This window comes from Acartia tonsa, chromosome 7 (genome assembly GCF_053477335.1).
Source record: "Acartia tonsa isolate MP-2025a chromosome 7, ASM5347733v1, whole genome shotgun sequence".
NCBI lineage: Eukaryota > Metazoa > Arthropoda > Copepoda > Calanoida > Acartiidae > Acartia > Acartia tonsa.
Genome location: NC_137266.1, coordinates 10,054,009 through 10,126,097, shown reverse-complemented (window position 1 = coordinate 10,126,097; position 72,089 = coordinate 10,054,009). Strand labels below are relative to the sequence as shown.

The 72,089-nt window shown below is 33.1% G+C and overlaps 2 protein-coding genes across 2 annotated transcripts; both read right to left on the bottom strand.

Annotated features, from left to right (window-relative positions):
* Window positions 1-42,215: 42,215 nt before the first annotated feature.
* Window positions 42,216-52,490, bottom strand: LOC145324794 (uncharacterized). Its single transcript, XM_080167434.1, has 11 exons — window positions 52,438-52,490; window positions 52,242-52,310; window positions 52,101-52,181; window positions 51,859-51,951; window positions 51,061-51,207; window positions 50,758-50,851; window positions 44,126-44,218; window positions 43,907-43,977; window positions 43,781-43,838; window positions 43,456-43,520; window positions 42,216-43,083 (listed from the first exon to the last, which is right to left on the bottom strand). The coding sequence occupies exons 1-11, from the start codon at window positions 52,474-52,476 to the stop codon at window positions 42,931-42,933; spliced, it is 963 nt and encodes a 320-aa protein (XP_080023560.1). The 5' UTR covers window positions 52,477-52,490; the 3' UTR covers window positions 42,216-42,930.
* A 198-nt stretch (window positions 52,491-52,688) lies between these two features.
* LOC145324155 (uncharacterized) lies at window positions 52,689-53,728 on the bottom strand. Its single transcript, XM_080166781.1, has 2 exons — window positions 53,572-53,728; window positions 52,689-52,894 (listed from the first exon to the last, which is right to left on the bottom strand). The coding sequence occupies exons 1-2, from the start codon at window positions 53,687-53,689 to the stop codon at window positions 52,689-52,691; spliced, it is 324 nt and encodes a 107-aa protein (XP_080022907.1). The 5' UTR covers window positions 53,690-53,728.
* Window positions 53,729-72,089: the final 18,361 nt, after the last annotated feature.

Below are 72,089 nucleotides of genomic sequence, written 5' to 3'. Positions count from 1 at the left end.
CAAGACATTTTTGCAAAGTATGAAAATCTGAAGAAAATAGTTCTTTTTGCTTTTGATATACATATCAGATAAATGTATATAAAATTAGTGATTAAAAACTATAAAACATGTTATAAGTTTTTTCAACACTGTCATTGATTAAATTGCACTTTTAGGTTTAAGAATTACCAAAGTAGTGCATAAAAACTCTTTTTATGATGTAATTAAACAAAATAAATGCCAAAAAACCAACTACAAAATGGTCTACTGCATTATAAAAAACGCCTAATTGTTGATTTGAATTTATTTTGTTTAATAACTTAATAAAAAGAGTTTTTATGTGCTACTTTGGTAATAAGTAAACCTAAAAGTGCATTTTAATCAATGATAGTGTTGAAAAAGTTATAACTTGTTTTTATAGTTTTTGATCACTAATTTTATATACATTTATCTGATATGTATATCAAAATCAAAAAGAACTATTTTCTTCAGATTTTCATACTTTGCAAAAATGTCTTGGTTACTTTTTGCACTATTTTTGCTCTAAAAAGAATTCTATATCTGATTTTTACATTTAGAATGATAGATTTTATACCAATTATTGTGTTTACAACAAGAAAAAACATATTTTTTGTTCCTATACCTTTTTTTATCATAAAATGTGAGAAACTGCTTTTTTCATATATAAGGTGAAAAAAGTAACACGAAAGAAATTATTTTTGCCTTAAGTATGTTCTAAACTTATAGATAAACACATTTCATAAAAAGATTTCTTTATAAATAAGTCATTTAAGGCATGAAATTAATTTTGCAAATTAACATTGCAGATTTTTGCAAATAACTTGCAAATATGATTTCTGCGGATTTTCTAATTTTCATAGGCGTTTTCTATATATATTCCTCTTTCCAAAAATACCTCACTTGTCAAGATTGGATAAAAAAATCTTTGTCGTCGAGATTCCATAACTGTGCCAAATTAGACGTGTTTCCTTAAATACTTTGATACAGTGTTTCTTCATTTCAACTCAGCTACAAAAAGATAGCGAATTTGATAATCAATTCAGCAGGAGATACAAGTGGAAAATGAGGTACAAAATTTGCAAATTCCCTTTGAAAAACAACCATTAGATAGTTTAATTTATTCGTTTTAAGCAATAAAATTATTCACTTTTTGTTAGTAGGTTTTTTATTTACTTTCAGAAGTAGACACATTTCTGACACATTGGCTGATTATGATTATTGTCTGTTTTGTGAAAACATCCTTTCACTTTTTGTGCCAAGAATTTTGACCTGAAACAGTTAGGGAGTTGAATCCATTTTTATAAAAGCAGAAACATAATCTATGATTATGGTTTTGACCCTGTAAAACTGTAATCTACCCTTCCACTTTCCCCTCTCTTGGTGAAGATATCTTCAACGCCGATACGATTTTTGAAATGTAAGATTCCACTTTCAATAGAGGCGAAACTGAAATCATACATTCATGTTTACATATCAGCGTATTCATAAACATTGATTTCCTTATTTATATCGACATAATAGTAATGTATCAATCTACTTTCAATAGAGACAAAACTGGAATGATACATTCAAGATAACATATTATATATTTAAATCGACATAGTAGAAATGGTACATATTAAATATTTTTTTTATATTTTTATTAGTTTAAAGTTTTTAAGAAAAAAAGGACCTAAAAATAAAGGTTGCTAACACTTAACAATCAGGCCCATTTCCAGACCTTAATCGTTCAATGCTCCCCCCCTCCACATATCATCTCAGCTCCTATTAGAGTTAGATGGCAAAAAAATTGTGCATGTTCCCTGTTAAATAATAAATTTCCGACTTTAAGTGAGACAAAGTCATTTTTCCTTTACTTCACCCTTTCATTTAACAACTTTATTTTTTAAGGTTAATTAAAATGTTAAATGAATGTAATTTCCTTATTTTTGAAGCTAGAACAATTTTTTCAGAAAATGTTTATCTTAAAGTAAATTTTGTATTAGAAATCTCAAAACATAAATTTTATTATTTGTTGGCTTAACAACTTTGGGGACTTTTACTGAATTTTGATTGGTTGGTTTAACCACTACTATCTATAATACAAAGTAAAACGATGTCTTTCTGTCTGTCTGTACGACAATTCGTCTGTCCCTTAAGATCTCGGTAACAACTAAACCGATCGGATTCTACTCTTCAGGGTATATACCTATTGGTCCTGTTGTGGTTTTAAGCTATTTTCTTGGGGGGTGGGACAACCCCAACCCCCCTAAAAATGAAAATCCCCCCCCCAAAAAAATTATGGTGATGCCCAGAAATTATGGGCGCAGCACCAGAATTTTTTTTTTTATTTATTTTTAAAAAATTTTTTTAAAAATTTCCACATGGGGCAAAGCTCCTCGAGGCTAGGGGCGAAGCCGCTAGTACTTAATAACATAACCATTTAAAATCCAATAAAAGTCCCCAAAGTTGTTAAGCCAGCCAATAAGAAAATGTTATTGTAAAACTTTGGGGACTAGTGTAATAAACAGTCCTTTGCCCACCTCTCTCTCTGCTAGTTCCCAAAGTTTTACAATAACGTTTTCATTTTTGTTTGCTTAACATCTTTCGGGACTTTTACTAAATTTTAATTGGTTAGTTTATTCAGTATAGTGTCAAAACTTTTCAACCACTGATGGCAAATTACAGTAGAAGTATTTTTGGGAATGTAAATCCATTTATCGGCTATTGTCTTAAACCCATTAGATCCCTGGTGGCGATAAACTTGAATTAAAGTACCTAGAGGTTTTGAACCAGCTAAGAAGGTAATTTCAGTCCAATGTTCCCTACCTCCCTGGGTACAATAAAAGTTGTCTACAGAGAGTGAAAAAAGGACGAAAAATTAAATAAATTCTGTCTATAATAACATGAGAAAACAGAATGAGAAGGACAGTAGCACCCTCTAATCGTTATCAGAAAGTCCTGAATGTTCATTTAAAACATTTGACGAAGCTTTTTATATTAAGAGTTATAACAATATAAATTGATAAGATACATACAAAATGTTATTGCTTTTAAGCGACGTTTTCTACAAAAAGGGTTGGTAGAAGTCTAATGTATGTCTAAAAAAATCACTCTTATGGTTTGCAGGTTTCTATAACTATATCTTTTTAATATGTTAACTTTACTCTTAGCAAAATAAGGGAGGGTTCAAATTTCAGTAGTACCCAAAGTTTTATAAACATTTGTTGGATTTATAAATTTGTTTACTTTTATTTAATCTTAATTGGTTGATGAAAACTGGCATTGTCAAAACTAAACAGCCAAGATTAGTTGTTTATTGCATCTGTTTTTCCAGTTTTGTTAGACCCGAAGGGGCGAAGGTCCAGTCTAACAAAACTGGTGTTCATATTAAAACTTTTTACTTTACAATTTGTAGAAAAATGTCTATAATACATTACAATACATGGTTTCAAGTATGGATTAGACGGGTCTGATCCAGCGGATATTAATTGGTTTCGTAGCCATACTGTAAAATCAAAAAAAATCATGGACAAAATGACGGACAGGCAGAAAAGTGAATTTTAGAGTACAATCGCATTTTATTCTTTCTTAGTTAGTATATATGTATCCAGAGAGGGAGGAGACAATTGACTGCTTATTACAATAGTACACAAAGTTTTACAATAACGTTTTCTTATTCATTGGCTTTGATTGATTGATTAAATTGTATTTATAAACGTTGGAACCACTAATTTCAATCTACAGAAGGGGTTATTTAGTGCGTCATCATTATAGATGTGCATTAATCTATCGGCCATTGTCTTATCTCTTTAGAACCCTGATATGTTTCATAATTGTATTTGTTAGCTTTGCTTAAGTGAAAGCTTTTCATTACATTAACCCTTAACGGTCGGGGGGGGCGTTGAACGCCCCCCCATCCGGTTTTTTCTTTCTCATTTTCTGTGTGTGAAAGATAAAGAGCCCAAACTGCGTGACTTTTTAAGTATGGGTATGACACATAACTGAGAGTTGGAATTTTTGAATATCTTCATCCTGGCGGGCATAGGATGCCAGCAAACCTGGCAGGGTAATCCAGGTAAAGAGCAAAAATATTTTTTTGACTTAACCATTTACAGTCGGGCCCCTTGCCGCACCTTAATCGGTCGGGGGGGGGGGGGATGGCGTTCAACGCCCCCCCTAATCATCTCAGTTCCCATTAGAGCTAGAGGGCTAAATTTTTTTGTGCAAGTCCCCAGTTTGATAATGAATTTCCGACCTTTTATAAGTCTAAGTCAATTTTCACTTCCTTCACCCTTTTATTTAACAACCTTTGTTTTTAGGTCTTTTTTTATTTAAAAATTTCAAACGGCTGTAATTTTCTTATTTTTGAAGCTAGAAGAAAAATTTTTTCCCAGAAAATGTTTATTTTTATGTAAATTTTACATTAGAAATATCAAAATATAAATTTCAGCGGCCGCAGCTGTACTTGGCAGCTGCCAGCCGCCGCAGTCGGCGGTCGGCGGGAAAACGGCGGCGGATCTTCATGAAATTTTTATACGTTATCTAGACATGTAAGAAAAGCTTAAGTTTAAAATTTGAAGTCTTTAAGTCAAAAATTGCGGCCACAGGAGCCTTTTAAAGATTTCTTGAGACCTGGAGGATCAGGACCTGCAGGATCATACCTGGAACCTGAAAGTGGCTTGAACACCTGTATTTCATATAAGGATGTACTATTAAAGGATTTTTTAGTATTTTGGTATGATAAAATGCTTTGTTTTAGTCAAAAAAATATTTTTGCTCTTTACCTGGATGACCCTGCCAGGTTTGCTGGCATCCTGTGCCCGCCAGGATGGAGATATTCAAAAATTCCAACTCTCAGTTATGTGTCATACCTATACTTAAAAAGTCAAGCAGTTTGGGCTCTTTATCTTTCACACACAGAAAATGAGATAGAAAAAACCGGATGGGGGGCGTTTAACGCCCCCCCCCCTCGACCGTTAAGGGTTAAACAAAGCATTTTATCTTATTAAAATACTAAAATATCCTCTAGTAGTACATTCTCATATGAAATACAGGTGTTAAAGTCAATTTCAGGTTCCAGGTATGATCCTGCAGGTCCTGATCCTCCAGGTCTCCAGAAATCTTTAAAAGGCTCCTGTGACCGCAATTTTTGACTTAGAGACTTCAAATTTTAAACTTAAGCTTTCCTTACATGTCTACATAACTTATTAAAATTTCATAAAGATCCGCCGCCGTTTTCCCGCCGTCGCCGACTGCGGCGGCTGGCAGCTGCCAAGTACAGCTGCGGCCGCTGAAATTTATGTTTTGATATTTCTAATATAAAATTGAAATAAAGATAAACATTTTCTGTATAACATTGTTCTTCTAACTTCACAAATAAGAAAATTACAGCCGTTTGAAATTTTTCAGTAAAAAAGGACCTAAAAACAAAGGTTGTTAAATAAAGGGGTGAAGGAAGCGAAAATTGACTTTGAATCACTTAAGGTCGGAAATTCATTATCAAACAGGGGACTTGCACACATTTTTTTAGCCCTCTAGCTCTAATAGGAACTGAGATAAAAAGGGGGGGCGTTGAACGCCCCCCCCCCCCCCCCCCCCCAACTGATTAAGGTGCGGCAAGGGGCCCGACTGTAAGAGGTTAAGTTTTAAGTCTTAAGTATGTGTTATAACATATATAATATAGGCCGAAGTTAAACTTTAGCTGAGAGTGATAGGACAATGGCAGATTGGTTATCATACCTTATTACATAAAAATGAAATGGTTTGGCAAGGATAATTAATATTCCATCGTCCTTTACCATTATCCCAAAGTTAATTAAATCTATGAGGCCTTTGAATCTAATTTATTAAGTTATTTGAAATATATTTAAATCTATTTTTACAGTTTTAAAGAATCCTTAGATAAGAATTACCTTTACATAAATTCAATCCACCTACAATGAAAGCCAAAATAGACAGGCAAAATTTCTGCATTCTATTTTGTACTTCAGTTTGAATTTTCATTGGTTTGAAATAAATGCACATTTAAAATAATCTTTGTCTAAGAAAAGATAAATATACCATATGTGATTTTATTTTACTTTTTGGGCTAATTGTTATCGCTGAGAGAAAAGAAAAATAAGTATTAATTTTAAAAGCTATTGATCCATCTCAACCCAAGAATGCTTTATCAAACTAACATCTTTGTACAGGCCATATATATATTTCAATAACTAAGGTTATCATTCTCAATCGTCCTGTAAAGGAAAAAAAACACAAATCAGTAAATAATACATACAAAAAGTCTATTTTTGACAAATTTGAATAAGATATATAACATTTCTTTTTTTCTTTTGATTTAATGAATTGTAGAGATGCATCGCATTTTTTAAAAAGGTTATGTAATTAAAAATGCTGTTAAAATTAAATTTTCATAATTTATATTAATAAAAACACATACCTATAAACTTTTTTGACATTTTAAACATATTTACACTCCCCCTACATATCAATTTATGGTCTAACAGCAGACCACAGTGAAAACAAATTTTCAAATTTAAACAAACAAATAAGTATTTTTTCTGTTGATTTTTTGGTATCTGTGCATATAAAAGGAAACGGCATTATCCTCTTAGGAATTGTTTATCAATTTTGAAAATTTGGGTACCCTCCCCCTAGATATACCACACTTTTCTGGGATCTTGCTGTGTCAAGTATCAACTGTGAGGAATACCAAAGGATGACTCCATGCAAAATTTGAGCCGGATCCGGCCTAAACTGGCCGGGATTTTTATAAAAAAACATTTTTTTCCCGGTTTTTATGGGGTATCTGTAAATCAAGCCCCCTCCTGGGTACGCCCCAATATTGATTTTTGCTTGAAGGTCTGATCTGAATTCCTCAACACTGGATATGACCCCTAGAGTTGAGAAAATGGTTAAAATCCGGTCTTTTGACCGGTTTCCGGTCATTTCCGGCCCAAAAAAGAATTAAAAAATAAAAATTTCATCTAAAATTAAAGATAATATGCTTTTAATTCCATTTTTCATTAATAATTTTTCAAAAATCAAAAAGCTTAGGTAATGAAGATAGTTTTAACAACTTAAAATGTGAAAAAAGGTTGAAAATTGACAAACTTATGTTAATTTGAAAAATGTTGGTAAATCCTAAAAATTTGACGGATTTATATATACATTTCAGAATATAGGTTGACTACAGCAAAGGAATTTTTCAACCATATGATTTTTAAAAGCTACCTTTGTCTTAAGAAATGCAAATTTTATCTTTTTCCTGTCAAAATCTTTTTACCAATAACTTAGCCTTATTATTCTTCTGCAGTTATTCTATTGGCTGATTTAGAGATGGTGTCTCTAAATTTTCTCAATTCTTTATAAGTAAAGAATTCTATACCTTAAAGGGCAAATATAGGTTGAATAAGATATGGGCTTACAATTTAGGTGCAATTCTATACTTTTAGAATATCTATGCCAAATTTTAATAATAAAAAAAAAATTAAGTAGATATTGCAATTTTTGTGTTCACTTCAACATATAAAAATGAACAACAAAATTGGCTTTTTTATCTTTTATAAGACTTTTTTTTTGACTATTTTGCTTAAGTTTGATGGACTATTACATTGGCACACATCTTAAATGACAATTTAAATGTTTATTTTTTAGATTACATACTATTTTATTCAATTTTTAAAAAGCAAAAAAATATTTTGCGTATTTGTGCGTCAGGAGTATTGACTAGGGTAAATAATATGTTTTAAAGTTTCTTTTCTGTACAAAGATCATTGATTAATTCTGGATGATATAAATACCCTAAAGTACGCATTTTTCAACACACACACAAACAAAGACACACGAATCGGTTGCACAATTTCTCCAGAAAAAAATATAAGAAAAAAGAATCAATGTTCACCTATCATTTTTGTCCCCTTTAAATTAATTATAACAATTACAATATAATTTTCATACTGACATGAAATAAAATTTTTCTGTTAAAGGTTTTTTTTATAAAAAAATCATATACTTTATACTTTGGTGGAGAATATTGTTAAGGAAGTAAAATCCAAGTTACAAAAAAATACATTGATAACTCGTTTCCACATTTCATTTAACGAAAGCTTTTTAATTTAACCTTCGTAAGAATCCTTTTGTGATGCTAGGGTGTTTGGAGTATTTAGGGAACCATACTAATTAGATAAAATTACATGTCCAGGTTTTAAGCTATAACAGACTTATACAATTAAATATGTAAATATCTTTAAGTTATTTATAATCTATGGAATAGCACGGTTTTTTTGAGCCCATATCATATTCAACCTATATTTGCCCTTTAAACTGTTTTTAACCTATTCTTAAAACATATATAAAAGTATACTATGACAACAGTAGAATCGGACTGCAGAGCCTTAATTTGAATTAAGTCCCCAATAAACTTTTTTTGGGGGATTAAAAAATTAATTTTTACTGAAGCTCTGGTCATTTTTGACCAGAGCAAAAGGTCTTTTTTTTATTGGGGTAAAATTCATAGCTTTTAGAGTGTTTTGCTTCATAAATCTTGTATTCTGGTATAGAGTAAAATAAGGCCTTTTGATTTCATCTAAATTAATTAATTAAAAAAATAATTCTTTATAATATATCAATGAATTAACATTAACATGTTTGTGTTCTATCACTTATATTAAAAACATAAAAAATGGCTGTAAAGGGTTAAATGACAACAAATGTTTATGCAATACAACAAATTTATTTTTGTCACATATACAAATGTGATATAAAATAAGATTATTCAAACTTATTTTTTAAAATAATTTTAAAAAGTATGTAACTTTTATGTGTATGGTTTTCATTCTTTTCATTTTAATTTAAAAAAATTATTTGAATACATTAGAAATGAGTCCCTTTGTGAAAACACTCTTTTTTTAATTGTAAAGAATTGAAATAAAACAAGACTTCTTATTGGTTAGACTTCAGAATTATTTGTTTTATTGTAAAAGTTAGATTTTTCAGTGAAATTAATTGTTTTGAAAAAAAAATAATTTCCAATGAACAGAGTAATGTTTTTTTATTGTATTAACATAAAGTGAATTATATAAAAATGTTCTGTAAGCCACAATATTACCCGAAGTAAAAATGACTACAGCAACACTAAAAATTAATTTTTAAATCCCCCCAAAAAAGTTTATTGGGGACTTAATTCAAATTTGGGCTCTGCAGTCTGATTCTATTGGTGTCCTAGTATATTTTTGACCTCCCATTTAAAACTAGGTTAAAAACAGTTTAATGTTTAAGATCAAAAGGAAAACAATTAAAACACAAAGACAAGTTAACCAAATTCAATTCAAATCACAACTGCTGCATTGATTTCACATTAATAAGATTTTATTTTTGTTACAAAAGTATCTAAAACTATACTGAGCACAATTTACAGAAACACATCTTATCTTCCTGTATTCAAAATAGAATTGCCTTGTAAATACGTTGAATTTGGTGTTTTCACCTCAAATCTTAAAAATGAAAGAAGTGCCAAGGAGCTGCTATTATTTCGAACTCAATGGATTCTAAATGTCTCTTGGTCCTATTTGAACGCTGCATTGTCTGTTTTGATAGAAAATTTTTTTTACTTCAAATGAGTAAGGCAGGATATGAACAATCCTCCCCCTCTCTCTTATTCAATATCTACATTTGATCCATTTCAAGGTTTTTGATTTACAGTGAATTGTTGTAGAACAGAGCAATATTTATAACTTTTCTTAACCCCCTTCCCTCCCCCAATTAGAACAGAGAAACCAGTACAGTACAAACTATCCAAAATTGATCCATTTGCATTAAGTAGGGTGAGGGGGGCATAGACCAGTAAGGGGTTAATCCAGTAATTATCGACCTACCTTCATAAAATGACCTTTATCTCCATGTTCCTTTCGTAGAAGCAAATTTGTTTGTTTTTAAATTAATGAAAATTTTGTGAGTTTAATTTTATAGGAAGCCTGCACGAAATACCATGCTTTAACTGCTGAAAGACTGCCACAAGTACACCCAATACCCCAAATTTAAAGCCTTCAGCTTCTATAACAAAAAAGTTCAAGGCATTTTAAAATGACATTTTATGTACTATGAAAATTTTGAAAGAATTTCAGTGCTAACGTAGATATTTTGAAATTGAACTATGTGGCCTAGAAACAAAATTATAAGCTTATTTTTGTCATAAATTTAGATTGCCAGTAACTAATTATATTTTTACAATAAAATACCCATTTTTATAGTCAAAATCATTAAAAAAAAATAAGTTTAACTTGGGTTGTACTGAGTGTACTGTAGCCAATCAGAAGGCTGAATCAGCTAAGCAACCAATCACAGCTGAGCTTGTAGTAGTTTACCCCTTTGTTTCCACTATGATTTTTGTTTACAAATGCAATTTAAATCGAATTTTTTTCATAGATTTTGACTATGAAATTTGGTGTTTTTATTTTAAAAATGTAATCAGTTACCGGCAATCTAAGTTTCTGACAAAGATAAAGTTATAATTTTATGTCTAGGCGACATAATTTAATATTGTTTTTTTCTTTTATGAGCATTGGAAATCTTTCAAAATTTTCATTGTACATAATATGCTATTTTGAAATGCCTAGAACTTTTTTGTTATTGAAGCTGAAGAATTTGGGGTATTGGGTCTACTTAATTGTGGTAGTCTTTTAGCAAATAAAGCGTGGTATTTCTTGCAGGCCTCCTTTAAGGGTAGTTTTACGGTCTCAATGTTTGACAAAAAAATTTTTTTAATCCATAAAAATCTTTTTAACTAAGAATTCTCCGTACTTTTCAAATCGGTTGAGAGCTTTAAAAAAGAGTTAATATTTTTTTCAAAAATAACCAGAGTTTGTGGCAGGGCATTTTCATTTTTGAAAAAAAAGTTTGAATTTGATTTTTAAGGTTAATTTTTAGGTTTTCCAAAATTCAATATGGGCTTTTTAAGAATCAGGCCCAAAAGTGGGTAGGACAGTGTTTTTTTTATGAAAAAATTAAAATTTTATTTTTAAATAAAATGTATTTAAAAAAATTTTTTTTTGTCTTAGAAGGAATAGTCTAATCCTTATGAAAATTTTTGTGGATAATCCCTCTAACCAAACCTAAATACATTTGATTGGCCATTTGGCCGTTTTTCATTGATTTCTTTTAGGTTGAAAAAAACGTTATTGGTTTAGTCCCCCTGTGGGGTATTAATCTGTCGACTTTGAGTCCAATTATATCAAACTTCTAAAAGTCCTAGGATAACCTGATAGTCTTTTCCATAAGCTTTCTAATGATCTTGGTTTTATTAGAAAATATTAATATTTTCCCTATTTATTTTCTTCAAAAAACTGAAAAAATTACTGGTTTGGTTAGAGGGATTATCCCAGATTTAAGATTTTTTGGATAGGCCTGCAGGTTCTGGAGCTCCAGGCCTCCAGGTGGTCTCTCTACAAGTAAAAATGAAAAAAAAAATTTTTTTAAGAGTTAGATGTCAGCTTATGAGACAAAATATGTGAATAACAATCAAAAAGAAGCATATTTTGTTTGATAAGTTAACCTCTAACTCTTCAAAAAAAAATCTTATTTTTAATCTTTACCTGTACAGAGACCACCTGGAGGCCTGGAGCTCCGGAACCTGGAGGCCTATCCAAAACATTTTAAATCTGGGGGAAATTCATCATATAAAAATAATTTTATCCCTAATAACCTATCCTCTCAGTCCAAAGATAAAGCCTATACACCAGGTTTATGCAAATGTGTCAGAACTACCCCCCCCCCCCCCATAATCCCTTCTTTCCTGTAAGCAGTTTATGACGAAAGTTGAAGATTTGGCCGATATAATCCAAATAAGCAAAAATATTCATCAATTGCTTATAAGAAATTTAACATAAAATCTAATAACCTATTCTCTCAGTCCAAAGATAAAGCCTATACACCAGGATCACGCAAATGTGTCAGAACTTCCCTCCCCCCCCCTCCCTTATTACTCCTCCTTCTTTTTCTTCAATTCAACTGATACAAGCAACTTTTACTATAAATGTCTAAGGATTTATTTACTCCATCCACTTTTAACTCACAAATCAGACCAAATTGTTCAGTAATTGATCAGTAATTTACCACAAAAATGCACAATTAGATAAGCAAATAACCTCTTAGTGCTTACTTACACGGTGAGAGATTACTAGGGAAATATTAAGATTAAAAAAATGAACAAAAAAATTACAAATATATACAATTGAATTAATTAATAAACAACTTTCTTAAAATAATTTTGAATACTCATTTGATATGATTTTTAAAGTACTTTTTTAAAATAAACAAAATATCTTTTATATACGCTCTTTGTATGTTTCATTTATTTAATTAAGAATATACAACAATGTTTAAATTATATATAAAATCTATGCTTTTTCACAATTGACATAATTTTAAAATAGTATAGTACATTTCTATTATGTCGATGTTAAAAAAGTAATTGAAGATTACAGAAACATAGATATTAAAAATGTAAACCATGATTCCAGTTTCGCCCCTATTGAAATTGGAATCTTACATTTCAAATATCGTATCGGCGTTGAAGATATCTTCACCAAGAGAGGCAAAATTGGAATCTTACATTTCAAAAATCGTATAGGCGTTGAAGATATCTTCACCAAGAGAGGGGAAAGTGGAAGGGTAGATTACAGTTTTACAGGGTCAAAACCATAATCATAGATTATGTTTCTGCTTTTATAAAAATGGATTCAACTCCCTAACTGTGAAATATACTTCTATGTGTGTTTATACAATAAAACAAAATATCAATCATCTTATATTAAAAAAAATCAAGTTGTATGGGTGTGTATGTTGGCTAAGATTTCACAAATGTTATAAAGTTTGTTTAGGTTCAGGGTAGGTTTTTAGGCTATTTAGCGATGTAAAGGATTGCATTAACCCGTGATGAAAAATTAAGATTAACCCTCTAATTTCTTTGAAATGCAAAACATATGTTACAGGTTACTTCTCACTCCCCCCCCCCCACTTTGAGGAATTAGGAATTACTAATAGAGAATTATATCTACCTTGTCTGTGTAGTAATAGAGGTGCAGTGTATGGACAATGTATTAGAAACAATAACTCCAATTTGTTAATGTGGAAAACTGTTGTACATTATCTTGATTGTCTAAACTGACCTATCTAAGCTATATTTGCTTGATACACTTCACTTAAAGATGCGATTGATAATGAAGATTTTTTTCTTTGAAATATATTTCGTTATGAAGCAGCAGTAGTTACTAATTTATAAATGTTATGGTTGAGATAGATTTATAACTGTTAAAAGTGCTAATTTAATGAATTAGTTTAATTGAGCGATTTTGACTGAACACCCATTTTTTGGCCTCTGATGACTTTGGAAAAATTTGGGTTGATGAGGGGGAAAAATTTGGTTTAATGATTTTATTTACAAACTTGCTTTACAAAATAGCCTTTATCTGTAGCAAAGCTACTCTATAGCAACATATCTCAACGTCTGTACACTTAATTATATTTTATTCTCTTATTGTTCTTTTTTGCAGCTTAGCAAAATCATTAATCATAATAAAAATTCTTAAAAAACTATTTAGACAGTACTCTATATATATTCTATACCATATAAGTAGGATGTCTGTTTGTGTGTCTATTGGAGTGTAACAAAAGATCTCGCTACCTATTTGAGCGATAGGTTCTCTTTTTAGTAAGTCTTTATAAAGGCCATTGTTGGTAACAATTTAGAACGAAAGTAGGTAAAAGTTTTTTTTCATCTAAACAAAATGAATTGGGGGAAGCTACTTACTAGTATTCTTATTCTGCTAATTTATTATTTCTGGAAGGCTTTTATAAATAATATGATCCTTGTTTATATATAAATTGTATGTTTAGGTTAACAACACCCATAAATTAAGATTTTCACTTTTGATCAAAGAAAACTCTGATAAAGCCCATTAAGAACTATTAGTGCTTGGCATTGAGATACAAAATTATATGTGTTTTTAAAAGCGAAGCTTTTCTATAATTAGGGACGGTCCGTCCGTAACGAATAGCTTTTTCGTTAATTTAGGCATGTTAGAAATGTTCTATCGATCTCAAATTTTGCATGGTGATTCCTTTAGTAGTTAGGTACGATGTAGAAAGCGTAGCAACTCTATAATCATTACAAAAATTTCCGTACGTCCATTTTAAACATATTGATTTTTTTACTTTTTTAACAACAAATTTTTATGTGATCTAATCATCCAATTGATCTGATTTTTGGTATATTGATTCCTGAGACAACAAAGTATAATGTTATAAGCGAAACAACTCTATAACCAAGTCCTAAATATGTAAGTATGTCCATAAACATTATCCTGTATAAAGCAGTTTCTTAACAAATTATATACATTTATATTCTGATTATTCAGTTCTGACACTATATAAGTGTTCATGTCCGTTGTCCTACCGTTTCAGTGCTTCGCTTTTAAGGATGTTGTCATCCTTGTTTTTGTTAAAACCTAAATATGTACGTGTTAATAAAATGTATGACAAAACAATTACTGATATAAATGAATGTCAAAATCAGACAAAAGCTATTGTCATTTCTTTAAAAACATAGATTGATTTTATTTTTATAAAGACTTAAATAAAGCATAAAGACTCTTTTTTAGAGGTTTTTTAGAATTATAAAAGTTGATGCTCTTTATAGTGCCTATAAAAAAATATATATATATATAATATGATACAAATGACAAATGGCCAATGCACAAACTAAATTACCAATGGCAGGCCAGTATTTTAATTGACCAATGGCAAGTATGACATTTTTTTATGAAAAGCTTTCTAAAAAATAAATTAAGTCAAAATAAGGAAATAAGACAAATAAGCTTTTGTCATAATAACAATTACCTTTCAAATCAGGGGCGTCCAAGCTTTTTTTTTGGGGGGGGGGTAAAACATTTTAGGGGGGGGGGGGTAAAATGTCGCGCGAAGCGCGCCGAAATTTTTTTGTACCCCCCCCCAAAATCCAAAATCGTTTGGGGGTGCCAAATGGCCCATTACCCCCCCCCCCTTGGACGCCTATGTTTCAAATTACTTTCCATCCTTTGGATTATTAAAAGGCAAGGTTTGCTGTGCCAAGGGAAATCAAATTTTGTCCACCCTAGCCAAAAAGTGTGGTATTTATAACCAGCAAAAATTAGAATACAGGAAAGTTAAACAAAAGTTCTACGAAAAAAGAAACAAAGACCTTTCCAGTATGATTAATATCCGCTGGACAGCCATGTATATCATTGTATTACAGACAATTTTATAAGAACATTGAAATAAAAAATTATAGAATTCTATTAGAAAATTGCTGATTATTAATATTTCAAAAAAGCCATTCTATTTTGTAAATTGAACAACCCTGCTAGTAAGAAAATAGTTAAATGTAAGGTAAACTAATTATCTTTCACTAAAAATGATCCCCAAATTTTTAATTGTTTGTTTGTGGGGACACTCACCTAAAGATGTGATGTGATAGCCTGATATCTAGTTGCCGAATGTGTACGCAGTTTCCTGAGTGTTTCCTCATCCTAGCTCAATATTTACTACTAGCTAAAAAAGCTTCAAACTTGAAAAAAAAAAAAAAAAAATTTAAAAAATTCAAATTTATAATGTATATTGTATAAATCGTTTACACATTCAAATTTTGATTTTTTTAAGGGAAGTTTGAAGATTTGTAGCTAGTAGTAAATATTGAGCTAGGATGAGGAAACACTCAGGAAACTGCGTACACATTCGGCAACTAGATATCAGGCTATCTGTGATGTGGTCACTTTCTATTTCTTGTGCCAGTAATAAAAAGTGTCAATACAAAAATACAGGATTTGAAATTTTTTTTTATAAATTAAAAATACTTTTAATGGTTTAAAAATTGAAAAGGTTACAAATAAGTTGAAGTTTAATAGTAATTTGTTTTTTTTTAATCTTAAAAATGTTAAATATTTGCTTATTAAGAATTTTTCCTGTATTGCATGCACATCTTTCAATAATAAAAAAAGTTAAGGTTATATTCAAGAGAAACAATGAAGTGTTATTCAATAGAGGTTAATCACTCAGTAAAGTTTTTGTTGTAAACTTTCTCTTTTATCAATACATTAGAATCAGATAAAATCATTAGTTATCGAACATAAAAAAAAGATAGCTAGAATAAGCAAAAAAAGTAATAGTTTGAGTTGTAACAATTCAGATAAAGTTTATAATTTAGCTCAGAAGCACTTAGGATGGTGGTATAGGGATGTGTCCAACCCCCCCCCCCCCCCCCCGGAAAATAAAGGATGATAGTACAACCCTTAAATGATCATCCCATTACACCTTCATGTTACACACCCCTAAAACAGCTAAAGAGGGTAGTCAATTATAAAAGTGACATTACCCTTAATGTTATTAAGATAGGTTTGACCATTTGACAATTTATAATGAACAAAGAGCGCTGTTTGACTTTTGATTACGTTAATTATGCAGGGGCTGGCCAGGTAAGGGGAGGAGATATCCTACCCCCATACCAATAAAAGAACATTTTCTTGTTTTCTGTACCAAACCCCTAATTAAGCTATAAAGCTTTAGTCATTCTTTTATATTTTATTATTCTACAAAAGTTACAATGTTTCAACAATATAATCAAATATAATAGGGAAGCTATATTCCAAAAGTGACAACTATAAAATCACATTTACATGGTAAACATATAGTTTGCCTAGTTGTGGTGAAGTCAAAATTATAACATATTTTAGCCTTATGTAATTAAATAGATTTAAAGAGTGTTTCGGTACGCATGCCTTGCCGTACACGAAATCTTAATCTCCAAGCCCTCCGAATGACCAACATGTGAATGTTTACAAATGTGTATTTATTACCATGAAAACGGTGAATCTAAAACAAAAATATAAAAATTAATTACATAGTATTAATGGTTTATTATTTTTGTATATCGAGGTTGCGTGATTTCAATTTAATTAAAAATATAAAATTTCTAAAAAACTTTAAATTGGCACGAAACATATTAAATAGCATCAGAAATTGATAATTTTAGATTCAAATGATCAATAAAATTAAGGAAAATATTCGTATGTCAAAAGTTAGCAGTTAAATGGTCTATTTGTTGAAAAATTAATGTTTTAAATTTCTTCGTAAAAATATACCATACTACACTTATTATTAAGAATTAAGATAAATTCTTACCACATTATGATGTCAAACTAAGCAGGAAGGCTTATTTGAGATCTTCCACGGATTAGAGCGCATGTATATCCATCCAATACATTATTTTTATTCACGTAGCTCTTCACATGGGAATCAACAAGGAAAAAATGTGCGCGCCTTTGTTTGTTTACAAGCGAAGCGCGGAGATAGTTAGGAATGCCGCGTAACACACTCATTCTCTGGTGTAAGGAAAAGGGAATTAATGGGTTCGAACTTGCCAGGGAATACAAGAAAATCATTCCAACACACACCCGTCTAGTCACTGGGAATCGAACACAATAACTCATCTTAACATCATGCGTGCAGACAGTGTCCACAAATCACAATCTCATAATGCATAAATTACAAGAGTTTAAAATGGCATGGCCATCAGGCCTAAAATTAATTATGGTAACTTACGAACACCACAATAACTCAAACCGACTCCACTACCACATAAGGATAGGAATAAGGAATGGGAAAAGCATTCAACATTCATGAAATGCACATTTACCACTCACACATCTCATTAATCATGGCCTCATAATCTCAATTAAAGTTAGAATTACAGACCATGTAATTGCGAATACATGAATTTATAATCAATAGTACCTAAACTTTGATTAGGTACCTACATAATAATAGGCAAATGATTTTTATATTAAAAATCGCATCAATAATTAAATAATCAACTCAAACTTTTAATCAAAAGAAAGAAAGATTAAATAATGACATTTTTTCTACTAAATCTTTTTGCTAGAAAAGAAAAATAGAATTTTCATAAAAAACTTCTCAAAATTAAGCATTTTCTCCAGAGGAAAAATACTCGGGCTTACATCTAGACATTCTTAGATAAAATAGGTAAATCCTTAAATCTAACATGTTTAATAAAATAGATACTTAAATCTAAATAAAATATGACTGTGAAAAAATCATCAAACATCGGAAAATTAAAATCTCATAATTTTAAATCTTCGTGAATCAAAATTGCGTAAAAATAAAATTGCAATTGAAATATGCAAATTACATTACCAAAATAAAACAAAAGCTCAATTATAAGAAAAGAACTTCTCTAAATGCTGAGTTTGCAATTTCTCTCTGTTTTAAGAAGAAAGCAACTTGTACATATTCATACAGTCAAAATTAAGGCAATTTGGGGCCTCAGTTAGAATGAACCCCTCAAGATACAAACTAACCAATCTTTCAAATATTAATAATGCCATGTTCCAGCTATCCTGACGGACGTTATGTCTTTCCATCACAATTTTTGATACTGCATAATTTCCGACAGGATTTCTGGCGCAGGGCTCCATCAACTGAAAATAAACATAATTAGTGATGTTTAAATCAAATCAAAAATTAAAAGAATCATGAATAATTCAAGAAACTTTAGAATCATCAATCAAAGCAATCAAAATAAAATTATCTTATGCTTTAGTTTTGCCGTTCTGTAGTATGTCTGGCCGAGGTAACAGAGCTAAGATACACTATAGAGCGGTCTTATTAAGCTTAAATCTTCGAACTCAAAGAATCTACTTAATTCAAGACGAAAAAAATCTGCATTTTTCTTTAGGTACATCGTTTAAAAGGTAAATAGAATAATTTTAATATATATGTAATATTAAATTATCTATGTGATTATAATAAATCTTAAAGAAATATTTGTATGATGTAAAAAATTTCATTGTGTTACTTTTTATCATATCGAATTTCAATTAAACAAGGATAAAAATGTTCGTATTTGCGTAGGTACCTAGGAAAATTTCCGCGAAAAAAATCCCTGGTCCCGGAAAGACTTAAATCATTGAAAAAACTTGCGTAAACGTATGAATAACTTAAGTTTGCATTTCAAATGAAAAAATCTTGCGTCGATTTGAAAGTTTAAACGAAATTGAGTCAAAATTTGCGTTTTTTGTCTTTCGAAAAAAAAATATCTGATAAATCTACCGTAAAAATAAAATTCAAAGTTAAACAAGAACGATACTTATACTAAACTTTGGGTAGATTGATCTTGAGCAGACGTCTTGCGGAAGTCTCGTTACTCGTGGCGGCTGCGTCATCTGATAATTTGAACTTGCAAACCACGGTCCTCCCACCTGGGCGCACTTCTTCCACACGCCCCAATCTGAACTTCTTCATCAAATTTGTGCTATCGTCAATCAGCACCACGTCTCCCGGCTCGAGCAGCACCTTGTTGCTGCGCCACTTGACGGACTTGAGTAGCTCAGGCATGAGCTGCTCCTTGTACACCTGATGGAACTGACGGGTCAACTCCTCCAAGTTCTCCAGCCTCCTGGTGATGGGCTCTTTACAACCTGTCTCAAAGGTGCAGATTGCATCGTTGGTCCTGCCGCCTAACAGATCAGCAGGTGAAATTATTCTCCAGCAATTGACGTCATCTCCTTGGGTGGCATAGGTCAATGGCTTAGAATTCAAGACTTTTGCAGTCTCAGCACACAATACCAATAAATCATTGAAGGTTACAGTAGCACCAGCCAACTTCTTGTTCAACACACGCTTGACCAGCCCAACCTGCCTCTCCACAGTACCCACGAACGAGTGTGCTGCGGTGGGCACCAGATGCCATTCAAAATGCATTCGGGTATCCTTCAAAAGTTCATCCATAATTCGCTTGGCACCGGCCATATTGGTGCCTCTGTCTGTGGTAACCCTTCTAGGCATATTGTAAAACGCCTGAAGTTTTCTCAAGCCGACCAGCACGGCTTCAGTTGAATAATCAGTCAACACATCAACAAACACAGCCTGTGTAAATCTACAGGCCACAATCAACAACCAAACTTTGTACTTGGTCTTGGAACTCCTGGTACCAACGCCAGGCTTCGTAACTTCGATCGGCCCCGCAAGGTCCATATGCACCTCCTTGAAGGGCACAGAGGGCTCGACACGATCTGGCAGAATATTAGCAATTGCGGGACTTGAACGCTTGGCATATTCAATGGAACATGCAGCACAACTCTTGACCACTTTCATAGCCTCCATGCGGCCATGTGTGATCCATGCATACCTGCGGCTTTGCGCCAACGTCTTACGATGGCCTCCATGCCCCAATTCATCGTGGGACTGTTGAAGGATGAGCCGCGCCAGCCTGTTGTGGCGGCTGAGCAAGACAACACCTGGGCTGTCCTTCATAATCTTCCTGGGGCCTCCAGCAGCGGCCTCAAGAGCCTCATCTCCTCTCCCGGACATTTTCAATATTGTAAATGTCCTAAGAGGATAACATCCATCATGACCCACAATGGGCCAACAAACCTGGACCTTGTGATGATACGGTTGAAGGGAGTCAAATTTCCCCTCGGCGTCCATGGTCATCTCCTCCTCTTGGTTGAAGGAAGTCAAAAACAGGTCACAAACAGAATCCATGTATGTATTTGTGAAAGTATAGTTCTCATAATACTTAGAACTATCATTGTTGCTAACACCATCCTCATTTGCTGCAACGCCACGTTTCTTGATAAGCAACGTTTTAAAGCAGTTGGCAGCCTTAAGAACTGCGGCCACAGTCCTCCTTGCCTGCCTGTAGGTCCTTCTTGCCAGAGACCTCCAAAAATCATTGTCCACTACCTGTGTGAACATTACCTTGAGCTTCGCCATCTTGGGATTTAGCTCGCTCTCGGGAATGGATGCATTTACCTCACCCGCCGTTTTAACGGGCCACTGGTCCTGTTCCAGGCGCAACCAGCTTGGACCTTCCTGGTATGTAGATCCAGGTTGTACATCCTCAATTGTACACAAACCACGCGTTGCCAGATCGGCAATGTTGTGCTGGGTTGGAACCCATCTCCAATCTTCAGGGCTCGTCAACTGTTGTATCTCGGAAACACGATGACTGTTAAAAACATTTAACATAACACTGTCACTGGATAGCTGAGCTAGGGCGCAGCTGCTATCACTAAAAAACACTTTGCCAGAAATGTTGAAAGGTAGGGCTCTGGCAACAGTATCCACAAGCCTTGCCAAAATTAGACAACTAAGCATTTCTAACCTTGGTATAGACTCAATCTTCACTGGTGCGACACGTGACTTGGCGCAACACAAAACTACATCATATCCTCCAGGAACTGGCCATCTCAGGTAGGTGATGGCTGCATAGGCCTGGTTAGATGCATCGCAGAAACCAACAAGCATTGGAAGCCCCAACGGCTTATCAGGAACCATCAAACGTCTGAACGACACATTTCCAAGTGCCGAACGGTCCTGGAGGCTGGACACGAGCTCCGACCTCAACTCTCCAGGTATAACATCATCCCAGTTGCATCCATGTATGCAAACTGAACGTAGACAAAGCTTGGATTTAAGCAGCAATGGCGCTGCTAGACCCATTGGGTCATAAAGTTGTTGCACAATTCTCCAAACTTCACGTTTAGTTATCAACTCAGGTAGACTTCTCCAGAGATCCTCCAGGTCCAGATCCTCTAGTAACTTTCTACCCTTAATCTTCTCGCCGTGGTTGGCTCTGACAGGTAGGAACAACTTATCCTGTTTAGGGTCCCATACAAGGCCCAGAACTTTTACGCTGTCAACATCATCTCCAGAATAAACAACAGATTTAAACTTGAAATTGCCAGGTGCAATCATATCCTCCAGCTCTTGGACCAGCTGGACAGCTTCAGGTTTGCTGTTATGACCGCTCAAACAGTCATCCACGTAAGTACAAGTCTCCAATTTGACCGATGGAGGATCTTGATACAAAATAAATTCGGAACTGAGTGGTTGCTGAACATCTCTCCACACATCCTGCTGGGCTACAACGTCACAACCTCTAATCTTCTCAGATCCATAAACATCTTGAACATCCTGCTGGGAACGTCCACCAAAAATACGACCAGTGAGTCTGAGGGCGGTCACGGCCATATCTCCAGCCAAGGCCTCACCAAAGTTGATGGTTTTGGTAAGGTAGACCTCTGGCTCTCCATCAACTGTATCAGCGAAAAAAACACGTTTCAGCTGAGAATCTTCATAGGTAGCTAATAATGAATTATAGAACTTCTGAATATCAGCCACGAATGCACACTTATAACTTCTGAACCGGATAAGATTGTGCATCAGAGTATATAATGGAACTGGGCCGTCCATCATAATACTATTGAGGCTTAGCCCCTTGCAGCAGAGGCTAGAATTTGCGCATATCCTCAAGGGCGTGGAAATAGACTCTTTATATGCGCAGACTAGGCTCGAATAATACACGGGCTTAGTATAAGCTAGGTCTTCTGGCGAAGCTTTCTGATACACTCCACGAGACACAGCTTCTTGAAACACTTGGCAGAAGGTGCTGTATTCACCTTTTTTAATCATTCTCTGCCGGTCACGTAAGCAGATCTTATAGGCCTGCTCTGAATTGTCAAATAACACACTTGGCGGCTGCTTGTAGGGATATGAAGCCGTCCAAATATGGTTCTCAAGATCTAATGTCAGACCTTCTTCAATCAGCTGCCGCTTACGCACATCCAAGGCGGACTGCCCGGCGGCTATGGCGGCGCAATGACGGCAGTTCTTACAACCGCTGCACATTGATGGCGGCTGTATTCCCAAACTCTCAGTACTCAGGAACTCCATCTTGCTGACCTCCAACTTCACAGCTTTACAGGCGACAGGATTAGTAACAGTCCTGCCATCTGCAGACACAACTAAATAGCCTGTACCAAATAAGCTTCTGTACAGTCTAGAATCACCAACCATTTTATCTGCACACGGGAACATAGCTGGTGTTAAATGGCCGATTAAAACATCAATCTTGCCGTCGACCATAGAAAAATTATCAGGCTTCATGTTGAAAATGTCGGCGGCGGCTGTAGGATCAATAGAACGCAACCCTTCTTCAGTACCAATGCTGGGCACTACCGCCGCCTCCAGAATATGTGAATTCCGGTTGCGGTCAACCAAACAAATCTTGACTGTAGGACAGGCTTGGCTCTTTCCATCTGCCAGAGAAATAGTAGCTGTGCGACCAGTTGATGGCAACTCTAACTTCTTGGCAATACTTCTAGAAATCAACGTCAAATTTGCTCCACTGTCCCACATGGCATTGACGGTGACTTGACGTTTGTCAGCCGCCAACGCCGGGACCTGCTGCAACATCAGCATAAAATTGTTCTTGCTAAACAATTGTGATTCATACACTGCCGCAACTTGTCCACTAGCAACCGATTCATGTAATAATGAATTATGAGGCTGGTTGCAACTGTCAATGGTACAGCTGCCAAGCTTATCGGCTCTGGGACAATCGGCCACCCGATGCCCTTTTTGTAAGCAGAGCAAACAGGCGCCTATCTTCTTGATGAAGACTTTGCGTTCAGGAACAGACATATCCCTAAACTTGGAGCACTTAAACAACAAGTGATCAGAGTTACAACCTTCCGATGGGCAAGGCTGTTTCTTCTTGGTCTTAGCTGGAGACCCAGGTTTACCAACGGCTGTAGCTGCGGCCGCAGGATTACCTTTCTTCTTGGAGGGGGTGTCTACATCGATTGAACACCTCATCAAAATGGCGCCACGCTGCTCCTCTATAATCTTCAACAGCTTAGGAATATTTGGGGTATCCATCGAGCCCAACGCCAGGTTGAGCTTGTCCTGGAAATCACGTGGCAACTTTTTGGATAACATTTCCAAAAGAATAATGGTCAACCACTGGCTTGTGGTGACTTCCTCATCATCATCATCCTTAGTCAGCTGCTCGAGCTGGCTAACTGCACCACCAAACTCTGCTAAGACTGTCACAATCTGGTTGGAGTCCGACGGTTTAGGCTTCTTCTCCCATTGGTTGAAAAGGCAGAGCATCTGACGTGTTTTGGACTTAAAACGTGCGTCGAGGTAAGCCCATTGAGATTCATGTGATTGAATCTGAATTAACTGAAGTCTCAACTCTTTATTTTTGCAGACCTTTTCACTGCTCAACAATAACTGTAAATATGACGGGTCCTGTCCTACGGTAAGCTTTTTAAAATTGTCCTTGAAACTTACGTAGGCTGACTCTGAGCCATCAAAGCTTGGAAGAAGACGTTCGTCGACACGATTCATATATCCTGGCGTGAACATAGAACCGGTGCCGAACTGTGGTGTGCCAAACGGCGACACAAATGGCGATGCTGTCGAAGCACCCGCCGTCGTTGTAGGCGGCTTCACAGGTTCAAGCTTAACCTCGGCCAGCCGTTTCATCAAAGCAGACAAAGTGTTTATAATTGGTTCTGGTAAGGGAAAGTATGACCCTTTAATAACTTTCACAATCTTTATGCAACGATCATATAGTTCAGCCTTATGGTCAGGCAAATTATCACCAACTAAATCAACAACACTTTGAATGTCACTAAGCTCCTCCATAGCATCTAGAGCATCTTTCAGAGCGTTATAATCTTTTTGCACAGTAATTATATTAGAATAAATGTCACTAAACTCCTCAAGCTCTTGGATTCTCACACCAAGCTTGCTAAAACCGACCATAATGCTATCGAATGTCTCGAACTTGTCATGGACAAGGATTGACTCCTTAGTGAAATGTCTAACATCAAGCTCTGAAGATTCACTGACCAACTTCATCACTTTATCTAGTTCACTGGTTAGGGCCTCGACGGCTGGGCGCAGCCGTAGTCCCAGTTGAGCGCCTTTATTCTTTTTAGGACCCATGATTGTCACAATAATTAACTGTACTGATTACGATTATAATAGTGTGTGGTAAGGTATCACAACCAACACATTCACAAAACTTCACAGATATTTTCTTAGCCGCATCTGTTCTGTCTCGTTTTCATTGTTTCGGTACGCATGCCTTGCCGTACACGAAATCTTAATCTCCAAGCCCTCCGAATGACCAACATGTGAATGTTTACAAATGTGTATTTATTACCATGAAAACGGTGAATCTAAAACAAAAATATAAAAATTAATTACATAGTATTAATGGTTTATTATTTTTGTATATCGAGGTTGCGTGATTTCAATTTAATTAAAAATATAAAATTTCTAAAAAACTTTAAATTGGCACGAAACATATTAAATAGCATCAGAAATTGATAATTTTAGATTCAAATGATCAATAAAATTAAGGAAAATATTCGTATGTCAAAAGTTAGCAGTTAAATGGTCTATTTGTTGAAAAATTAATGTTTTAAATTTCTTCGTAAAAATATACCATACTACACTTATTATTAAGAATTAAGATAAATTCTTACCACATTATGATGTCAAACTAAGCAGGAAGGCTTATTTGAGATCTTCCACGGATTAGAGCGCATGTATATCCATCCAATACATTATTTTTATTCACGTAGCTCTTCACATGGGAATCAACAAGGAAAAAATGTGCGCGCCTTTGTTTGTTTACAAGCGAAGCGCGGAGATAGTTAGGAATGCCGCGTAACACACTCATTCTCTGGTGTAAGGAAAAGGGAATTAATGGGTTCGAACTTGCCAGGGAATACAAGAAAATCATTCCAACACAAAGAGTTATTATACAATCCATTAAACTTTCATATAAGGCTTATAATTAAAACTATGAAACATAAAGTTACCCTTTCTGTAGCTTACAATTAATGGTTGAAACGTTTGGACACTCAGCTTAATGATTCAACCAATATAAAATAAATAAAAGTCCCCAATGTTGTTCAGCTAGCAATAAGAAACGATATTATTATAAAACTTTGAGGACTGGTGTAATAAACAGCCCAATTTTCCCTCCCTCAATAAATATGGATAATTTGCTTAGTTGATATTATGCGGAAGTTATGGCACACACTTAAGCTATGAATTCTTAATACATCTTTAAAATGATTTTCCTACCTGGTCATTTCCCTTATTTTCAGAATAGAGAGTTAATTAAAATCCAGTTATACTTTAAGTCCGACCTATGTCTAACATATCATTTATATTTCCTTATAAAAAAGTACTGGATTGTTTCTTTGACAGTAGGGAAGAATATCGTTAACAACTGAACTACAATGTTCTCTTTTACAGTAAAACTTCATTTAAAATTTTTTTTCTTCAATTTTCTTTAAAACGATTGTATAGATATACTGGTGGCTTTTTCATCATGGAAATAATCTGAATTCAGAGGGAAAGAAAGGTGTTGTAAAATAGTCTAAAACCATAAAAAGCAACTTGAAGCTTATATTAAATGGAGATTCAATCGTTTAATTTGATAATGTCATCCTAATGAATACAAATAAAATATTCACCAGTGAATTAAAAAAAATTCATCAATTTTCAATCTATATCTCGTTTTGCGTTCCAGGACACACGAACGAGTCCCAAACGTCGGAGTGGACAAACGCAGGAGTGTTTAAATATTAATTATTTAATACCTATATTTGCGACAACTTTTATTTAATGAAATCTTCCAATTTTTAACATTTACAAAATCGGTGGCCCTCTCGGACGGGATTCGAACCTGGGTTAGCCAGATAAGAAGTCACACATTCTATACATAAGCTATATGCAACTTCAAAGATTGGAAGTAAAAATAGATAAGGTAGTAAAAATAGTATGATTCACGAAACCTCGAAACCAAAAAATATATTACTCACGAAACCTCCGTGTTTTTCTCACGAAACCTCCCAACTTTTGAATTTCGTGGTTTCGGTCGAAAAGTACATGGACAAAATTTCCCATATAAAAGATTTAAAATTTAGCAATGTTTCGTATAAATTAAGCTTAAACTGACCTAATATTAATTAAAACTATTTAAAACATTATATCTAATGTACATACACATATAATAATCCTAAAAACGATATTCTTTTAACAATTTACATCAAAATTAAGTTTTTGTAAAAAAAACTATACTATTATTATAAATCCATCCCACTTCATATGTTCTTCCTTCCCTATTTCCTCCTTATGTCTCCCCCCACCTCCCAAAATGAAATTCACGAAACCTCCGTGATTTTTTTATAATGTCGTCTTTGTAAAAATTATTAGATTATAACAATATTTTTAACAAAAATTTGGTGTAATTTAATATCGGCGTAATAGTTTTAGCTATTATAATAATTTCAATTTCTATCCCCTTAATATTCAGAGATTAATAGTCGGGGATTGGAAAATGGAAGAAAAAGATTAATAGTAGGGTAAAAGACAATGCACAGTGGGCCAGCAGGTGTCAAAATACAAAAATTGGGGGGGTATTTGGTTTCTTGGTATTTATATTTTTTTCTTTATATGACTAAATTACATACATTAGGGCTTTTAAAAATGATATTTTCAAGGTCCAGGTGTATTTCTGAGTGCGTCCAGTGCCTAACAAAGTAGAGTAGGGTCGCATTCTTTTAAGGTTATTTTTGACCACTACCAACCCTTCTTCAATTCAAGATTTCTCAGGCTAATGATGGCCGATTTTCGAAAAATCAAGCTTCAGATAAACGTTACAACAATTGTAATCAGATAATAAAAGTAAAACTAGAAATAAATAAATAAAATGGTATTTAAACAATCAATTATATAAAAACTATTCCTAAAATTTTGCTTATTTTTAAGCATAGGTCAACTTTCAAAGCTTGTAGCAAATTTCGCCCAGACTTGCCCGGTCTAGGATCTTAACTCTCATAAAATTTAGCTTATTCATAGGCCAGGAGAAAAGATTTTAGCTGCAGCCGTTTGCAGCCGTGCATTCTAGAAAGTTTTAAAATTTGCTGGTTGAATTTTGAAAACTACAATTTTATACGTACGTTAATAATTTGAGTTGCGCATTTTTTTTTTCAAATAAACCTAATATTATATGTATAAATGTGACAATTTTGTATACTCTCATTTTTTCTCTCTCTCTCTCTCCCTCTCTCTCTCTCTGCCTCTCTCTCTCTCTCTCTCCTTCTCTCTCTCTCTCTCTCTCTCTCTCTCTCTCTCTCTCTCTCTCTCTCTCTCTCTCTCTCTCTCTCTCTCTCTCTCTCTCTCTCTCTCTCTCTCTCTCACTCTCTCTCTCTCTCTGTCTTTCTCTCTGTCTTTCTCTCTCTTTTTTTCTCTCTCTCTCTCTCTCTCTCTCTATCTCTTTCTCTCTCTCTCTCTCTCTCTTTCTCTCTCTCTTTCTCTCTCTCTTTCTCTCTCTCTTTCTTTCTTTCTCTCTCTCTCTCTTTCTCTCTCTTTCTTTCTCTTTCTTTCTCTCTCTCTCTTTCTTTCTCTCTCTCTTTCTCTCTCTCTTTCTCACTTTCTTTCTCTCTCTCTCTCTTTCTCTCTCTCTCACTTTCTCTTTCTTTCTCTCTTTCTTTCTTTCTCTCTCTCTCTCTCTCTTCTTATAATTCTCTCTTTCTGTGTATGTGTGTGTGTATGTGTTTGTAAGTGTTGATGCTACATAAAACTAACCCTTACATATGAAGTCCCTTGATTTATCCCCCTTCCCCATAAAAAAAAGCATTGACGTCCTTGTATTATGTCCTGAAATAGTGCAGAAATAACTAATTTTATGTTAACAAGAATGACAACATCCATAAAGCGAAGCTCTCTGAAACGGTTGGACAAACGAATATTACCATTTGTAAAGCTTTATATTAAAAACCTGTCGTATTAGCATAAATGATAGCATACCTGTGTGTTCGATTCTTGTTACACCATGTTATACTAATGACGTTAAAAATGTTACCTTCTGCTGCTATGTCTGATACACGTTTTTTAAGCAAACACAGGGAGGAAGGGGCCATTAAACCATAAATTATACTGGTACCCGAAGCTTTATAACTCCGTGGTATTATTTGTTGGCTCAAAACTATTCATTGAATTTTGTTGTTGGTCCCAAATTTCTTATTAATAATGTTATTCAACCTGGTTCAATTTGTCAGGGATCTTAATGGATAGGACAAACAAGATTAACATTTCTGTAGATTAAAATTACCCATTAGTTGAAACATTTAGAAGCTTTTATAGAACTCAAATTTGATAAAGGTACCCAAAGTTTTTAATCCAGCGAATAAATAAGCATAAGTTTAAAACTTTTGGTATTTGTGTATTTAACATTCATATTCCCCCTTCCCCCGAACTTTGTTAAAAGCGAAGCTTTTCTATAATTAGGGTCGGTCCGTCCGTCCGTCCGTCCGTCCGTCCGTACGTCCGTCCGTCCGTCCGTCCGAGATAGATAGCTTTTATTCATTAAATTGGGCATGTTAGAATTGTCCTATCGATTTCAAACTTTGCATGGTGATTCCTTTAGTAGTTAGGTACGATTTAGAAAGCGTAGCAACTCTATAATCATTACCAGAATGTCCGTATGTCCATTTTAAACATGTTGATTTTTCTAATTTTTTAACAACAAATTTTTATGTGATCTAATTATCCGTTTGATCTGATTTTTGGTATATTGATTTCTGGGACAACAAAGAACAATATTATAAGCGAAGCAACTCTATAATCAAGTCCTAAAAACGTAAGTATGTCCATAAACATTATCCTGCATCAAGCAGTTTTTCAACAAATTTACTTACAATTTTGCTTCGACTCTATTCTTTTATATTCGATTATTCAGTTTAGACACTATACAAATGTTAATGTCTGTTTGTCCTACCGTTTCAGTGCTTCGCTTTTATGGATGTTGTCATCCTTGTTAATCTATTATCATTATCAATATACCGTCCATTGTCTTATCCCCTGTGATCCCTGGATAAAATAAATTAATAATATAAGTTGTGGAGATATTTATATTGATTATTATGGATTTTGTCATCCTTGTTATTAATGTTTCTTAGTCTAGTTTTTTCAAACTGGGTATTTCCCCCCTCCCCAGTTAAAAATGTTTGCACGCCCTTGAACAAGAATGAAAACCATGCATCTTTATAAAGTAAAAACGCATTGAATACTAAGATTCTTAGATAGTACCCTACTGTTGGAATTATTATGAAAAGTTTGAAATCGATTGGACATTTATAACTTGTCTCAATTATTGAAAGGAGCTATACGTTTTGAACGGACAAACGGATAGAACGACCAGAATTATAGAAAAGCTTAGCCTTTAACAATTGTTGCTTATGCATAGCTATACTACTATTCAGAAGTCAAAAGGGATGAGACAATGGCCAATAATTTGATGTACATCCCCAATGATGATACACAAAATTACCCCTTCTGTAGATTACAATTATTGGTTAAAATGTTTGGACACTCAACTTTCAGAACCAAACAATCAAAATTTAATAATAAGTCCCCAATGTTGTCAAGTCAATGAATAAGAAAAAGTTATTATAAGACTTTGGGGACTAAAGTAATAAACAGCCCAATGCCCCCTCCCTCCCAAACTACTATACTGCTTTTTCCAGAGAGAGTGAGAGGGGACAATGTGTTTAATACAAAAGTTTTATAAAAATGTTTTCTTCCTTGGCTTTTCAACTTTAGTTGGCTTTAGTTAATTTTGATTAGTTGTTTCATTAAGTTAAGTGTTCAAACGTTTCAACCAATAATTGTGAAATGAAGTTCTGTAGGTTAAAATAAACCACGAAAAATACACCAAAATCACATGAAGGAGTGGTTAGAGGTGAATTGTACATAACAGTAAAGTTGTTTAAAATTTAAAAATATGAAATTATTCTTTTGGTGTTGAAACTGTAAAATGAAGTTTGGTAGTAATTAAAAAAAAAATCCGCGAAAAATACACCAAAACCACATGAAGGAGTGGCCAGAGGTTAATTGTACATAAAAGCAAAGTTGCTTAAAATTTAAAATATGAAATTGTTCTTTTGGTGTTGAAACTGTAAAATAAAGTTTGGTGGTAATTTAAAAAAAAATCCGCGAAAAATACACCAAAACCACATGAAGGAGTGGTCAGAGGTTAATTGTACATAAAAGCAAAGTTGCTTAAAATTTAAAAATATGAAATTGTTCTTTTGATGTTGAAACTGTAAAATGAAGTTTAGTAGTAATTGAAAAAAAAATCTGCGAAAATTCCCCCAAAATTGAGTATACACAAATAAGCAAACTTTTAGTTTTAGCATAGATAGACATTTCATGTTTTACAATTTTTTCTCTAAAACCAATAGTTTTTGAGTTATTGAATTTTGAACCGTTTTGGCCAATTCTGGCCCACTGTGCAATGGAAGAAAAATATTAATATTCAAGGAAAGTTCAAGGAAAGAACAATGGAAGAAAAAGAAGGGTTGATTAATCCCCATTATTAATTTTGTTTTGGGTTGTAAAAACATGACCAATTTTTGTTTGATATTAATGCGGCTTTTGTGGCATAGGGGTACGTTGTAAGGCTAAGGTCGTGGCTATCCAAGATCGACTCCAGGTGGGGACATTCATGTAAAAAAAAAATTTTATTTAACATAACAGACTGAAAAATATATTTAACATCTTATTATATCCAGTTTTCTATGAATATAAAAATGCACAATCATTTCAGATTAAAGCCAGTGTTATATAATAATAGTTAATAATACGATGCTTTAAATAACTATTATATTACTCGCCCTACCCTCCAAACATACAAACACACAGACAAATATATATCTGTTTAAACGGTCGCTGATGATTGAAAATTACGCAACCTACGAATTTCTTTCTCTCTCTCTCTCTCTTTCCTCCTATAATATTAAGTATCCCTCAAAGCTTATAGGTCGCCGGTTCAAAACCCCCCAAGTAACTTATCAAGAATTCCAGTTCTATTGCCCGCATGTATAATAAACTATTAAAGCTATCATCCATATAATAAAGTAACAGAATGTTTATTTGTCTGTCTGTTTGTTTGTGACAAAGGATCTCGCTAACCCCTGAACCCATATGGTTCTCCTTTACAGGGTAGCTTATCATAGGTTCTGGGAAGGTTTCTAACTATTTTGGAAGAGGGTAAAACCACCCACCCAAGAGAAATTGTTCTGGAAAAAAATTACCCCCCCCCCCCCTCCACACAACAATATCTTTCTTTCTCTTTCTCTCTCTATACAGATAAAAATATTTTTTAAATACCCGAAGAGGTTTCGATCTTAGGTGCTTCAGACTGCTTGGATAAAATATTAACAATAAAATTTATCCACTGAGCTAAAGAGGAAAGCTTTAATGATCAGTTAATTTAAACAATTAGTATAAAGTATTCTTTAAAATATTTAGGGCCATGGAAGTCGGTTCGAGGCTTGGCAATAATTTTTTTTTTAATTACCTTTTTAAATATATTAAGGGACTTCAAAATTAGTTTTATTTTATTAATTACTGATATTGTTTACAATGCACATTGGGGCAAATCAACCAAAAAGGGGATTTAATTATTTAGTACCCTTAAAATTCATCTCACAAAAATTTCATTTTATACTTTTTTGTAGGTAATTTAACAACAAACAAATTTGCTTTTATGTTTTTTTCTGTCATTTGAAAGAAACATGAAGATAAATGTCATTTTATGAAGGTAGATAGAAAATTACCAGATTAACCCCTCCCGAAAATAGCCCCCCCTTACCCTATCCATCTATCTATCCATCAATATATCCATCTATCTATCCATATATCTATCCATCTACCTATCCATCTATCTATCCATCTATCTATCCATCTATCTATCCATCTATCTATCCATCTATCTATCCATCTATCTATCCATCTATCTATCCATCTATCTATCCATCTATCTATCCATCTATCTATCCATCTATCTATCCATCTATCTATCCATCTATCTATCCATCTATCTATCCATCTATCTATACATCTATCTATCCATCTATCTATCCATCTATCTATCCATCTATCTATCCATCTACCTATCCATCTATCTATCCATCTATCTATCCATCTATCTATCCATCTATCTATCCATCTATCTATCCAACTATCTATCCATCTATCTATTCATCTATCTATACATCTATCTATCCATCTATCTATCCATCTATCTATCCATCTATCTATCCATCTATCTATCCATCTATCTATCCATCTATCTTTCCATCTATCTATCCATCTATCTATCCATCAACTATTCATCTCTTTATCCATCAACTATCAATTTATCCATCCATCAATCTATCCCTCTATCTATCCATCTGTCTATCCATTTACTTATCCATCTATCTATCCATATATCTATTCATCTACCTATCCATCTATCTATCCATCTATCTATCCATCTATCTATCCATCCATCTATCTATCCATCTATCTATCCATCAACTATCTTGAATTTCGTGTTTAAATCGTCTAATTAGGGGTTTTGGTTATCAGAGCAATATGAGAATTTTTTAGTACCGCAGCTACCCTATCACTAGCTTTTTGGGCACTTAAAAGTGTAACTATGTCAATTGTAGTCCGATTTTAGTGTTCAAAGTGTCAAATTTGGGGTCATGTAATTCATTTCAGTAGGAGGGGAGGGGATGGTGTAAAGGGGGTGGATGGGGATCCTTATTTTAGCAAGCTACAAGTTTCACTTTATTTTTATGTTTAATAAATCCATTATAAATGTGGGCATGATTAACATAAATTTTTATTAACTAATATCTATATTTATAATGATATTATGATTCTTGTTTACTGTTCATATGAATACTAGCGGCTTCGCTCCTAGCCTTTAGGGGATTTGCCCCAAGAGGTAATTAAACAAGGATGACAACATCCATGAAAGAAGCGAAGCTCTGAAATGGAAGGACAAACAAACATTAACACTTGTGAAGTGTCAGAACTGAATATTAATGCATGTCTATACAAAATTGTAATTAAAACTGATTAAATACATGTTACTGTTTAAGGACATACTGACGTTTTTAGGACTTGATTATAGAGTTGCTTCGCTTATAACATTACACCTTATTGAAATAGGAATCAGAATTCAAAAAATCAGATGCATAGGATATTTGTAACATTCAAAACCATTATTTGTTGTCAAAAAAGTAAAATTCAGCTTGTTATAAATGGATGTACGGACTTTCTGGTAACGATTATAGAGTTGCTGTGCTTTCTAAGTCGTACCTAACTGTTGTAGAAATCAGCATGAAAAGTTTGAGATCGATAGGACAGTTCTAGCCTGTTTAAGTTAAGTAAAAGTACTTTACCTTTCCGCAGTGAGGTAGGGGACATTGGGCTGTTTATAACACTAGTCCCAAAAGTTTTACAGTTGTGTGTTCAAACGTTTTAACTACTAACTTTAATCTACACAAGGGGTAATTTTGTGTATTATCATTGGGGATGTACAACAATTTATTGACCTTTGTCTTATCCCTTTAGATCCCTGATATATGTAATAATCTATAGAAACGATTATTTAGTTACATTAAAACATCAAACATAAAGAAGTTTAGATTTAGGTTTAGCCCCCCCCCCCCCTCTCCTTCCAATCATTTAGTGGAATAGAACTTGAAAATACTTATTATTAACTTTAATTCTAAGTCAGAATAAATATTTCCCAATATGTCTATGTTTTTGTGTCTTTTATTTATTTGAATTATATCTTAAGTTTTGACTTTAAAAGTGCATTTAAACGCTTTTTCTTACAAACTTTTTGTGCACTTACGTTCAGAAAACGGACTAAAAACCCCTACGGGGGCGCAGGGGGGTAAGTGAAACCAGTACTGGCGATTAAAATATGTCTTTGGGTAATCAAATATCGTTTTTTTAGCCGGCGACACCCGGCGAAAACATGTTTCCTCTTACTGTGATCTTAAAAGTTGATTAAAAAACAAACAAAAAAAAACTAAAATCTTGACTTCAACTAGAATTATTTAGGACTAATTTCTTCAATTTGTGTTTTTTTCTTTTATAGTGTCAAAATATATGTAATGCATGACTCATCAAAAGTTATTTTGTCTAATTACGTTAATTCTAAGAGATTTTATAATACTTTTAAAATTGTTGGTGAAACACAAAAAGTATGCCTTTTTCTGTAAGAAAATTTTTGCATTTCTTGACTTCCATGCATTAGAATGCTTACTTGAAAAGCGTATTTTTACGATTCCTTTGAAATCTGATGTACATTGGGTATGATAATACTCATAGAATGTTTAAAACTTGATTTGGGGGTGGTGAATTGATGCCCCTTCTTGCCCCTATGTGCAATGTCATAAAAAGAAATATTCTTTAGAATATTTAGGGCCAAGAAAGTCGGTTCGAGGCTTGGCAACATTTTTTTTAAATTGCTTTTTTAAAGATTTTAAGTGACTTTTCAAAATAAGTTTTAGTTTTATTTTATTTATTTAATAAAAAATTAAATTTTTTTTAAAGGAAATAAAATATGTTTATTCTAACAACAATAATTGAACCACTGATCTTCGTACCCCATTCTCTCATATCATACCACTACGCTATGAAAGAATAGCTATAAGATGCAATACCAATAATGTATTATAAAAAAAGGAAACAATAATTTTCACTAATTTATCTAAACCTGGATGGTACATCCAGGCATTTCTAGTATTAAGTATTAGTTAGGTTAGGTTAAGATATAATTGTACAAACAAGCCCCCCCGCAGGTATTAGGCATTTAAAAGACCTAAAAGATGGTCTAAAATAGGTTAGGTTAGGTTAAGTGTCCACTTCGACGTTTGGGACTCCTGCGTTTGTCCTAGGACCTCGTTATGGAGCCTGGGTGTTTTTTTAGTTATAAATCTTGATCTCATAACAAAAATCCTACAAAAAAAAGTGGATGCCCTCAGTATGGGGCAAATGCTTTGTTAATGTCCAAAAAGTGTATATTAATGTACATTTAATGTTTCCATGTAGATTTGGCTTATTAGGCATGTAGTACACTGTGTATATTAGACAGTATCTAATAGAAGTATAGTTTGATTATATATCAAATGCAATGGTTTATTTCATAGATAAGCAAAAAAAACTTGATGATCATAATGGAATATTATGCCATTAGCAAATCCTATTTCACAAAAAAGTAATTTTTTGCTCTCAAATCTCACTAAACACTAAACTGCATAAGTTCATTTTTAGGGAAGATTCAGATAGATTTCTAGGTGGTTTTGTGCTATTTTTAAAAGCGAAGCTTTTCTATAATTAGGGTCGGTCCGTCCGTCCGTACGTCCGTCCGTCCGTCACGGATAGCTTTTTTCGTTAATTTATACATGTTAGAATTGTCCTATCGATTTCAAATTTTGCATGGTGATTCCTTTAGTAGTTAGGTACGATTTAGAAAGCGTAGCAACTCTATAATCATTACCAAAATGTCCGTACGTCCATTTTAAACAGCTTTTTTCGTTAATTTATACATGTTAGAATTGTCCTATCGATTTCAAATTTTGCATGGTGATTCCTTTAGTAGTTAGGTACGATTTAGAAAGGGTTGCCAGAAACTTTTAAAACTTATGAAAGGTATCAAAAAATTTCTTTAAGATTCTTTAACCCTTAACGGTCGGGGGGGGGGGGCGTTGAACGCCCCCCCCCCATCCGGTTTTTTCTATCTCATTTTCTGTGTGTGAAAGATAAAGAGCCCAAACTGCGTGACTTTTTAAGTTTGGGTATGACACATAACTGAGAGTTGGAATTTTTTGAATATCTCCATCCTGGCGGGCACAGGATGCCAGCAAACCTGGCAGGGTCATCCAGGTAAAGAGCAAAAATATTTTTTGACTTAAACAAAGTATTTTATCTTGCCAAAATACTAAAATATCCTCTAGTAGTACATCTTTATATGAAATACAGATGTTCAAGTCAATTTCAGGTTCCAGATATGATCCTGCAGGTCCTGATCCTCCAGGTCTCCAGAAATCTTTAAAAGGCTCCTGTGGCCTCAATTTTTGACTTAGAGACTTCAAATTTTAAACTTAAGCTTTTCTTACATGTCTACATAACGTATTAAAATTTCATAAAGATCCACCGCCGTTTTCCCGCCGACCGCCGACTGCGGCGGCTGGCAGCTGCCAAGTACAGCTGCGGCCGCTGAAATTTATATTTTGACATTTCAAATATAAAATTTACATAAAGATAAACATTTTCTGCAAAAAAATTGTTCTTCAAGCTTCAAAAATAAGAAAATTACAGCCGTTTGAAATTTTTAAGTAAAAAAGGACCTAAAAACAAAGGTTGTTAAATAAAAGGGTGAAGGAAGCGAAAATTGACTTTGACTTACTTTAAGTCGGAAATTCATCATAACACAGGGGACTTGTACAAAAAAATTTAGCCCTCTAGCTCTAATAGGAACTGAGATAATATGGGAGGGCGTTGAACGCCCCCCCCCCCCTCCGACTGATTAAGGTGCTGCAAGGGGCCCGACTGTTAAGGGTTAAGTATACAAAAAATATAAACACAGAATGTCTTGTATCATCACTTTATAAAAACTCTATTATCATGCATGTATGCATATTTAGCAAGTAGCAGTCATAAAATTCCGGAAATATCTCATAGAGGGAGCAACATAACAAAACATAAAAATATAGGTTGGGTTCCAGGGTGTCATAATTTACTAGAATCACAAAAAAGTTTCAATAGAGTTCTTACTCCATAAGTATGTTATGTAAGGAAGTCAAAATGACTTACTAATATACTTCATATGAAGCTACATTATACCATTTAAGTAGTAAAACCCTAGTATTTTAGAACATCCAAGCTTATTTTTGATGGGGATAAAAGGTGGGGTTTCCAAGGTTTGAGGTGAGAAATCTATTTTATTTTTATAGATTTTGAGTGTTGGTATGATGAAGGGTTTCAAAGTTTGAGAGCGATCAACACTTTAAATACCCCAACTACTGTTTAAAATTGTTGCTACAAATAGTTTTTTTTTATAGGTAAAAAAAGTTACATCTTAGTATCAATTTTTTTCCCACTTTGTTTCTTTTGTAATTTAAGAAAAAAAGTATAATTTGCCGTTGTCTGATAATTTGCAATAATAAATATTGCTATATTTAGAAGTAAATTATTTAAGTGAAGAAAATGATTTACTTTTTTTATGAATTTAAGTCAATATCTTAAACACCAAACAACTAGCCTCCCCTCTATTTTTCATTCAAATCATAAACACCTAAAAGGTTGGTGTCAAAGGTGCTAGTTATATCAAAAAGCAATAATTATTACCTAATTGCTGCGCTACTGAGTGGCAATATAACAAATACGTTTGTATAATATTAGAGAAAATAAAATTGGCTTCAGTCATGACCTTAGATTTATTACAAATACAAGAGTAATAAATTACAGGATTTTATACTTAATACTGTTGTGATATTTCTTTTTATTTATTATCATAAAATGATGTTTAATAAAACTTTATAAATTTATATTTTTCTGACTTCGACTGACCTCCCCTTGGATAGGATATGATAAAAAAACATCCACACTCCTCCTAAAAAATCGCCCCAAGAAAAAATTCCTCTATCCCCTTTCTTAATTTTTGATCTATTTCCCCCCCCCCCCCCCCTTCTTTTAAAGTTTAAAGGCCACAAATAGAGGCAAATAGATTTTGCAGTTTGGCTTCGAACTCGATTAATATAGGCAGGATTAGAACCAGTTATCATCAATTCCGAAAAATTCATGTTTAGCATTGCATTACAGACAAATTTCCACAAATACTAAAATAAAAAAAAACCATAGTATTAATACCCGTTTTGTTCACAAGTGCGTTCATTTTAATTTCAGCGGAAAGCTGAATATAACACGATGCGATAAATATCTATTATTGACTCTTTGATTTACTCTATATATATGTTACTCTATGTAGGAATAATGAGAGTATAATGACCCATAAAGATCAAGATTCATTCAACACTCATTACTAAAGAATAATAGTTTTATTCTTTTTATAATGAAGATCTCACAGAACATGGAAGACAATGTTCGTAACAATATGTAGACCTAAGTGTTTTGGAGAATCTTCACAAAAAAAACAAGAATAATCAAAGAGACATACAAACAAAGTTAGTTATTGATTAGATATTTATAGCCAGGCAACACTTCTTCCAAACATTTCACGTACGTGTAATATACTGATTTTAAGATGAGTTATGGGTTGGAACTTTCACAAGAAAAATCTGACATTTTGTTATAGTAACTGAATAATCAATATTTCTCACGTTTTTGAAGGACGTAATAATTGACACATGTTATTATAATGAAGCTGTGCTCATAATAGACCAGTATTTATTCAAACTTCTTCATTATAGATTTAGTTTTTATGATAATAGATTCTTTTGATAATGGTAATAATGTTTTATTCAAAAACTAAATCTGTTTTTCTGTCTTTATGTTTTATTTACTGGTATATTGAACTATTAGTATATTAAATTAAGACTTTGTATGCAACATAATATTACACAATATAAGGTTTACTACTGAAGATTATGATCATCCTTGTTTATCCTGAAAATATGTATCTATGTATTTTATCTCCAGCTAATGTTGATAGCCTCATTGACCTATATTTACAAGCAATAACAAATCTATTATCATTATGCCTTCATTATCAGAATATTTTATGTTTTTATATGTAAAAGATGAATCTTTGTGTGTTATTCTATCTACATATTTTATTAAAAGACAAACTCATTTAGATAAGATAGATATCGTTTCCTATATTTAGAGCCTGGTTAAAATTGAAATTTCTTTACTACTTAAGAAAATTGTCGAAAATATCGAAGCTGCTTCTAACCCACAGTCAGTCTGTCATTCCATTAGTAAAAATAGGAGTACATTAGATCTAAATGGCCTTTATCTAATATTGACGGTAGATTTTTTTTTGTGGGAAGATTCCCCTTACCAATGTGCAAGGTGTTGCTTCATAAGGCCTACACTCATGAGACCTACACTTATAAGACCTAAAAGAACATAAGACTTACACTCATAAGACCTCATATGACATAAGACCTACACTCATAAGACCTAATGTGACATAAGACCTACTCTCATAAGACCTAATGAAATAAGATATAATTTATCGGTATTATCCCCTTACAATTTTTTTTTCAATTTTGAAAATTTGTATACAATCCCTGACAGAACTATGAACTCTAGCCACAGCGCTCGTCCCCCTAGCCTGCCTAGCCGCGGGCGCTCGGCCCCCTGGCCTATGACCTAACCTAACCTTTTGTAAAAAAAATGTTGTTCTCTGCCAGAGTCATAGTTTGTAATATTAGGTCTTATGAGTGTAGGTCTTATGTCATATTAGGTCTTATGAAGCAACACCTTGTTATTTTTCATCTGCCTTAGGACTTCTCAGCTATTAAAATAGATAGATATATAATTTTAATTGTTAAGATTCTGCTAATCAATACAAATCCTGAGATGATATCATCTCTTTTTATTTAAATTAAAAAAGTTTGTTGTTTTTTTATCTGAAACAAGACATAATTTTTCTTAATTCTTGAGATTGACAGCAGGACTTAAGTAAGTTAAAAAGCGTCTCAGCTACTTAATATTTATAGGCTATTTTATATCTATTAATAATATATTGTAATCATCTCACAAAATCTCTATAAAAAAACACCATAAAGTTATACAAATGTATTAAAATTTAAATTTTCAAGTATATAAATGGAATTACTTTACTACATAAAGTCTTACACATAATAAATGTACAAAATAAAAGTAGAAACAATTTTAGGCAATTTCACTCAACATTTTATGGACCACTTTTGGAAAATTTTATTTTCAATGTTTAATTTAGATTAATTTTGGTTAGGTTAAACAAGTGATAAAGAAATACCGATGGTTTAGGGCCCTGCATTAATAGAATGATTTTTCAGTATACCAAAATCAGATCAATAGGATAATTTATCACATAAAAACTTGTCGTTAAAAATCAACATGTTTAAAATGGATGTAGGGACATTTTGGAAACGATTATAGAGTTGCAACGCTTTCTAAATCATACCCAACTACTACAGAAATTACCATAAAAATCGATAGGACAATTCCAACCTGTTTAAATTAACGGATAGAGCTAACTGTCTGTGACGTACGGACGGACCGACCCTAATTATAGAAAAGCTTCGCTTTTAAAAAGGGGGAGGAGTGTTATAGCCCTCTCATACATTGAGGAAAAATACCCAATTTTATTCAAAATTTACTGCCAGAAAATTGTAACAAATATTACATTCAAATATATTCCTTGTAAACAGATACTTTTGTTCAAACTTTAATAATATTTCAATAAAATTTGGTCTACAGATTTTATTTTTAAGAAATTACTTTATGTACTCTTGACCTAAGTAAAGCATTTGATTTTTTTTTGTAAAATGACAAAATTTAAAGAAAAAGGTGTACAAACAGATTATCAATTTTTTATTTTTATCTTTTAAATTTCCAATTTTAATATATTTTAATTCGTCTTCTTGTAAATTCTTATTCTTGTAAGTATTGTGAAAAAAGTTTTGATCAAAGAGTTTCTCTGCTTTGCTGTGAAGAATGAGAATATAAAACAGGGACAGGGTATAAGTGGTTCGTCTTTCCTTTCATCTCTATAATAGAAAATACCTTTATTAATAAAAGTACATAAAAGAAAACATAAATAAAATGTCATATATGGTACAAACAGCTGCGCTCCTAGCATCTAGTAGCTCTATATTTGAAGGAGTAAGGAAAATAAGAAATTGCCTTAAACCAAACTAAGATAAAAATTTAAATGTATTAAAACCAAACAGGGACCCTCCAGATACTATCATAATATGCTGAATGGGTTCAATAGTTATCGTAATCTCAGGCTGAAAAAAAATACCTTACTACTTTATTTAATGAGGTAATGTATTAAGCCATTTTAATGGTCAATTTTAAGTACCAAACGTAGCAACTCTTTGAAAATAAACATTAATCTATAGTACAACCGATAAAATCTATTTTCAGTCTTAGATAAGAAATAATTGAACACATGAAAAGAAAAAAAATAAGTATTCTAATTTCTCATTAGAATTATCTTATCCCTGTGAATTTAGTATTTGCAAAATTCCTTCTCTTTATTCTCTAAAGGATTGAAATTTATATTCCAAATTTATGCATCCAAATAATACAACCAAATTTTTTAAAAATCAGTCCAAAATTACAGGAACTATTGTTTTTTGTTCATTGAAAATGAACTAAATTCTAGGCAAAGATATTAAAATAATTTGTTTTGCTAGACTAAAATGAATATTAATAATAAATTCATTAGGTGTAGAGTAGCAGAGCATCATTTAATTTACAAAAAAAAAGTGTGATTGTACAATTTTATCCTTTATTAAATTCTGTTGTATTATGGAACAATATAAAATTTTATAAAACTTTGGTGAAACTATTATTAGGTTCAATAAACTTCTACACAGAAGCGGAGTGAAAACAATCTTCAAGAAAAGAATAGGCTGTACTTTCAAACCAGCAAATTTACATAATAAAAATTTTAAATAACAATTAACAATTTTTCAAATGTAAGACTTTATAACGTATAATGTGCATCATGTTTCTGTTCAAACATTAAAAAATTTCAAAACAGTTTTTATGATTAAATCTGAAAGAACAGCCCTTATTAGAAATAGTAAATTTAAGAAAAACCTAATGATAAAGATAAATAATATTCCAGCGCTTTCCCAGATCGTATTGGACAAATAAAAAACTACAATAAATATGAAAGTTTAAAACCGTTAGGCCTTGCTTTTAGCTCATTTTTTGGTTGCTGGTTTCTATAAAATATTTCTTTTGGTTTATAAATTGAGATTTTTTTATTAAAATGACTTCAATTCAAGATAAATCACTCAATTGACCTCCTCGAGTTATTTTCAAAACTTTCATTACATAGAAATTAAAGGCAAAATAACATAAAATTGTCCAATAGATTTAATACAAAATATATTATTTGAATACTTTATATTTTAAAACATAAAAAAATTAATCAAATTTTGTACCAAAGGTTACAAATAACTGTTAATTCGTTTTAATTCATTTTGAAAGATTAAATTTTAGTTCTCTCATCCAAGCCCTTTCATGTGGATTGTAGAACATATTTCTACCAGCAATGGGAGTATTGTTTTTGTGTCCAGTAAACTCTGCATAGGTTATACCTTTACCCCTTTCAACATGGAGCACTCCACCCTGTAAAAAATTGCTGTTATTCTGGGGATTAACATAATTAGTTGGATTTTTCAACAATTTTCTTAATTATTTAAGTTTTAGTCAGATAAATCTAATTGTTACATGGAAATTTAGAACTTAAGGTAGATGGATCACTTTTTAACAGATACAAAAATAAATAAACAGATTGTTGCAAATGAATATGTATTAATAAATAGGTAGAAATATAGACTTATAAACTTACTTAAAAACATACTAACAAGCATAATAAACAAAAAAACTGAAGATTATCAATCAAAAGAAAAACAAGAAACTAATTTATTCAAAGAGTATTCAACTATTGAAAGAAACAAAGATGGAAATTTTTGGTCAAAACTTGTAAGAAAACACTACCTTCCATATACCATCCTGAGTCAGGAATCCAATATCATATGAATCTGGTCCAACATCAATCCGAGCTACAAAATTTAAAGTATTTTAGGAACAATTAGTTTATTTGCAAATGAATATAATAACTCAACATTATATTTATCTAATGAAGATAAGATAGCTAAAAGAATAACGTACACTTGTTTTTACACATTAAATTAATTTAGAAAATATAGTTTGTTGTAAATAAATGTTAAAAATACTTTTTACAAGACTTTTTAAAAAATGATCCATTATTCTATCTGTAAAATATGTTCTTAATGTAAAAATCTAACAATTAAAAAGGTACCTGGACCATTTTCAACATAAAACTTCTTTTTAATATTCCAACACCTTTTCTTTCTGATCTAAATAGCAAAAATGTTTTTATAAAGGTTATTGAAAATAAAATAAACGAAAACAAAAATATTTCTACCTTTAATGTATAGGTAAATTGGTTCAGGTTATTGATGAATCTGGCATAATGAGGTTTGTCAATGGGATCACCTAAAATAAACAATTATCAAATCTTAGTAAGGCATTTGAGCTAATCTACAGGTGATAAGTTGGTAAGTAATCTACTTAATTAAATATCCAAATTATTTGAGAATTTATTGAGAAATTTAGTTTAATATCTGAAAAAAGTAAGTTATACCTGGATCTCTAGTCAAAGAACCTGTCCATTTCCAGTGACTGTTGTGAACATCTTCTTCAGGTCCATCCTCTTCAGAAAATACTGGTAGATAAGCTGAACAAAATATTTAGAATAATAAGTAATCATTAAGCATAAATTCCTTTAGCATTTACTTGCATCCTCTGGCCACAAGGATTAAGTTTTTAGTCTAATTACCAGTTGTGAACTGTTCAGTTTTACTAGACTTAAAAAGTTATTGAATTAAAGTAAAAAATAAGTAGTGGGGGGGGAGTTATTCAGGGTTCGGAAGCCGCGCTATCAGCCGCGCGGCTGCGGCTGCGGCTGAATCCTAATTTGCGGCTGCGGCTGCGGCTGCTTAAAGTTATGGAAGTGGCTGAGGCTGAGAGTGGCTGAGGCTTAGTGCGGCTGAGAGTGGCTGCGGCTGAATGCGGCTGAGGCTTAATAAGAATTGGGGTGGCTGAGGCTTACAGTGGCTGAATTGGAATTTTGTGGCTGAGGCTTCGAGCGGCTGAGGCTTACAGTGGCTGAGGGTGGCTGAGGCTTACAGTGGCTGAAGGATTTGTGGCTGAGGCTGCGGCTTACTGAAAGCCGCGCGGCTCATAGCGGCTGCGGCTTACAGTGGCTGATTGGAAAATTAAGCCGCGCGGCTGAGTGAGGCTGAGGCTGAGAGTGGCTGATAACATAATTAAGCCTCGCGGCTGATTCTGAGGCTGCGGCTTACTGAAAGCCGTGCGGCTGAGGCTGTGGCTGAATTAAATTCAGCCGCGCAGCTGAATGCGGCTGCGGCTGAATACAATATTAAGCCTTGCGGCTGATCTTATGGCTGATTATAAAATAAGCTATGCAGCTGAGGCTTCGGCTAAATTGGATTTTTTAAATGCATTCTAGGACATTTTTTGGAGAGTTGAGGGTGGTTAGGGGTTGTGAGAATAAGAGTGGAGGGAAGAGGGGGGAGGACAGCAGGATTTTTTCAAATGTTTGATTCAGAATTAGTACCCAAATTTTATACTGGTACCCAAAGTTTTATACTGGTACCCAAAGTTTATTCTGGTACCCAAAGTTTTATTCTAGTACCCAAAGTTTTATACTGGTACCCAAAATTATATACTAGTACTCAAATTTTATTCTGGTACCCAAAGTTTTATTCTAGTACCCAAAGTTTTATACTGGTACTCAAAGTTTTATACTGGTACCCAAATTTTTAGTCTGGTACCCAAAGTTTTATAATGGTACCCAACGTTTTAGACTAGAACCCAAAGTTTTATACTGGTACCCAAATTTTACTGGTAACCAAAGTTTTATACTGGTACACAAAGTTTTATACTGGTACCCAAAGTTTTATACTGGTACCCAAAATTTTATACTGGTACCCAAAGTTTTATTCTGGTACCCAAAGTTTTATACTGGTACCCAAAGTTTTATACTGGTACCCAAAATTTTATACTGGTACCCAAAGTTTTATACTGGTACCCAAAGTTTTATACTAGTACCCAAAATTATATACTAGTACTCAAATTTTATTCTGGTATCCAAAGTTTATTCTAGTACCCAAAGTTTTATACTAGTACTCAAAGTTTTATACTGGTACCCAAAGTTTTTATACAGGTACCCAAAGTTTTAGACTAGTACTCAAATTTTATTCTGGTACCCAAAGTTTTATACTTGTACCAAAAGTTTTATACTAGAACCCAAAGTTTTATACTGGTACCCAAAGTTTTATACTGGTACCCAAAGTTTTAAACTGGTACCCAAAGTTTTATACTGGTACTAAAAATTTATACTGGTACCCAAAGTTTTTTACTGGTACCCAAAGTTTTATACTAGAACCCAAAGTTTTATACTGGTACCCAAAGTTTTATACTGGTACCCAAAGTTTTAAACTGGTACCAAAAGTTTTATACTGGTACTAAAAATTTATACTGGTACCCAAAGTTTTATACAGGTACCCAAATTTTATACTGGTACCCAAATTTTATACTGGTACCCAAAGTTTTATACTGGTACCCAAAGTTTTATACAGTTACCCAAATTTTATACTGGTACCCAAATTTTATACTGGTACCCAAAGTTTTATACTGGTACCCAAAGTTTTATACTGGTACCCAAAGTTTTATACTGGTACCCAAAATTTTTTACTAATACCTAAAATTTTGTTTTAATATTGGTACCCAAAGTTTTATACTGGTACCTTAAGTTTTATACGAGTACCCAAAGTTTTATACTGGTACCCAAATTTTATATTGGTACCCAAAGTTTTATACTGGTACCCAAAGTTTTATACTGGTACCCAACGTTTTAGACTAGAACCCAAAGTTTTATACTGGTACCCAAATTTTACTGGTAACCAAAGTTTTATACTGGTACCCAAAGTTTTATACTAATAGACAAAAATTTATTCTGATACCCAAAGTTTTATACTGGTACCCAAAGTTTTATACAAGTTTTTTAGCAGTAGGAATTTATTTCAACATCTTTAGTTATGATGCAGTACAAAGCCTATCAACTCCCAGACGACGAGCCGATGCGCTACATGTTGAGCCACGGTCGAGGGTTTCTATGACATTAACTCAAGGTCCAACAACCCTGGATAACTAAGGGGAATTATATCTTTCCTTTGCGCCTGTTCATGTTGCACACCTAGCACCTAGGAACCATTTAATGTCTTCAGTTATAACGCAGTGTCTGCGCGAGATTCGAACCTATTACATCCCTGATGACAAGCAGATGCGCTACTTGTTGAACCTTGGGGAACCAATTCTTTCCTTTTCTGTATTAGTTTAAGTGACATCTATCCAGCAACCAACTTTTTTTTATTGAACTACCTGCCTGAAAGTTTTATGGTAATGAGTTACGCCTGTTTATGAGCCAAGGAAATCCTCCTACTCCAACTTTACATGTTGCACACCTGCCATAGCAGCAGTAGGAACCATTTAATGTCTTCAGTTATAACGCAGTGTCTGGCCGAGATTCGAACCTATTACCTCCCTGATGACAAGCAGATGCGTTTCTTGTTGAACCTTGGATAATTAAGGGGAATCAATTCTTTCCAATTTAAGTGACATCTATCCAGCAACCAACTACCTGCCAGAAAGTCCTATGGTAATGAGTTACGCCTGTTTACGAGCCAAGGAAATCCTCATACTCTAACTTTACATGTTGCATACCTGGAATAGCTGCAGTAGGAACCATTTAACGTCTTCAGTTTTCACGCAGTGTCTGGCCAAGATTCGAACCTATTACCTCCATGATGACAAGCAGATGCGCTACATGTTGAGCCATGGTACGCAGGTTAAATTTGTCTTAAAAATAATCGTCTTTAAAATGCTTATCATATGTACACTTGCAATAAATGTATTTGTCATAAAAACTTACCTCTTATGAAAAATGTTTTTTTTACAAAAGTGTTTTTTATTACAATTATTCATGGGTATAATTTTTATGACTAACTTTTTATGTCACATAATCTTAATGACAATGTAATTATGAGGTTATTACAAAAAATACTAAACAATAGGTACTGGAAAAAGAAGAACTGAATTAAAATAATTTTTTGGGGGGTAGGGTGATTTTTATTGGGTGGGGAGGGCCGGGGCGAGTAAATCCCATTTTTAATTTTGGGGTGATGTTTAATTATTTTTCTAAGGCAATTTTTTTCTGGTAGTGTGATGGTACCCTCCTCCAAAATAGTTTTAAACCTTCCCTGAATAGGAGCACCATATCGGTTTAGTAGTTAGCGAGATCCTGTAGTACAAACATATAGACAGACAAACAAACAGACATCATAATACTTAATGATCTAAAAATAAGACAAATTTTCATTTTGAAATATTGGAGCTCTGATAGCTTTTTGGTACGGTAACAGCTTTGAACCATCTATCATCCGGGTTCGAATCCCAGAAGAAAAAAAAATTTGGGGGGATGAAGGGTGACTTTTATCATTTTTTTATGGGAAAATAGGGGGGAGTTTGGTTGAGCACCCACCAGTTTTTTTTGAGGGTCATCTTTTTTTGGGAGGGAAAAGATACATTTCCCCAAAAAAATTATAAACTTTCCCTGGATCAATAAGAAGCTTCACATTACCACTTTATATAATAGAATATGTGGATATATTAAAAAAAAGAAAATTTGTTAATAAAATTATGGACCTCATTTATTGGCCAGTTCATTTATATATCCTTTAAGAGGGGAGAGATAGATTAAAGGGGGTGTATGGGGGTTATTGTTATTTTAGCCAGCTGAGATTATTTCTTTATCAGAGTACATGAAAATATGGACAACATCAAAGTAATAATATATCGATTCATGTATTGCTTATAAATTCAGAAATTGTATAACATAATGATAAAGATAAAGAAACATTTTTTTTATAATAATTGCAGTTTCGAAAATAAAATCAATTTTAGTAAGCATCTTTGTAAAATAAACAAAATCGGATGATATATAATAATCATTTAACTATTTCAATCTATCGAGTACATAAAGATTATGTAGATTTTTTTGCATATTATACAGGACAATTTATTGCATTTTACAGACCTTTTTTTAACCAACTTTAAAAAGTAAAATACATCGCTGTTTAAATTTTTTTTGTTAGAAAACATATTGGGATAATTTGTGTTCAAAATAAACACACACACACACCCTCCCCCCTCCCCAAATCTTAATTTAATTATTTTCATTAATTTAAAAATACTATGAAAAATGAAATATGTATAAATCTTTTTTTTTGCATAACTTTTTCAGTGTCTCTCATCAACCACAAAGTATTAAATACATTTAAAATTGAAGAAATATCTAAGTAGGAGAAGCTTAATTATATAGAACAAGTATTGCGTACCTAAACGGAAAAATAATAGAGAAGCTACTATATAACTTGAGTATCACATAAATTGATTGCCCCCTGTGAGGTTTGAACTCACGGTCCCTAGTTTACAAGACGAGTGCTCTACCATTGAGCTAAATAGGCCACTTGTACAAGAAAAAAAATTTAAGATAATACAAATTCATAGTGAATATTAAGTAAATTCTGAAAAATTTGTATCTTTTAAAAACAATAAAATTAGGCAAACGTACGTCAGTAGGGCAGTTACCCTATAAATAGTATTCAATAATATTCATAAGTATCAACGTTCAAAAACGTATTGCTCCTGGTGAAATTCGAACTTATAACCCCGGCATAACAGTGTAGAAGAACCGTGCGCTAACTGATAGCGCCACTGGAGCTCTTACATTACAGGTTCAAACTTTTTGTAGTTGTTCGAGATGGTAGTTTCTATGTTGTAATTTTAAAAAAAACTTAAGATAAAATTTTTATAAAAGAATATAAAAAAGTTTAAAAGTATAACATTTTAAAAAATTATTTTTTGGCGATGGAAATGTCTGACCCCCACCCCAAAATTAGCTCAAAACCATCCAATGTCAATATATATATAACTAGCGGCTACGCCCCTAGAGGCTTCTAGGGGGCACTTGAGGAAGAGAGAGAGTCAAATTTAATAACCCAATTTCTTATTTTCAATTTTTAAAGAAAAGTAAAAAAAAATTTTTTTTGGGGGGGGAATTTTTTTTTTATAGGGGGGGGGCTTCCCCCCTCATTTTTAATTTTAGTTTAAAAAATTTAAAAAAAAAATTTCTTTTTTTGAGGGGGGGGGGGATTTTTAATTTTTTTTGGGGGGTTGGGGGTGTCCCACCGCCAAAAAAAATAGTTATAAACCTTTCCAGGACCTATGAGAAGCTACCCTGTTAAGGAGAACCCGATCGGTTCAGCGGTTAGAGAGATCCTTCGGTACAGACACACAGATACACAAACACACAGACATCCTGTTACTTTATTAAAAGGATTCTTTAGAAGGACAACATTGTCAGTTCAGTGGTTGCTGAGATCATAAGCTTCAGACAGACAAAATTAAATGAAAATTAAGCCCCGCGGCTGAATTGACGGCTGAGGCTTGTACTAATTTAGCACCTGCGGCTGCGGCTGGGGCTTACAATATCTCAGCCGCGCGGCTGTGTCAAAGCTGCGGCTGAATTAAAAAAATTAAGCTGCGGCTGAGGCTGCGGCTTACAAATATCAAGCCGCGCGGCTGCGGCTGCGGCATAATCATAACTTTGCAGCTGCGGCTGAGGCTTTCTTGAAGCCGCGCGGCTGAGTGCGGCTGCGGCTTCAAATTATTAACAGCCGCGCGGCTGAGTGTGGCTGAGGCTTCCCCAACTATAAGCCGCGCGGCTGATTGCGGCTGAGGCTTAGAGGGGCGTTGGCTGAATGAGGCTTAGTGCGGCTGAGGCTTAATGTGGCTGAATTGGAGTTTTGTGGCTGAGGCTTACAGTGGCTGAGGCTTACAGTGGCTGAATGCGGCTGAGGCTTACAGTGGCTTATGTTTTCTTTAAGCCGCGCGGCTGCGACTAAGGCTGAGGCTTATTGGGTGGCTGAGGAAGCCGCGCGGCTGATTTTGAGGCTTCTCGTAAGCCGCGCGGCTGATGGTGGCTGAGGCTGAGGCTGCGGCTGCGGCTTCCGAACCCTGGAGTTATTTGACCCTTCCATATGATCTTTAGGGTCATGACTCAAACTATGTACTTAAAAGAATTTTCTTCCATTACTCAACAAATCTCATGTAAAACTATTCACCGTTCACCTGCTGCTACTGGGCAAACTGAAGGTTGTAAGTTCTTGAGTGCATTCAATGCATGGAAAAATTCACAAACTTCATCAATGGTATCATCAATTTTCTAAATATTTCATAACAAATTTTTAGGGAACTAGAAAATTTATGAAATAACTCAAACTACAAACATATAAAGAAGTCATGTAATGGAAGAGCTTTTTGAAATGTATAACACTTCAATTCAAACCTACCAGACTGTTAAAGTGACACTCATAACTTAGTTCAACAAGAGATGATCTTCTATTTAAAAAAAATTGTACTAGCAAAACTCACCTTTAAATCTTCTCCCAATTTGTTTATTTCACTCTTTATGTATACAGATCTTTGTTGAATGATTTTCTCATCTGTTGTTTTCTGGTAAAACTTTATCAGTACAAAGAAATACATCAGCCTTGCTGTCACAAATAGGTTGTAGCTTTCCTGATAAGTAATTATTTTAATTAAAATCGAGTTGTTTATATTACTTTTAAACAGGGAGTAAGGGAGGGGACAATGGATTGAATATTCAATTTTTAGGAGTCTCAGACTTTGGGTACTGGCTTAAAGGGAATGTGCAAGAATTTAGCAGTTTCTGACTGAGTTTGGGTACTTGCGCATGAAATGCCGCTACTCGTTATGTATGTTTTGAATATTGCAGACGGGGAGAAGGGATAAGGGAAGTGGGGGCAAGGGAAATAAACACTCGTTGTGTTAGTTTTAATGTAGCAGACGGGGAGAAGGGAGGTGGGGGCAAGGGGCAAGGGAAATAAACAGAATAAAAAGGGGCAGTCATATTCTTGCTAGCAGCAGGCCAGGTCCAATAATCTTGTAATATAAAAATCACACCAAAAAATCTCAATATATTTCATTTGTGATTTGTGATCAAGTTGTGATTTCACTTTACATGACGTTATTAAAATCTATTATTCAATTAACAATCCCTTTATAATTTCCTACAAATTTATTGGATTAAACTGGATTTCATGCCCTTTCTTTCATAACTCTTATATTGAATGAATTGCCCATTGTCCCCTCCCTTACTCCCTGACTTTTAAATATATTTTGGTAGAAATTAAACCAGTTAAAATTTACCTCTAAGGCAGAAAGATTTTCATGACATTGAGTTTCATAAACACTTTTGAAGAATTCTTCAATGTTGGTCTTGTTAAAATCAGCTAATGTATCCTTAAGATAAAAAAAGATATCATTCTCAAATTTAAGAAGAGGGGTATCAACACCATCTTATAAGTTAGTTGCCTACCTCTTTATTGCCCTCTCATGATTCACCAATTAAAAATAGCAGCTTAGCTGTATGTAAAATTATTATGACTTGCCTCAAAACTACTCCAATCCAGATGAAAAGCTTCTGCCCATATTTCTTCATTTGGATTCTTCAGCATGTTTTCATATTTGATCTTAATGAAAACTAATATTTTAATACAGTTTATTGAAAATCTTAGTAAATGAGTTGATACCTGAATTCTTTCAATTCTTGAGGTGTGATAAGCCTTTTTGATTGTAGCAAAGATCTGTTCACTCAGTTTCTAAAAATTAGAGATGAAAATCTGACTTTTAAAGGTTTATTTGTGTTTTTTGTACAATTGTGTTTTGTTGACATATTATTTAAATCATTCTAGTGGCATCATTAATAAGACAGTAATAATAGTTTACCTTTACATTATCTATTTCACCTCTGAGAGCACTGAGCATGTCAATGATGGGATTGTTCTGGTAAGTAATATTGCAATTGACTTATAATTAGAAAAACTTTATGAAGAACTAATAGATCCTATTTTCGATGAAGCCAAAAACAGGGGTTGACTTACTTTAACTTATTTATCTTTTCCATCTTTTGTTGATGCTACTATGTCTAATAAGATTTCAAAGAAAGCTTAAGTTAGATTTGCCAATGTTATAACTATTTACATAAATAAACCAGATATAGTGACATTTGATTTAAACATTGAATAAATTAGGAGATGGTTGGATTTAGTAATAATAGGTGTAAAAGGTTTTGCAATATTTTCCTTCATGTCTTGACAATGTTTATCTTCAGGATAAAGTGTTGATACAACTGCATCCAGAGCCATTCCAGCTATCTTAACGGGCAATAGTGGAGGTACTTCACCTAAAACAATAAAATTTAGATAGTTGTTTAGAAAACAAAATGAGGAAAATATATTTCACTTGACTAGAATAAAAAGTTTGTTTTAAATTTTAAATGATCCATCACAAGTTAAACATATTATCCGGTATTATCCTCTTAGAAATTTTTTTTCAATTTTGAAAATTTTAGTACCCCCCCCCCCCCCCCCCTCCCCCCCCCCCGATAGCGAACTAAGAACTCTAGCTGCAGCGCTCAGCTCCCTAGCATGCCTAGCCGCAGCGCTCGGCCCCCTTGCCTGCCTAGCCGCAGCGCTCGGCTCCCTAGGGTACTAAAATTTTCAAAATTGAAAAAAAAATTTCTAAGAGGATAACGCCTGTTATCCTTATATAAAAGTAACAGTCGGTGTATGTCTGTACCGCTGAACTGATATGATCCTCCTTTACAGTTTAGCTTTTTACTTTTACTTTTATTAAAATTTTTACTTTTTAATTTTGAAACTAAAACTAATGTTGGGGAGGGGGTTGACTCCTCCTCCCCACCTTGGATGCCCCTAGAGGCCTAGCTGCTACTTGTATTTCCAAGCCACTATTCCCTTTTCAAGGAAGCTTAATTGGGATACCAGTTCTTGGCGATTAGAGGTAAAGCATAATAAACATTTGATTGATATAATTGTCACAAGTTACAGTTGTTTTATTTACCTATGGAAACTAAAATTTTACTGACAACTAGCAGAGAACTACTTTTATCATGATTAAGAATAATTTTAACAGATCTATGCACGGAATCTGTCACATCACTATAACTTCTTTCTTCCATAGCTCATTATTGGCAAGTTTTATTAATATTTCTTTTATTTTCTCTGAAAATTATATCAGCATTAAGCTTTAAAATAACAAGAATTTCTACAACCATAACTTAAGAATCATACATTTAAATATGTATTTGAATTAAACTTTCTTCTTCTTAAGAAAATTTCAAATAATTTTGGGGATAATTTTACAGGGAGTAAGGGAGAGGACAATGGATCGAATATTCAATTTTTAGGAGTCTCAGACTTTGGGTACTGGCTTAAAGGGAATGTGCAAGAATTTAGCAGTTTCTGACTGAGTTTGGGTACTTGCGCATGAAATGCCGCTACTTGTTATGTATGTTTTGAATATTGCAGACGGGGAGAAGGGATAAGGGAAGTAGGGGCAAGGGAAATAACTACTCGTTGTGTTAGTTTGGAATGTAGCAGACGGGGAGAAGGGAGAAGGGAGGTGGGGGCAAAGGGCAAGGGAAATAAACAGAATAAAAAGGGGCAGTCATATTCTTGCTAGCAGCTGGCCGGGTCCAATAATCTTGTAATATAAAAATCACACCATAAAACCTCAATATATTTCATCAAAAACAAGTTGTGATTTCATTTTACATGACGCTATAGAAATCTATTATTCAATTAACAATCCCTTTATAATTTCCTACAAATTTATTGGATTAAACTGGATTTCATGCCCTTTCTTTGATAACTCTTATATTGAATTAATTGCCCATTGTCCCCTCCCTTACTCCCTGATAATTTTAGCCTATTTATTCTTAATAAAAGCATTTGGATAGTTTTTGAATTTTTGTTCTTTCCCTTCCCTCATCTTTTGAATTTGAAGACCTTAAATGAAGGGGCTAAGCCACAATTTAAAAAAAAGTCAACTCTTTAACTTAAGATCACAAAAATGTTAACTCACAAAAGTAGTTAAATTACTATTTTATTTTTGATTGTAAATTTGATAAGCTTTACATTTTTCCTGTTTTTATTTTAAACATATGATTTTTACTTGTATGCAGCTATTCTATAACTTGTACAGCATGACCCTCGAAAAAGTATTTTTAAGCATCTGCAGCCCTTATTTCTCAATGAATTATAAAAAAATGCATATGTCCTTGTTCTCCATAGTATTCCACATAAGTAGATATAAAAATATTTTTTTTTACCTCCATTAACACCGGAGATTTTTAGAGCTAAAGTTTTGAAAAAGTGACTGAGGAAAAAGTAACTTTTAACATGAAACGACTTTTTTAGCAAAATTATTATTATTATTATTACGTATTTTATTGGTTTTTAATCAGTTTATAAACATAAAATCACAAAAATATTACTAAAAATATAAATTGAAATTATTTACAATTACTATATAAAAATAAATTTGGTTTCTTTCAGGTGAACTGAAATTAGTTTCCGAATGTGAACACACTTAATCAAAATTTGAATGTATTAACGATTTATACATTATAAGTTTTAATTTTTCAAATTTTGATTTTTTTTTTGAAAGTTTGAAGGTCTCTTAGCCAGCAGCAAATATTGAGATAGAACTGGGAAATTAAGGTAGAAATCCTTTTATTTTTGTTACTAGCAGAAACTTTATACAAAAATGAAATAAAAAATTTAGTTTTTGAGTAAAAAGCATTTTTTTACACATATTTTTTGAGTCTTTTTAGTTTAATGATATTTTGAAAAACTTACTTATTAGGCAAAATTGTTTAAGATTAAAAAACCAAATAAATCTTTATGAATATAGCAGTAAAATTGTTTTTGTTTCACAATCCTAACTTTAATAACAAAAAAGTTATAAAGAAAATAAAATTAAAACATAATGATTTTTTGTCTAAAAAGCTTAATTAACCCCCTATTAAATTATTGAGATGTCAGAAAAGTAGGCGGAGCAACTGTCATAATTAATCCTTTTCTCAAATAAGGGTTAATAAATAACCTAAAATTTGCAAATAATCAATTCATTCAGTAGTATTTTTTGCCATTAAAAATTTATATTTTTTGGTGGAATAAAAAAGAAATAATTAGTTAACTTGTTTTTCTTTGTGTATCATTATTCAGTTGCCAGAAAAACATAATATAACCATCCAAAAAATAAGAGAAACAAAAAAAAATTCTTTTTCTCAGTCACTTTTTCAAAACTTTAGCTCTAAAAATCTCCGGTGTTAATGGAGGTAAAAAAAATATTTTTATATCTACTTATGTGGAATACTATGGAGAACAAGGACATAAGCATTTTTTTATAATTCATTGAGAAATAAGGTCTGCAGATGCTTAAAAATACTTTTTCGAGGGTCATGCTGTATAAGTCAATAATTCTGTTTTTTTTAAAGGACCTAAACATACTTTGATTTCTAAGTTACATATAGTCATTTAACAGGCCTGTACACGATTAAAAATCAATAAAACAATGACACATAAAGCAAATAAAATGACTTATTAATATATTGATTGTTAAGCTGTGCTTCTTATAAACATGGTTATCAATTTATTTGAATAACTTATAATCAAATCAATTGTTATCAAAAATAACTTTCTTCTACATAAAATCTTTTGTTTCAACTTATAGCTTCTAATAATCAAAAATTATTTTAATCATAATTTTTCACTGAAAATTTCACAAACTAAGGCACAAATGTGTCTAAAAAGACTGTGCAGCAAACACTTGCAAACACAGTTTTATATTTTTACATATGCAGACAATATTTAAAAACATTCACAGCACAGTTTAGGCTAAGTATGCTTTTACAAAACTGGGAAAAGTATTTTTGACATAACAAATCTATATTTTAGAAATATCAGATAAAATACATTACTAAACCTAAACTTTATTCAATACTAGCGGCTTCGCCCCTAGCCTCTAGGCGCTTTGCCCCAAGAGGTTTGATGAACCTAATTTTTGTATTTTAGATTTAAAAAGAAAAGTAAAAAAAAAAAAATTTTTCGGGGGGGTATTTTTCATTTTTTGGGGGGGTTGGGGGTGTCCCACCCCCCGAGAAAATAGCTTAAAACCATCACAGGACCAATAGGTTAGGTATATTCCCTAAAGAGTAGAGCCCAATCGGTTCAGTGGTTACTGAGATCTTAAGCTTCAGACGGACAGACAGACGGACAGACGGACAGACAGACATCGTTCTACTTTGTATTATAGATTAAGTAACTTAAAATAATTGGTTAGGTAAGTTTGTATCTTGTTATAGGAGATACCCTGCAAAGAAAGAACCCTGCATGGTTCAATGAAAGTAGAATAAATATATTTAAATTAAAATTCACCTTTTAAATGTATTTTATTTCTTTTTCAATTTTTGCTACTGAAAATTTTGAGTGTCATTGTATGCACATCCAGCCTATAAAACATGCTCTGTGAGTCGACTCTCTCTATGTGATGTCATAGGCAAGAGGGTGACGGAGGAGTGTTTATACAATTTTGCAAAACAAAAAAATAAAAATATTTGGATATTTAAGAAAATACTTATAGCTCCAATAAGAAGGATTTAATCATTATATATTTAAAATTAATGTACATGATGTAAATTGTGTTTGCTATTCAGCGAAGCTTTTTATCAATCTAAGTGTAGTTAAGTCCTTTGTTTGAGATGGCACACACTTCTATGGATTTAAACACCCAAAAGGGTCCTTCAATTTAATATCATAAGTAGTATTATGTTCATAAGGCCAACTTTTTACATTTATGTTTAGACAAAAAAAACTTATCTAATACATTTATGGTTCAGTGGTCAGCAAAATTTTAAGTTTGAACCCTACATACATCATATTACTTTTTTACATAGGCTTATTCATATCAAAATCTAGAATCTGTAGTTAGAACGAATAAACATAAACCGGAGATATTCATCTAATTTCCTTTCCTTTTTTGACATACTCAAAACATAGGCTGAAAAATCCTTGTTATCTTTATTTGGACCCTTATCTAAATACATATATAATTTCCATCATACTTTATATGTTATTTTATGTCGGGTATGATGGCGAAAGCAACAGTTCTATTAAATCTATTTTTTCAGTATATCTAAATGGTGAAAAAATTTTAAATGGAAGCTTTTGACACTCAATTATTTTTCTAGCTGTATTAAAACCTTAACTTTAATTGATAGCAATGCAATGTAGAATCTAATTTAACTAAAAATAGGCATCGAATTAGTTTTTATATGCTTGTTTAGGGTCAGCTAGAGATTAATGGGGAGTTGCCGACATTCCTGTTTCTTTGTGTTTTACACTGCTTTCCCTTTAGTCACTTTTAGGATCGTCGTAAACATCTTTAAAATACTTTTTCTTTTAGTCATCTTTATGACTGTATTTTCCCTTTTTAGTCATATAGTTCAAATTCAAGAAATACTCAAAATAGATCTTATTCATCAAGGAAGAAAAAAGTCATAAAAGCGAAGCACGCAGTTGGGTTGGACAAATGAACATTTATGATTTTAGAGAAGCAGCTATTTTAAATTGAAGAAGCAGCATTTAAACACAAAGTACTTTATTAATAATAAATAATATTTTTCAAATAAGTTGACGAAAAAGGGCAGTAGGGTATTTTTGCGTTCTTTTGTTCATTACTTGAGGTCTGGTTCTATTAATGGGTACTGGGTGGCCTCACAGGGGTTAGGCATAGAAACGCCCCTCCTTTATTTTTTTATAATTTAGGGGAGGAGGGGTGGAGTTATCAGTGCTCACCAGAGACAAAATGTACAGCACCTTTTTTTTTAGATGTGTGTATAATGTATAGCTTTCTTGTTATGGTTATAGACTGGGAACAGTTTCCATGAAACCTCACATAAAGTTTAAAATCGATGGGACAATTCTAATATGCCTAAATAAAGATTAGAACTTGAGCTATATACTGCAGACGGACGGCTCTGACTATAGAAATTTAATTTTAGTTGTTTTAACTTAATCAAAAGGTTTAATATATGTACAAAAAGAAGAAACATTAAACTCTATTTAACTTTAATTTCTTTTATATTTAAATCTAACGTCTTTTATTTTCTTTTTATGTATATTTAAATTTAAACTTGTCTAGGAGGTAATTAATTCTTTCTTAAATTTTTTATTAAGCATTATTTTGCTATCAGGACGTTATAGTTTAGATTACCTGTGCCTTTAAAAGACCCAATAATTACATTAACAGTGATGATTTTTAGAAAACAAGGATGACAGAACTGAATAATCAGAATATAAATAAATAAGATTCAAAGCAAAATTGTGAGTAAATTTGTTGAAAAACATCTTGATAATGTATAATGTACTAGCGGCTACACCCCTAGAGGTATCTAGGGGCATTTGAGAAGGGGGGGGGGGGATTGAATTCGATAACCAATTTTTTATTTTAGATTTAAAAAAAAAGTTTTCAAAATTATGAGGTTGGAGGTTGGGTTATTTATTTTCTAGGATCGAGTTCTCTTGGGAAAGTGGTGGCATCCCCCCCCCCAAAAAAAAAAATAGTAATAAACCTTCCCAGGACCTATGAGAAACGCCCTTGTAGAGGAGAAACATATAGGTTTAGCGGTTAGTGAGATTCGTTGGTACAGACAGACATACATACAGCGAAGATCCTGTTACTTTATTACAAGGATATGTGGTTGTACCCTCTTCCAAAATAGCTTTAAACCATCACAGTTCCTATGAGAAGATATAATGTACAGTGGAACCATATTGGTTCAGCGTTTAGCGAAATCCTTTGGTACAGACAGGCAGACACATAAAGATCCTATTATATGAATATTAAGGATGAAAATTAAATTATTAGTCGCCTGTAATCACTTTTCATAGGGAACTACCTTTTTGATGGAAAAAATATAATTTGCAGCATATAACACTTTTAAAATCGTCGAATTTATAGAGTAGCAATCAGGGCTCGGCATCCGCGCGCCAGCAGCATGTAAGCCTCAGGAAAATCAACCTTTTACAACTTTAAGAATAACCTGGAAATCTAGACCTGTCCCAAAAATGTCAATTACTCTTTTTTTTAAATTTGAACCTGTTTAAATTTGAGGCTTGGTCGCGGGTGCCGGTCCCAGCTTAAAATAAACATTAAAAATTTAATTCTAAAGTCACTTACCTGTATTTGCTACTTGTCTGTATTTGTCTCCCTAGAGCCCGCATTTTCAGTTTTATAAAAGTACTAGTTGATTCGCCCCTAACCTTTAGGGGATGACGGAAGATTTTAGAAAAATAGCCCAAAACCACCATAATACAATCACAAAGTACAACCCATTCAGACCGATAATTTCGGAGATTATTAGCTTCTGACAAAAAAAAACATTACTACTTTATATCACAGGATATTTTTTTACTATACTTAAAAGTCATAACAATAAACGAGCAAAGATTTTAAGTTAAAGCTTTGACTGTTTATATTCAGAAGATTTTCTATGAAGAAAATAAATATGTAATGGTACCTTTAAAAGAAAGATGGTGTTGGTTTTAAGTTATGAATATTTTTTCTTCATTAAGTGAAGGCAATGGGCGCCATTACTTCAAAACTTAACAATCCTTATACTAAAATAACAGGATGTTTGTTTGTCTGTGTGTCTGTTTGTTTGTAACGAAGGATCTCGCTAACCGCTGGACCGAGCGGGTTCTCCTTTACAGGGTAGCTTCTCATAGGGCTCGGTAAGGTTTATAACTATTTTCTTGGGGGGTGGGAAACCCCCATTCCCATAAAAATGAAAAGTACCCCCCCCCCAAAAAAAAAATTACTATTTTTATTACAAGAAATAAACCAAAAATCTTGGAAAATTATAAATGTGTATTATTTATAGTTTTGTAATTATCGTGTGGCAGCTTATTAATTACTCACATATTAATGTATTGATATTAGTATTTATAGGTATTAGTATTTATAAACATTTTATCTAATCAAGCTTTGAGGCTTCCAGTATATCGACATAATACTGTTGGATGTCACTTATAACCTTGCATCAAGTTGGTAAAATGACGAAACAGCTTATAGTGTTTAAAAAAATTATACCATACAATACATAAATGACCAATGATAGGCCAGTATGTATTGAAATTAACCAATAGTGAAAGAAACACTGGCCTATCCTTTGTTTTGTATGACTTTATTTTTTATTAGGCACTATAAGCTGCTTCTAAAATGACTCGATCATAAGAATAAATGTATTTCTTTGTAGGTAAACCTCTCTTTTTCTGGTGTAGTATTATTCTTTTTTTCTGTAATTTCCATCGTAATGAGAAGCAATTTGGTATGATTTCTTTTTCCTGTGCACAGAATCATACAAAATATCCAACATACTGGCTTCTAGTAGTTTATACATTTTGGATCATCCTATAATAGTAATAAGTAATAATTTTTTTTTTGTATATATGGTATTGAGTATTTCTATTTTTAAAAGCGAACCTTTTCTATAATTAGGGTCGGTCCGTCCGTACGTCCGTCCGTCCGAGACAGATAGCTTTTATTCGTTAATTTAGGCATGTTAAAATTGTCCTATCGAATTTCAAACTTTGCATGGTGACTCCTGTAGTAGATAGGTACGATTTAGAAAGCGTAGCAACTATATAATCATTACCAGAATGCCTGTACGTCCATTTTAAACATGTTGATTTTTCTACTTTTTTAACAACAAATTTTTATGTGATCTAATTATCCGTTCGATCTGATTTTTTGTATGTTGATTCCTGGGACAACAAAGAACAATATCATAAGCGAAGCAACTCTATAATCAAGTCCTAAAAATGTAAGAATGTCCATATACATTATCCTGTATCAAGCAGTTTTTCAACAAATTTACTTACAATTTTGGCTAGACTCTTATACTTTTATATTCTGATTATTAAGTTCAGACACTATACAAGTGTTAATGTCCGTTTGTTCTACCGTTTCAGTGCTTCGCTTTTATGGATGTTGCCATCCTTGTTAGAATACAATGCCATTAAATGCTACGGATTCAGCCACTTGCGCAAAGAAAACGAAGGAAGGACACAAATCACCTTTTTGTATGTTATGTTGAATCTTGGATAAAGTTTCCTTTAAAAATCCTATCGTATTTTTGTTATATATAAGAGTGGTGTTAAAGTATCTTAATGGTGTTGATATGTCGATAATGTGTCAGCAATGACTACTTTTTATTGAAACAATATAGTGAAGACGAAGAAAGTTGCTCACAAAATTCTTCTTAATAAAAATTTGAAGAAAAAATGGAAGTGGGAATGACAGTTTTTATTGGGAGGGTGGAGAAGCTTCACTGTAAAGGAGAACCCGATCAGTTCAGCAGTTAGCGAGATCCTTCGCTACAAACAAACAAACAGACAAACAAACAGACAGACATCGTTCTACTTTGTATTATAGATATATTTTGTAGGAGCGTGCCCAAGATTCTTACAGGTCTACATTTTCATAACTTTTAAATTTTCAAATAAGCTTTACCTTTCAAAGAATGTACTAAAGTTTAGACCATTTATTGGTCAGAAGAAAGAAGTCAGGGTTCGGAAGCCGCGCTATCAGCCGCGCGGCTGCGGCTGCGGCTGAATCCTAATTTGCGGCTGCGGCTGCGGCTGATGTGGCTGAGGCTTATAGTTATGGAAGTGGCTGAGAGTGGCTGAGGCTTAGTGCGGCTGAGAGTGGCTGCGGCTGAATGCGGCTGAGGCTTAATAAGAATTGGGGTGGCTGAGGCTTACAGTGGCTGAATTCGAATTTTGTGGCTGAGGCTTCGAGCGGCTGAGGCTTACAGTGGCTGAGGGTGGCTGAGGCTTACAGTGGCTGAGGCTGCGGCTTACTGAAAGCCGCGCGGCTCATAGCGGCTGCGGCTTACAGTGGCTGATTGGAAAATTAAGCCGCGCGGCTGAGTGAGGCTGAGGCTGAGAGTGGCTGATAACATAATTAAGCCTTGCGGCTGATCTTATGGCTGATTACAAAATAAGCTTTGCAGCTGAGGCTTCGGCTAAATTGGATTTTTTAAATGCATTCTAGGACATTTTTTGGAGAGTTGAGGGTGGTTAGGGGTTGTGAGAATAGGAGTGGAGGGAAGAGGGGGGAGGACAGCAGGATTTTTTCAAATGTTTGATTCAGAATTAGTACCCAAATTTTATACTGGTACCCAAAGTTTTATACTGGTACCCAAAATTATATACTAGTACTCAAATTTTATTCTGGTACCCAAAGTTTTATTCTAGTACCAAAAGTTTTATACTGGTACTCAAAGTTTTATACTGGTACCCAAAGTTTTAGTCTGGTACCCAAAGTTTTATAATGGTACCCAAAGTTTTAGACTAGTACTCAAATTTTATTCTGGTACCCAAAGTTTTATACTGGTACCAAAAGTTTTACACTAGAACCCAAAGTTTTATACTGGTACCCAAAGTTTTAAACTGGTACCCAAAGTTTTATACTGGTACTAAAAATTTATACTGGTACCCAAAGTTTTTTACTGGTACCCAAAGTTTTATACTAGAACCCAAAGTTTTATACTGGTACCCAAAGTTTTAAACTGGTTACCAAAGTTTTATACTGGTACTAAAAATTTATACTGGTACCCAAAGTTTTATACAGTTACCCAAATTTTATACTGGTACCCAAAGTTTTATACTGGTACCCAAAGTTTTATACAGTTACCCAAATTTTATACTGGTACCCAAATTTTATACTGGTACCCAAAGTTTTATACTGGTACCCAAAGTTTTATACTGGTACCCAAAATTTTATACTAATGCCTAAAATTTTGTTTTAATATTGGTACCCAAAGTTTTATACTGGTACCCAAATTTTATATTGGTACCCAAAGTTTTATACTGGTACCCAAAGTTTTATACTGGTACCCAAAATTTTATACTAATAGCCAAAAATTTATTCTGGTACCCAAAGTTTTATAATGGTACCCAAAGTTTCATACTGGTACCCAAAGTTTTATACTAATAGACAAAAATTTATTCTGATACCCAAAGTTTTATACTGGTACCCAAAGTTTTATATAAGTTTTTTAGCAGTAGGAATTTATTTCAACATCTTTAGTTATGATGCAGTACAAAGCCTATCAACTCCCAGACGACGAGCCAATGCGCTACATGTTGAGCCACGGTCGAGGGTTTCTATGACATTAACTCAAGGTCCAACAACCCTGGATAACTAAGGGGAATTATATCTTTCCTTTGCGCCTGTTTATGAGCCAAGGAACTTTTCATGTTGCACACCTAGCACCTAGGAACCATTTAATGTTTTCAGTTATAACGCAGTGTCTGGACGAGATTCGAACCTATTACATGATGCGCTACTTGTTGAACCTTGGGGAACCAATTCTTTCCTTTTCTGTATTAGTTTAAGTAACATCTATCCAGCAACCAACTTTTTTTTATTGAACTACCTGCCTGAAAGTTTTATGGTAATGAGTTACGCCTGTTTATGAGCCAAGGAAATCCTCCTACTCCAACTATACATGTTGCACACCTGCCATAGCAGCAGTAGGAACCATTTAATGTCTTCAGTTATAACGCAGTGTCTGGCCGAGATTCAAACCTATTACCTCCCTGATGACAAGCAGATGCGCTTCTTGTTGAACCTTGGATAATTAAGGGGAACCAATTCTTTCCAATTTAAGTGACATCTATCCAGCAACCAACTACCTGCCAGAAAGTCCTATGGTAATGAGTTACACCTGTTTACGAGCCAAGGAAATCCTCATACTCTAACTTTACATGTTGCATACCTGGCATAGCTGCAGTAGGAACCATTTAACGTCTTCAGTTTTCACGTAGTGTCTGGCCAAGATTCGAACCTATTACCTCCATGATGACAAGCAGATGCGCTACATGTTGAGCCATGGTACGCAGGTTACATTTGTCTTAAAAACAATCGTCTTTAAAATGCTTATCATATGTACACTTGCAATAAATGTATTACTAATTTACCTCTTATGAAAAATGTTTTTTTTTACAAAAGTGCTTTTTATTACAATTATTCATGGGTATAATTTTTATGACAAACTTTTTATGTCACATAATCTTAATGACAAATGTAATTATGAAGTTATTACAAAAAATACTAAACAATAGGTACTGGAAAAAGAAGAACTGAATTAAAATAATATTTTGGGGGGTAGGGTGATTTTTATTGGGTGGGGAGGGCCGGGGCGAGTAAATCCCATTTTTAATTTTGGGGTGATGTTTAATTTTTTTTCTAAGGCAATTTTTTTCTGGTAGTGTGATGGTACCCTCCCCCACAATAGTTGTAAACCTTCCCAGTACCTATAAGAAACTACCCTGAATAGGAGCACCATATAGGTTTAGTAGTTAGCGAGATCCTGTAGTACAAACAGATAGACAGACAAACAAACAGACAGACAAACAAACAGACATCATAATACTTAATGATCTAAAAATAAGACAAATTTTCATTTTGAAATATTGGAGCTCTGATAGCTTTTTGGTACGGTAACAGCTTTGAACCATCTATCATCCGGGTTCAAATCCCAGAAGAAAAAAAAATTGGGGGGGATGAAGGGTGACTTTTATTAATTTTTTATGGGAAAATAGGGGGGAGTTTGGTTGATTTTTTTTTAAAAATTCAAAAACTTGGAAAAGGCAATTTAAAAAGTTTTCATTAGTTCAGTAGTTATCGAATTCTTAATCTACAGACAAAATAACTTAAAAGATTATTGGACCCGGCCAGCTGCTAGCAAGAATATGACTGCCCCTTTTTATTCTGTTTATTTCCCTTGCCCCTACCTCTCTTCTCCCTTCTCCTCGTCTGCTACATTCCAAACTAACACAATGAGTGTTTATTTCCCTTGCCCCCACTTCCCTTATCCCTTCTCCCCGTCTGCAATATTCAAAACATACATAACAAGTAGCGGCATTTCATGCACAAGTCCCCAAACTCAGTCAGAAACTGCTAAATTCTTGCACATTCCCTTTAAGCCAGTCCCCAAAGTCTGAGACTCCTAAAAATTGAATATTTGATCCATTGTCCCCTCCCTTACTCCCTGTGCACTAACCCTTAGAACATAGGTGTAAAGCAATTTTATATTAAAATTTAGTTAATAATATTACAAATAAAGTAAGTTTACCTAGAACAAATCTCCTCTAATCTTTTTTTACACATTATATCCACCCTCCTTTTATAATTTTTTTTCAACTTGAGAGGAAAATAACTAAATATAAATGAGAGGAAACAAAAATTATTGTCCATTGTCCATAGCAGAATAAAAACTTTAATCACATTCAATTCTTGGTGGAATTGAACCAAGAACCTTTCCAACACACGACTGCCACACTAACCCCGAGACCAAAGGTGACAGAAATTTTGAAGAAAAATTTAAGTCTAAATATCACAATTATAATAAATTATTGGGTGCTAAATTTCATAGGTATAACTCTTATGTACATACTTTTAAAACCTGTTTTAATATGTAATGAGTTAATGGTTAAAGGATACTAGTGGCTGCGCCCCTAAAACCTCTAGGAATACTTAAGGGAAGCAAAAATAATTTATTTTGAGGGTCATCTTTTTTTGGGAGAGAAAAGATACATTTCCCCAAAAAAATTATAAACCTTCCCTGGATCAATAAGAAGCTTCACATTACCACTTTATATAATAGAATATGTGGATATATTAAAAAAAAAGAAAATTTGTTAATAAAATTATGGACCTCATTTATTGGCCAGTTCATTTATATATCCCATAAGAGGGGAGAGATGGATTAAAGGGGGTGTATGGGGGTTATTGTTATTTTAGCCAGCTGAGATTATTTCTTTATCAGAGTACATGAAAATATGGACAACATCAAAGTAATAATATATCGATTCATGTATTGCTTATAAATTCAGAAATTGTATAACATAATGATAAAGATAAAGAAACATTTTTTTTTATAATAATTGCAGTTTCGAAAATAAAATCAATTTTAGTAAGCATCTTTGTAAAATAAACAGAATCGGATGATATATGATAATCATTTAACTATTTCAATCTATCGAGTACATAAAGATTATGTAGATTTTTTGCATATTATACAGGACAATTTATTGCATTTTACATACCTTTTTTTAACCAACTTTAAAAAGTAAAATACATCGCTGTTTAAATTTTTTTTGTTAGAAAACATATTAGGATAATTTGTGTTCAAAATAAACACACACACACACCCTCCCCCCTCCCCAAATCTTAATTTAATTATTTTCATTAATTTAAAAATACTATGAAAAATGAAATATGTATAAATCTTTTTTTTGCATAACTTTTTCAGTGTCTCTCATCAACCACAAAGTATTAAATACATTTAAAATTGAAGAAATATCTAAGTAGGAGAAGCTTAATTATATAGAACAAGTATTGCGTACCTAAATGGAAAAATAATAGAGAAGCTACTATATAACTTGAGTATCACAAAAATTTATTGCCCCCTGTGAGGTTTGAACTCTTGGTCCCTAGTTTACAAGACGAGTGCTCTACCATTGAGCTAAATAGGCCACTTGTACAAGAAAAAAAATTTAAGATAATACAAATTCATAGTGAATATTAAGTAAATTCTGAAAAATTTGTATCTTTTAAAAACAATAGAATTAGGCAAACGTCAGTAGGGCAGTTACCCTATAAATAGTATTCAATAATATTCGAAAGTATCAACGTTCAAAAACGTATTGCTCCTGGTGAAATTCGAACTTATAACCCTGGCAAAACAGTGTAAAAGAACCGTGCGCTAACTGATTGCGCCACTGGAGCTCTTACATTACAGGTTCAAACTTTTTGTAGTTGTTCGAGATGGTAGTTTCTATGTTGTAATTTAAAAAAAAATTAAGATAAAATTTTTATAAAAGAATATAAAAAAATTTAAAAGTATAACATTTAAAAAAAAATACATTTAAAAAAATTATTTTTGGGCGATGGAAATGTCTGACCCCCACCCCAAAATTAGCTCAAAACCATCCAATGTCAATATATATATAACTAGCGGCTACGCCCCTAGAGGCCTCTAGGGGGCACTTGAGGAAGAGAGAGTCAAATTTAATAACCCAATTTCTTATTTTAAATTTTTAAAGAAAAGTAAAAAAAAAAATTTTTTTTGGGGGGGAGAATTTTTTTTTTTTGGGGGGGGGATGCCTCTCCCCACATTTTTCATTCTAGTTTTAAAAATTTAAATTTTTTTTTCTTTTTGGGGGGGGGGATTTTTAATTTTTTTGGGGGGTTGGGGGTGTCCCACCCCCAAAAAAATAGTTATAAACCTTCCCAGGACCTATGAGAAGCTACCCTGTTAAGGAGAACCCGATCGGTTCAGCGGTTAGCGAGATCCTTCGGTACAGACACACAGATACACAGACACACAGACATCCTGTTACTTTAGTAAAAGGATTCCTGAGAAGGACAACATTGTCAGTTCAGTGGTTGCTGAGATCTTAAGCTTCAGACAGACAAAATTAAATGAAAATTAAGCCCCGCGGCTGAATTGACGGCTGAGGCTTGTACTAATTTAGCAACTGCGGCTGCGGCTGGGGCTTACAATATCTCAGCCGCACGGCTGTGTCAAAGCTGCGGCTGAATTTAAAAAATTAAGCTGCGGCTGAGGCTGCGGCTTACAAATATCAAGCCGCGCGGCTGCGGCTGCGGCTGCGGCATAATCATAACTTTGCAGCTGCGGCTGAGGCTTTCTTGAAGCCGCGCGGCTGAGTGCGGCTGGGGCTTCAAATTATTAACAGCCGCGCGGCTGAGTGTGGCTGAGGCTTCCCCAACTATAAGCCTCGCGGCTGATTGCGGCTGAGGCTTAGAGGGGCGTTGGCTGAATGAGGCTTAGTGCAGCTGAGGCTTAATGTGGCTGAATTGGAGTTTTGTGGCTGAGGCTTACAGTGGCTGAGGCTTACAGTGGCTGAATGCGGCTGAGGCTTACAGTGGCTTATGTTTTCTTTAAGCCGCGCGGCTGCGACTAAGGCTGAGGCTTATTGGGTGGCTGAGGAAGCCGTGCGGCTGATTTTGAGGCTTCTCGTAAGCCGCGCGGCTGATGGTGGCTGAGGCTGAGGCTGCGGCTGCGGCTTCCGAACCCTGAAAGAAGTTATAGGTCAGTGTACTAAAAAAAACTTCTGGAACAAAGAATATTTTTCATTTCTTACACTTAGTTTTGGTCATAATAAACAATTAAAAGTTTTGAATTTGATTTTAAACAAAGAGTTATTGCTAAAACAATAATTGTATACTTTTCATAAACAATTAAAATATTAGGAATAAGATGTTGTACAATAAATTGATAACCCTCAATTATGATAAACCAAATTACCCCCTAATTAGGATGAAATTAGACACAGCTATTTTATGCAAATCAATGAATTAACTTAAGTTTAAAAGTCAATAAATAAGAGAACATATTCAAAAAGACTTTGGAAACAATATCATTTAAATTTTTATGTCTTTTCCCTGCATTGTAAAAAGCAAAGTTACTCTATAATTGGTAATTGTTAGCTTCCCTTATATGGATATTTTCGCTCCCCTACAATTGCAAATGCTATCTGATAAAATAAATCAATGAAATTATGAATAATTGCAAAAACTGATCTCACACACCAAACATGCATAAAAACAGTAATATTAGAGCTAGAATTATAGACTGATCTATAAAAAAATCTTACACACATAACAAGCATAAAAACAGTCATATTAGAGCTAGAATTATAGAGTGATCTATAAAAAAATCTTACACACATAACATGCATAAAAACAGTAATATTAGAGTTGTAATTTAGAGTCAGAGTGACATATAAAAAGAATTTAAACACCTAATATGTATAACAGTAATATTAGAGCTAAAATTATAGAGTGATCTATAAAAAACGATCTCACACACCTAACATGAATAAAAACAGTAATATTAGAGCTAGAATTACTTAGTGATCTATAAAAAAAAGTCCTACAAATAAAAATAAAATAAACATGAACATTAGATTTTGAGTTTTGGAGATATCTATAAAAAGTACCTAAATCACGTATCACTTTGAAAAATAAGAAAGACCAGCTTTATGACTTTGATTGTTCTATCTATACTCTAATAAGATATAAAAACACATTTATGCAATTGCATTGCAATTTATTGAGTGTTTTTACATTCTAAACAATATTATTCTGTGGGATATTTGTGGTTTAGTAACAAAGCTACTTTGTAATATTTGTTGATTTCTGGTCATCTGACAAAATCTGTTGAAGATTGTAATTCTGCAAGTCAATTGTTATTTTCTCTGTTGCTGTTAAAGATTTCTGATTTTTGGTCATTCTAGGTATTAGACTAACTTTATGTCTTTGGTGAAAATTTGAATATCATGGAAGATTTGTAAAAGTAATTAGAATATTAGATTAGTTGTATATATCATGTTATATAAATGTTGATATTAAGCTTTTTCTTATATTCTTTTCCTGTTACTAAAATTCACCCAAATATAAAAACACCTTCATGTAAGGCATAATTTCCAAGGATCTTAAAGGATAAGACAATGTCAAGTAAAAAGTTTTACATTCCAAATAGAAATACACAAAATTACCCCTTCAGTAGATTACGATTAGTATATCATAATTCAATACAGTCCCCAAAGTGTTTAAGCCAAAAAATAAGAAAACGCTATTATAAAATTTTGGGGAATAGTGTATTAAATAGCCCAATATCCCCTGCCTCCCTGCATGATTCCACACACATAAATATCCTGAAACTGTCCTCCCCAATTTTGAACAATATCATAAATGTATTTGTCATAATCATGCATTTTTTATGCAATTTTCAAATATTGGTTAAATTTACAGTTAAAAAATTTACTTTTCATAATATCTGATAAGTTAAGCTTCTATTTTTGGATGATATTAAAAGTATACTGTAAATCTTTATTTTTAGATAAGTTGGTTTTTCATAGAAATCTTAAACCATATAAATTTAATTCAAATCATATCTAGAAAAAAACTTATTTATTCAATTTTAAGTATCTTAAATCAATTTCAATCAAAATTGTTTTAAACAATTACTATTACCAAAGAAACAAATAGAACTATTGAGGAAAATAAAAAGTTATTCCTAAAGATGATATATCATGTAGTATGCCATAAGATTGCTTGTTTAACATAATTGTATAATGTACTGTGATTTTTATAGTAACAGAACCATTGAAAAAATAAGTAGAGTATAAAAAGTATTGCTTCAAGCGGCCTTATGCATAATGTTCATAGTGTTTCTATAATACAGAAAATATATATTTTTAGCAAAGTTAGTGTAAAAGTCAAATTTTTTTTATTGTTATTACTCCTTGTTAATTATAATAGTTACAGAAATTTTTCTACGGGGTTTGAAATTGATAAGACAATTTAATCATACATAAATTATCTTTTATCCTAAATATGTAGATAGTCGAACTCACAATAATACATCACTTTCCATGGGATATAATTGATAGATTTCTTCCCATGGGTAATGCTTTATAAGTTATTTATTGCTTTTCTGGTATTTTGACAAACTTATTGCTCATTTAAAAAGATTTTCCACCCTAATTTATTTTTAAATTCTTTATTTCCCGGTCTGTAAAAACACCCCTATATGCTTTGAGCATAAAATTTATGAGTGAAGTTTTTATCTGTGTATGATATGTAAGCTTGCCAAAATTTAGATTTATGAAACCATAGGTTTGTGCCGGTTTTTCTATTAGCATTGTACATTACGATCATTTTGGTCTTTCCCATTTCTACAAAATTTTGTTCTTTTCGACTTATAGATTCTATAAGAGAGGCTGATGCTTTGAGTTTTTTTTTGTATTTTTGGTAAAAATTGTTCTTTTTAATCTAAATAACAGGCAGGCTTTACTAAATATACATATTACACATCAATTGCTAACATATTTTACTTAAAATTTACGATTTTAAAACCTTTGGTGTGTGTAGGTTTTAGGAGCATTGTCTATATAAATGCCCATTAAAACCAAAAGAACTTCTGATCAGAAAGAAAACAAGATTTCTATTTTTGCTCTTTTAGTCATATTTGACAATTAAAAAAAGAAATTTTTATAGATTTTTGGTTTTTCCTTCCAAGATTTTTTGAAAGTTTCCTAATCCTTTTAAACCAATATTAAAATATATTTTTATAGATTTACCCTTGTTTGGGTGGCTTCTATACAACAGTCTAAGTCTATAATACTTTTTGTTAAAAGCCTAATTCAACCAATATTTATAGCCTGAGATATAAATAAAATATTCTTTTAGTTAGACTTGTGGGCTTATGTATGTTAATTTAAACTAGTAAAAAATAAAAATAGCAAAAAAATTGCCTCTATCCAGAGATAGTAACAATCTACTACAATCGTAACAAAGAAGGGGAATTATAGGTCCTTCGACAAGCGCAGGAGTCCCAAACGTCGGAGTGTGGACACTTAACCTAACCTAACCTATTCAAGACCATCTTATAGGTTTTTTAAATGCCTAACCGC

Bases quoted from the DNA above. Each gene is read 5' to 3' on its own strand.
- LOC145324155 (XM_080166781.1), bottom strand. From the start codon at position 53,689: ATGGAAGAAAGAAGTTATAGTGATGTGACAGATTCCGTGCATAGATCT. The intron at 52,895-53,571 runs GTAAATAAAACA...TTATTGTTTTAG, and splicing joins TAAAATTTTAGTTTCCATAG to GTGAAGTACCTCCACTATTG.
- LOC145324794 (XM_080167434.1), bottom strand. From the start codon at position 52,476: ATGCTCAGTGCTCTCAGAGGTGAAATAGATAATGTAAAG. The intron at 52,311-52,437 runs GTAAACTATTAT...TCTAATTTTTAG, and splicing joins GTGAAATAGATAATGTAAAG to AAACTGAGTGAACAGATCTT. The intron at 43,084-43,455 runs GTAGTGTTTTCT...AATTTTTTACAG, and splicing joins CTCAGGATGGTATATGGAAG to GGTGGAGTGCTCCATGTTGA.